Genomic DNA, 65,961 nt, shown 5'->3' with positions numbered 1-65,961 from the left:
TGCCTGGCAGTGGGGTGGAGGGGTGCTAGGGCTGGTAGAGGGGTACTATATCTGCCTGGCAGTGGGGTGGAGGGGTGCTAGGGCTGGTAGAGGGGTACTATATCTGCCTGGCAGTGGGGTGGAGGGGTGCTAGGGCTGGTAGAGGGGTACTATATCTGCCTGGCAGTGGGGTGGAGGGGTGCTAGGGCTGGTAGAGGGGTACTATATCTGCCTGGCAGTGGGGTGGAGGGGTGCTAGGGCTGGTAGAGGGGTACTATATCTGCCTGGCTGTGGGGTGGAGGGGTGCTAGGGCTGGTAGAGGGGTACTATATCTGCCTGGCAGTGGGGTGGAGGGGTGCTAGGGCTGGTAGAGGGGTACTATATCTGCCTGGCAGTGGGGTGGAGGGGTGCTAGGGCTGGTAGAGGGGTGCTATATCTGCCTGGCAGTGGGGTGGAGGGGTGCTAGGGCTGGTAGAGGGGTACTATATCTGCCTGGCAGTGGGGTGGAGGGGTGCTATATCTGCCTGGCATTGGGGTGGAGGGGTGCTAGGGCTGGTAGAGGGGTGCTATATCTGCCTGGCAGTGGGGTGGAGGGGTGCTAGGGCTGGTAGAGGGGTGCTATATCTGCCTGGCAGTGGGGTGGAGGGGTGCTCGGGCTGGTAGAGGGGTACTATATCTGCCTGGCTGTGGGGTGGAGGGGTGCTAAGGCTGGTAGAGGGGTACTATATCTGCCTGGCAGTGGGGTGGAGGGGTGCTAGGGCTGGTAGAGGGGTACTATATCTGCCTGGCAGTGGGGTGGAGGGGTGCTAGGGCTGGTAGAGGGGTACTATATCTGCCTGGCAGTGGGGTGGAGGGGTGCTAGGGCTGGTAGAGGGGTACTATATCTGCCTGGCAGTGGGGTGGAGGGGTGCTAGGGCTGGTAGAGGGGTACTATATCTGCCTGGCAGTGGGGTGGAGGGGTGCTAGGGCTGGTAGAGGGGTACTATATCTGCCTGGCAGTGGGGTGGAGGGGTGCTAGGGCTGGTAGAGGGGTACTATATCTGCCTGGCTGTGGGGTGGAGGGGTGCTAGGGCTGGTAGAGGGGTACTATATCTGCCTGGCAGTGGTGTGGAGGGGTGCTAGGGCTGGTAGAGGGGTACTATATCTGCCTGGCTGTGGGGTGTAGGGGTGCTAGGGCTGGTAGAGGGGTACTATATCTGCCTGGCTGTGGGGTGGAGGGGTGCTAGGGCTGGTAGAGGGGTGCTATATCTGCCTGGCAGTGGGGTGTAGGGGTGCTAGGGCTGGTAGAGGGGTGCTATATCTGCCTGGCAGTGGGGTGGAGGGGTGCTAGGGCTGGTAGAAGGGTACTATATCTGCCTGGCAGTGGGGTGGAGGGGTGCTAGGGCTGGTAGAGGGGTACTATATCTGCCTGGCTGTGGGGTGGAGGGGTGCTAGGGCTGGTAGAGGGGTACTATATCTGCCTGGCAGTGGGGTGGAGGGGTGCTAGGGCTTGTAGAGGGGTGCTATATCTGCCTGGCTGTGGGGTGGAGGGGTGCTAGGGCTGGTAGAGGGGTGCTATATCTGCCTGGCAGTGGGGTGGAGGGGTGCTAGGGCTGGTAGAGGGGTGCTATATCTGCCTGGCTGTGGGGTGGAGGGGTGCTAGGGCTGGTAGAGGGGTGCTATATCTGCCTGGCAGTGGGGTGGAGGGGTGCTAGGGCTGGTAGAGGGGTGCTATATCTGCCTGGCTGTGGGGTGGAGGGGTGCTAGGGCTGGTAGAGGGGTACTATATCTGCCTGGCAGTGGGGTGGAGGGGTGCTAGGGCTGGTAGAGGGGTGCTATATCTGCCTGGCAGTGGGGTGGAGGGGTGCTAGGGCTGGTGCTAGGGCTGGTAGAGGGGTGCTATATCTGCCTGGCAGTGGGGTGTAGGGGTGCTAGGGCTGGTAGACGGGTGCTATATCTGCCTGGCAGTGGGGTGGAGGGGTGCTAGGGCTGGTAGAGGGGTACTATATCTGCCTGGCAGTGGGGTGGAGGGGTGCTAGGGCTGGTAGAGGGGTACTAAACTGCCTGGCAGTGGGGTGGAGGGGTGCTAGGGCTGGTAGAGGGGTACTATATCTGCCTGGCAGTGGGGTGGAGGGGTGCTAGGGCTGGTAGAGGGGTACTATATCTGCCTGGCAGTGGGGTGGAGGGGTGCTAGGGCTGGTAGAGGGGTACTATATCTGCCTGGCAGTGGGGTGGAGGGGTGCTAGGGCTGATAGAGGGGTACTATATCTGCCTGGCAGTGGGGTGGAGGGGTGCTAGGGCTGGTAGAGGGATACTATATCTGCCTGGCAGTGGGGTGGATGGGTGCTAGGGCTGGTAGAGGGGTACTATATCTGCCTGGCAGTGGGGTGGAGGGGTGCTAGGGCTGGTAGAGGGGTACTATATCTGCCTGGCAGTGGGGTGGAGGGGTGCTAGGGCTGGTAGGGGGGTACTATATCTGCCTGGCAGTGGGGTGGAGGGGTGCTAGGGCTGGTAGAGGGGTACTATATCTGCCTGGCAGTGGGGTGGAGGGGTGCTAGGGCTGGTAGAGGGGTACTATATCTGCCTGGCAGTGGGGTGGAGGGGTGCTCTGGCTGGTAGAGGGGTACTATATCTGCCTGGCAGTGGGGTGGAGGGGTGCTAGGGCTGGTAGAGGGGTACTATATCTGCCTGGCAGTGGGGTGGAGGGGTGCTAGGGCTGGTAGAGGGGTACTATATCTGCCTGGCAGTGGGGTGGAGGGGTGCTAGGGCTGGTAGAGGGGTACTATATCTGCCTGGCAGTGGGGTGGAGGGGTGCTAGGGCTGGTAGAGGGGTACTATATCTGCCTGGCTGTGGGGTGGAGGGGTGCTAGGGCTGGTAGAGGGGTACTATATCTGCCTGGCAGTGGGGTGGAGGGGTGCTAGGGCTGGTAGAGGGGTACTATATCTGCCTGGCAGTGGGGTGGAGGGGTGCTAGGGCTGGTAGAGGGGTACTATATCTGCCTGGCAGTGGGGTGGAGGGGTGCTAGGGCTGGTAGAGGGGTGCTATATCTGCCTGGCAGTGGGGTGGAGGGGTGCTAGGGCTGGTAGAGGGGTACTATATCTGCCTGGCAGTGGGGTGGAGGGGTGCTAGGGCTGCTAGAGGGGTACTATATCTGCCTGGCAGTGGGGTGGAGGGGTGCTAGGGCTGGTAGAGGGGTACTATATCTGCCTGGCTGTGGGGTGCTATGGCTGGTAGAGGGGTACTATATCTGCCTGGCAGTGGGGTGGAGGGGTGCTAGGGCTGGTAGAGGGGTACTATATCTGCCTGGCAGTGGGGTGGAGGGGTGCTAGGGCTGGTAGGGGGGTACTATATCTGCCTGGCAGTGGGGTGGAGGGGTGCTAGGGCTGGTAGAGGGGTACTATATCTGCCTGGCAGTGGGGTGGAGGGGTGCTAGGGCTGGTAGAGGGGTACTATATCTGCCTGGCAGTGGGGTGGAGGGGTGCTCGGGCTGGTAGAGGGGTACTATATCTGCCTGGCAGTGGGGTGGAGGGGTGCTAGGGCTGGTAGAGGGGTACTATATCTGCCTGGCAGTGGGGTGGAGGGGTGCTAGGGCTGGTAGAGGGGTACTATATCTGCCTGGCAGTGGGGTGGAGGGGTGCTAGGGCTGGTAGAGGGGTACTATATCTGCCTGGCAGTGGGGTGGAGGGGTGCTAGGGCTGGTAGAGGGGTACTATATCTGCCTGGCTGTGGGGTGGAGGGGTGCTAGGGCTGGTAGAGGGGTACTATATCTGCCTGGCAGTGGGGTGGAGGGGTGCTAGGGCTGGTAGAGGGGTACTATATCTGCCTGGCAGTGGGGTGGAGGGGTGCTAGGGCTGGTAGAGGGGTACTATATCTGCCTGGCTGTGGGGTGTAGGGGTGCTAGGGCTGGTAGAGGGGTACTATATCTGCCTGGCTGTGGGGTGTAGGGGTGCTAGGGCTGGTAGAGGGGTACTATATCTGCCTGGCAGTGGGGTTGAGGGGTGCTAGGGCTGGTAGAGGGGTGCTATATCTGCCTGGCAGTGGGGTGGAGGGGTGCTAGGGCTGGTAGAGGGGTACTATATCTGCCTGGCAGTGGGGTGGAGGGGTGCTAGGGCTGGTAGAGGGGTGCTATATCTGCCTGGCAGTGGGGTGGAGGCGTGCTAGGGCTGGTAGAGGGGTGCTATATCTGCCTGGCAGTGGGGTGGAGGGGTGCTAGGGCTGGTAGAGGGGTACTATATCTGCCTGGCAGTGTGGTGGAGGGGTGCTAGGGCTGGTAGAGGGGTGCTATATCTGCCTGGCAGTGGGGTGGAGGGGTGCTAGGGCTGGTAGAGGGGTACTATATCTGCCTGGCAGTGGGGTGGAGGGGTGCTAGTGCTGGTAGAGGGGTGCTATATCTGCCTGGCAGTGGGGTGGAGGGGTGCTAGGGCTGGTAGAGGGGTACTATATCTGCCTGGCAGTGGGGTGGAGGGGTGCTAGGGCTGGTAGAGGGGTGCTATATCTGCCTGGCAGTGGGGTGGAGGGGTGCTAGGGCTGGTAGAGGGGTACTATATCTGCCTGGCAGTGGGGTGGAGGGGTGCTATATCTGCCTGGCAGTGGGGTGGAGGGGTGCTATGGCTGGTAGAGGGGTACTATATCTGCCTGGCAGTGGGGTGGAGGGGTGCTAGGGCTGGTAGAGGGGTGCTATATCTGCCTGGCAGTGGGGTGGAGGGGTGCTAGGGCTGGTAGAGGGGTACTATATCTGCCTGGCAGTGGGGTGGAGGGGTGCTAGGGCTGGTAGAGGGGTGCTATATCTGCCTGGCAGTGGGGTGGAGGGGTGCTAGGGCTGGTAGAGGGGTACTATATCTGCCTGGCAGTGGGGTGGAGGGGTGCTAGGGCTGGTAGAAGGGTGCTATATCTGCCTGGCAGTGGGGTGGAGGGGTGCTAGGGCTGGTAGAGGGGTACTATATCTGCCTGGCAGGGGTGGTGGAGGGGTGCTAGGGCTGGTAGAGGGGTGCCATATCTGCCTGGCAGTGGGGTGGAGGGGTGTTAGGGCTGGTAGAGGGGTACTATATCTGCCTGGCAGTGGGGTGGAGGGGTGCTAGGGCTGGTAGAGGGGTGCTATATCTGCCTGGCAGTGGGGTGGAGGGGTGCTAGGGCTGGTAGAGGGGTACTATATCTGCCTGGCAGTGGGGTGGAGGGGTGCTAGGGCTGGTAGAGGGGTGCTATATCTGCCTGGCTGTGGGGTGGAGGCGTGCTAGGGCTGGTAGAGGGGTGCTATATCTGCCTGGCAGTGGGGTGGAGGGGTGCTAGGGCTGGTAGAGGGGTACTATATCTGCCTGGCAGTGTGGTGGAGGGGTGCTAGGGCTGGTAGAGGGGTGCTATATCTGCCTGGCAGTGGGGTGGAGGGGTGCTAGGGCTGGTAGAGGGGTACTATATCTGCCTGGCAGTGGGGTGGAGGGGTGCTAGTGCTGGTAGAGGGGTGCTATATCTGCCTGGCAGTGGGGTGGAGGGGTGCTTGGGCTGGTAGAGGGGTACTATATCTGCCTGGCAGTGGGGTGGAGGGGTGCTAGGGCTGGTAGAGGGGTGCTATATCTGCCTGGCAGTGGGGTGGAGGGGTGCTAGGGCTGGTAGAGGGATACTATATCTGCCTGGCAGTGGGGTGGAGGGGTGCTAGGGCTGGTAGAGGGGTGCTATATCTGCCTGGCAGTGGGGTGGAGGGGTGCTAGGGCTGGTAGAGGGGTACTATATCTGCCTGGCAGTGGGGTGGAGGGGTGCTAGGGCTGGTAGAGGGGTGCTATATCTGCCTGGCAGTGGGGTGGAGGGGTGCTAGGGCTGGTAGAGGGATACTATATCTGCCTGGCAGTGGGGTGGAGGGGTGCTAGGGCTGGTAGAGGGGTACTATATCTGCCTGGCAGTGGGGTGGAGGGGTGCTAGGGCTGGTAGAGGGGTGCTATATCTGCCTGGCAGTGGGGTGGAGGGGTGCTAGGGCTGGTAGAGGGGTACTATATCTGCCTGGCAGTGGGGTGGAGGGGTGCTAGGGCTGGTAGAGGGGTGCTATATCTGCCTGGCAGTGGGGTGGAGGGGTGCTAGGGCTGGTAGAGGGGTACTATATCTGCCTGGCAGTGGGGTGGAGGGGTGCTAGGGCTGGTAGAGGGGTGCTATATCTGCCTGGCAGTGGGGTGGAGGGGTGCTAGGGCTGGTAGAGGGGTACTATATCTGCCTGGCTGTGGGGTGTAGGGGTGCTAGGGCTGGTAGAGGGGTACTATATCTGCCTGGCAGTGGGGTGGAGGGGTACTATATCTGCCTGGCTGTGGGGTGGAGCGGTGCTAGGGCTGGTAGAGGGGTACTATATCTGCCTGGCAGTTGGGTGGAGGGGTGCTAGGGCTGGTAGAGGGGTACTATATCTGCCTGGCAGTGGGTTGGAGGGGTGCTAGGGCTGGTAGAGGGGTGCTATATCTGCCTGGCAGTGGTGTGGAGGGGTGCTAGGGCTGGTAGAGGGGTGCTTTATCTGCCTTGCAGTGGGGTGGAGGGGTGCTAGGGCTGGTAGAGGGGTACTATATCTGCCTGGCAGTGGGTTGGAGGGGTGCTAGGGCTGGTAGAGGGGTACTATATCTGCCTGGCTGTGGGGTGTAGGGGTGCTAGGGCTGGTAGAGGGGTACTATATCTGCCTGGCAGTGGGGTGGAGGGGTGCTAGGGCTGGTAGAGGGGTGCTATATCTGCCTGGCTGTGAAGTGGAGGGGTGCTAGGGCTGGTAGAGGGGTGCTATATCTGCCTGGCAGTGGGGTGGAGGGGTGCTAGGGCTGGTAGAGGGGTGCTATATCTGCCTGGCAGTGGGGTGTAGGGGTGCTAGGGCTGGTAGAGGGGTACTATATCTGCCTGGCAGTGGGGTGGAGGGGTGCTAGGGCTGGTAGAGGGGTACTATATCTGCCTGGCAGTGGGGTGGAGGGGTGCTAGGTCTGGTAGAGGGGTACTATATCTGCCTGGCAGTGGGGTGGAGGGGTGCTAGGGCTGGTAGAGGGGTACTATATCTGCCTGGCAGGGGTGGAGGGGTGCTAGGGCTGGTAGAGGGGTACTATATCTGCCTGGCAGTTTGGTGGAGGGGTGCTAGGGCTGGTAGAGGGGTACTATATCTGCCTGGCAGTGGGGTGGAGGGGTGCTAGGGCTGGTAGAGGGGTACTATATCTGCCTGGCTGTGGGGTGTAGGGGTGCTAGGGCTGGTAGAGGGGTACTATATCTGCCTGGCAGTGGGGTGGAGGGGTGCTAGGGCTGGTAGAGGGGTACTATATCTGCCTGGCTGTGGGGTGGAGGGGTGCTATATCTGCCTGGCAGTGGGGTGGAGAGGTGCTAGGGCTGGTAGAGGGGTGCTATATCTGCCTGGCAGTGGGGTGGAGGGGTGCTAGGGCTGGTAGAGGGGTGCTATATCTGCCTGGCAGTGGGGTGGAGGGGTGCTCGGGCTGGTAGAGGGGTACTATATCTGCCTGGCTGTGGGGTGGAGTGGTGCTAGGGCTGGTAGAGGGGTACTATATCTGCCTGGCAGTGGGGTGGAGGGGTGCTAGGGCTGGTAGAGGGGTACTATATCTGCCTGGCAGTGGGGTGGAGGGGTGCTAGGGCTGGTAGAGGGGTACTATATCTGCCTGGCAGTGGGGTGGAGGGGTGCTAGGGCTGGTAGAGGGGTACTATATCTGCCTGGCAGTGGGGTGGAGGGGTGCTAGGGCTGGTAGAGGGGTACTATATCTGCCTGGCAGTGGGGTGGAGGGGTGCTAGGGCTGGTAGAGGGGTGCTATATCTGCCTGGCAGTGGGGTGGAGGGGTGCTAGGGCTGGTAGAGGGGTACTATATCTGCCTGGCAGTGGGGTGGAGGGGTGCTAGGGCTGGTAGAGGGGTGCTATATCTGCCTGGCAGTGGGGTGGAGGGGTGCTAGGGCTGGTAGAGGGGTACTATATCTGCCTGGCAGTGGGGTGGAGGGGTGCTAGGGCTGGTAGAGGGGTGCTATATCTGCCTGGCAGTGGGGTGGAGGGGTGCTAGGGCTGGTAGAGGGGTACTATATCTGCCTGGCTGTGGGGTGTAGGGGTGCTAGGGCTGGTAGAGGGGTACTATATCTGCCTGGCAGTGGGGTGGAGGGGTACTATATCTGCCTGGCTGTGGGGTGGAGCGGTGCTAGGGCTGGTAGAGGGGTACTATATCTGCCTGGCAGTTGGGTGGAGGGGTGCTAGGGCTGGTAGAGGGGTACTATATCTGCCTGGCAGTGGGTTGGAGGGGTGCTAGGGCTGGTAGAGGGGTGCTATATCTGCCTGGCAGTGGTGTGGAGGGGTGCTAGTGCTGGTAGAGGGGTGCTTTATCTGCCTTGCAGTGGGGTGGAGGGGTGCTAGGGCTGGTAGAGGGGTACTATATCTGCCTGGCAGTGGGTTGGAGGGGTGCTAGGGCTGGTAGAGGGGTACTATATCTGCCTGGCTGTGGGGTGTAGGGGTGCTAGGGCTGGTAGAGGGGTACTATATCTGCCTGGCAGTGGGGTGGAGGGGTGCTAGGGCTGGTAGAGGGGTGCTATATCTGCCTGGCTGTGAAGTGGAGGGGTGCTAGGGCTGGTAGAGGGGTGCTATATCTGCCTGGCAGTGGGGTGGAGGGGTGCTAGGGCTGGTAGAGGGGTGCTATATCTGCCTGGCAGTGGGGTGTAGGGGTGCTAGGGCTGGTAGAAGGGTACTATATCTGCCTGGCAGTGGGGTGGAGGGGTGCTAGGGCTGGTAGAGGGGTACTATATCTGCCTGGCAGTGGGGTGGAGGGGTGCTAGGTCTGGTAGAGGGGTACTATATCTGCCTGGCAGTGGGGTGGAGGGGTGCTAGGGCTGGTAGAGGGGTACTATATCTGCCTGGCAGGGGGTGGAGGGGTGCTAGGGCTGGTAGAGGGGTACTATATCTGCCTGGCAGTTTGGTGGAGGGGTGCTAGGGCTGGTAGAGGGGTACTATATCTGCCTGGCAGTGGGGTGGAGGGGTGCTAGGGCTGGTAGAGGGGTACTATATCTGCCTGGCTGTGGGGTGTAGGGGTGCTAGGGCTGGTAGAGGGGTACTATATCTGCCTGGCAGTGGGGTGGAGGGGTGCTAGGGCTGGTAGAGGGGTACTATATCTGCCTGGCTGTGGGGTGGAGGGGTGCTATATCTGCCTGGCAGTGGGGTGGAGAGGTGCTAGGGCTGGTAGAGGGGTGCTATATCTGCCTGGCAGTGGGGTGGAGGGGTGCTAGGGCTGGTAGAGGGGTGCTATATCTGCCTGGCAGTGGGGTGGAGGGGTGCTCGGGCTGGTAGAGGGGTACTATATCTGCCTGGCTGTGGGGTGGAGTGGTGCTAGGGCTGGTAGAGGGGTACTATATCTGCCTGGCAGTGGGGTGGAGGGGTGCTAGGGCTGGTAGAGGGGTACTATATCTGCCTGGCAGTGGGGTGGAGGGGTGCTAGGGCTGGTAGAGGGGTACTATATCTGCCTGGCAGTGGGGTGGAGGGGTGCTAGGGCTGGTAGAGGGGTACTATATCTGCCTGGCAGTGGGGTGGAGGGGTGCTAGGGCTGGTAGAGGGGTACTATATCTGCCTGGCAGTGGGGTGGAGGGGTGCTAGGGCTGGTAGAGGGGTACTATATCTGCCTGGCAGTGGGGTGGAGGGGTGCTAGGGCTGGTAGAGGGGTACTATATCTGCCTGGCAGTGGGGTGGAGGGGTGCTAGGGCTGGTAGAGGGGTACTATATCTGCCTGGCTGTGGGGTGGAGGGGTGCTAGGGCTGGTAGAGGGGTACTATATCTGCCTGGCAGTGGGGTGGAGGGGTGCTAGGGCTGGTAGAGGGGTACTATATCTGCCTGGCTGTGGGGTGTAGGGGTGCTAGGGCTGGTAGAGGGGTACTATATCTGCCTGGCTGTGGGGTGGAGGGGTGCTAGGGCTGGTAGAGGGGTGCTATATCTGCCTGGCAGTGGGGTGGAGGGGTGCTAGGGCTGGTAGAGGGGTGCTATATCTGCCTGGCAGTGGGGTGGAGGGGTGCTAGGGCTGGTAGAAGGGTACTATATCTGCCTGGCAGAGGGGTGCTAGGGCTGGTAGAGGGGTACTATATCTGCCTGGCTGTGGGGTGGAGGGGTGCTAGCGCTGGTAGAGGGGTACTATATCTGCCTGGCAGTGGGGTGGAGGGGTGCTAGGGCTGGTAGAGGGGTGCTATATCTGCCTGGCTGTGGGGTGGAGGGGTGCTAGGGCTGGTAGAGGGGTGCTATATCTGCCTGGCAGTGGGGTGGAGGGGTGCTAGGGCTGGTAGAGGGGTGCTATATCTGCCTGGCTGTGGGGTGGAGGGGTGCTAGGGCTGGTAGAGGGGTGCTATATCTGCCTGGCAGTGGGGTGGAGGGGTGCTAGGGCTGGTAGAGGGGTGCTATATCTGCCTGGCTGTGGGGTGGAGGGGTGCTAGGGCTGGTAGAGGGGGTACTATATCTGCCTGGCAGTGGGGTGGAGGGGTGCTAGGGCTGGTAGAGGGGTGCTATATCTGCCTGGCAGTGGGGTGGAGGGGTGCTAGGGCTGGTAGAGGGGTGCTATATCTGCCTGGCAGTGGGGTGTAGGGGATGCTAAGGGCTGGTAGACGGGTGCTATATCTGCCTGGCAGTGGGGTGGAGGGGTGCTAGGGCTGGTAGAGGGGTACTATATCTGCCTGGCAGTGGGGTGGAGGGGTGCAGGGCTGGTAGAGGGGTACTATATCTGCCTGGCAGTGGGGTGGAGGGGTGCTAGGGCTGGTAGAGGGGTACTATATCTGCCTGGCAGTGGGGTGGAGGGGTGCTAGGGCTGGTAGAGGGGGTACTATATCTGCCTGGCAGTGGGGTGGAGGGGTGCTAGGGCTGGTAGAGGGGTACTATATCTGCCTGGCAGTGGGGTGGAGGGGTGCTAGGGCTGGTAGAGGGGTACTATATCTGCCTGGCAGTGGGGTGGAGGGGTGCTAGGGCTGGTAGAGGGGTACTATATCTGCCTGGCAGTGGGGTGGATGGGTGCTAGGGCTGGTAGAGGGGTACTATATCTGCCTGGCAGTGGGGTGGAGGGGTGCTAGGGCTGGTAGAGGGGTACTATATCTGCCTGGCAGTGGGGTGGAGGGGTGCTAGGGCTGGTAGGGGGGTACTATATCTGCCTGGCAGTGGGGTGGAGGGGTGATAGGGCTGGTAGAGGGGTACTATATCTGCCTGGCAGTGGGGTGGAGGGGTGCTAGGGCTGGTAGAGGGGTACTATATCTGCCTGGCAGTGGGGTGGAGGGGTGCTAGGGCTGGTAGAGGGGTACTATATCTGCCTGGCAGTGGGGTGGAGGGGTGCTAGGGCTGGTAGAGGGGTACTATATCTGCCTGGCAGTGGGGTGGAGGGGTGCTAGGGCTGGTAGAGGGGTACTATATCTGCCTGGCAGTGGGGTGGAGGGGTGCTAGGGCTGGTAGAGGGGTACTATATCTGCCTGGCAGTGGGGTGGAGGGGTGCTAGGGCTGGTAGAGGGGTACTATATCTGCCTGGCTGTGGGGTGGAGGGGTGCTAGGGCTGGTAGAGGGGTACTATATCTGCCTGGCAGTGGGGTGGAGGGGTGCTAGAGCTGGTAGAGGGGTACTATATCTGCCTGGCAGTGGGGTGGAGGGGTGCTAGGGCTGGTAGAGGGGTACTATATCTGCCTGGCAGTGGGGTGGAGGGGTGCTAGGGCTGGTAGAGGGGTGCTATATCTGCCTGGCAGTGGGGTGGAGGGGTGCTAGGGCTGGTAGAGGGGTACTATATCTGCCTGGCAGTGGGGGTGGAGGGGTGCTATATTTGCCTGGCATTGGGGTGGAGGGGTGCTAGGGCTGGTAGAGGGGTGCTATATCTGCCTGGCAGTGGGGTGGAGGGGTGCTAGGGCTGGTAGAGGGGTGCTATATCTGCCTGGCAGTGGGGTGGAGGGGTGCTCGGGCTGGTAGAGGGGTACTATATCTGCCTGGCTGTGGGGTGGAGGGGTGCTAAGGCTGGTAGAGGGGTACTATATCTGCCTGGCAGTGGGGTGGAGGGGTGCTAGGGCTGGTAGAGGGGTACTATATCTGCCTGGCAGTGGGGTGGAGGGGTGCTAGGGCTGGTAGAGGGGTACTATATCTGCCTGGCAGTGGGGTGGAGGGGTGCTAGGGCTGGTAGAGGGGTACTATATCTGCCTGGCAGTGGGGTGGAGGGGTGCTAGGGCTGGTAGAGGGGTACTATATCTGCCTGGCAGTGGGGGTGGAGGGGTGCTAGGGCTGGTAGAGGGGTACTATATCTGCCTGGCAGTGGGGTGGAGGGGTGCTAGGGCTGGTAGAGGGGTACTATATCTGCCTGGCTGTGGGGTGGAGGGGTGCTAGGGCTGGTAGAGGGGTACTATATCTGCCTGGCAGTGGTGTGGAGGGGTGCTAGGGCTGGTAGAGGGGTACTATATCTGCCTGGCTGTGGGGTGTAGGGGTGCTAGGGCTGGTAGAGGGGTACTATATCTGCCTGGCTGTGGGGTGGAGGGGTGCTAGGGCTGGTAGAGGGGTGCTATATCTGCCTGGCAGTGGGGTGGAGGGGTGCTAGGGCTGGTAGAGGGGTGCTATATCTGCCTGGCAGTGGGGTGGAGGGGTGCTAGGGCTGGTAGAAGGGTACTATATCTGCCTGGCAGTGGGGTGGAGGGGTGCTAGGGCTGGTAGAGGGGTACTATATCTGCCTGGCTGTGGGGTGGAGGGGTGCTAGGGCTGGTAGAGGGGTACTATATCTGCCTGGCAGTGGGGTGGAGGGGTGCTAGGGCTTGTAGAGGGGTGCTATATCTGCCTGGCTGTGGGGTGGAGGGGTGCTAGGGCTGGTAGAGGGGTGCTATATCTGCCTGGCAGTGGGGTGGAGGGGTGCTAGGGCTGGTAGAGGGGTGCTATATCTGCCTGGCTGTGGGGTGGAGGGGTGCTAGGGCTGGTAGAGGGGTGCTATATCTGCCTGGCAGTGGGGTGGAGGGGTGCTAGGGCTGGTAGAGGGGTGCTATATCTGCCTGGCTGTGGGGTGGAGGGGTGCTAGGGCTGGTAGAGGGGTACTATATCTGCCTGGCAGTGGGGTGGAGGGGTGCTAGGGCTGGTAGAGGGGTGCTATATCTGCCTGGCAGTGGGGTGGAGGGGTGCTAGGGCTGGTGCTAGGGCTGGTAGAGGGGTACTATATCTGCCTGGCAGTGGGGTGGAGGGGTGCTAGGGCTGGTAGAGGGGTACTATATCTGCCTGGCAGTGGGGTGGAGGGGTGCTAGGGCTGGTAGAGGGGTACTATATCTGCCTGGCAGTGGGGTGGAGGGGTGCTAGGGCTGGTAGAGGGGTACTATATCTGCCTGGCAGTGGGGTGGAGGGGTGCTAGGGCTGGTAGAGGGGTACTATATCTGCCTGGCTGTGGGGTGGAGGGGTGCTAGGGCTGGTAGAGGGGTACTATATCTGCCTGGCAGTGGGGTGGAGGGGTGCTAGGGCTGGTAGAGGGGTACTATATCTGCCTGGCAGTGGGGTGGAGGGGTGCTAGGGCTGGTAGAGGGGTACTATATCTGCCTGGCAGTGGGGTGGAGGGGTGCTAGGGCTGGTAGAGGGGTACTATATCTGCCTGGCAGTGGGGTGGAGGGGTGCTAGGGCTGGTAGAGGGGTACTATATCTGCCTGGCTGTGGGGTGGAGGGGTGCTAGGGCTGGTAGAGGGGTACTATATCTGCCTGGCAGTGGGGTGGAGGGGTGCTAGGGCTGGTAGAGGGGTACTATATCTGCCTGGCAGTGGGGTGGAGGGGTGCTAGGGCTGGTAGAGGGGTACTATATCTGCCTGGCAGTGGGGTGGAGGGGTGCTAGGGCTGGTAGAGGGGTGCTATATCTGCCTGGCAGTGGGGTGGAGGGGTGCTAGGGCTGGTAGAGGGGTACTATATCTGCCTGGCAGTGGGGTGGAGGGGTGCTAGGGCTGGTAGAGGGGTACTATATCTGCCTGGCAGTGGGGTGGAGGGGTGCTAGGGCTGGTAGAGGGGTACTATATCTGCCTGGCAGTGGGGTGGAGGGGTGCTAGGGCTGGTAGAGGGGTACTATATCTGCCTGGCAGTGGGGTGGAGGGGTGCTAGGGCTGCTAGAGGGGTACTATATCTGCCTGGCAGTGGGGTGGAGGGGTGCTAGGGCTGGTAGAGGGGTACTATATCTGCCTGGCTGTGGGGGTGCTATGGCTGGTAGAGGGGTACTATATCTGCCTGGCAGTGGGGTGGAGGGGTGCTAGGGCTGGTAGAGGGGTACTATATCTGCCTGGCAGTGGGGTGGAGGGGTGCTAGGGCTGGTAGAGGGGTGCTATATCTGCCTGGCAGTGGGGTGGAGGGGTGCTAGGGCTGGTAGAGGGGTACTATATCTGCCTGGCAGTGGGGTGGAGGGGTGCTAGGGCTGGTAGAGGGGTACTATATCTGCCTGGCTGTGGGGTGGAGGGGTGCTAGGGCTGGTAGAGGGGTACTATATCTGCCTGGCAGTGGGGTGGAGGGGTGCTAGGGCTTGTAGAGGGGTGCTATATCTGCCTGGCTGTGGGGTGGAGGGGTGCTAGGGCTGGTAGAGGGGTGCTATATCTGCCTGGCAGTGGGGTGGAGGGGTGCTAGGGCTGGTAGAGGGGTGCTATATCTGCCTGGCTGTGGGGTGGAGGGGTGCTAGGGCTGGTAGAGGGGTGCTATATCTGCCTGGCAGTGGGGTGGAGGGGTGCTAGGGCTGGTAGAGGGGTGCTATATCTGCCTGGCTGTGGGGTGGAGGGGTGCTAGGGCTGGTAGAGGGGTACTATATCTGCCTGGCAGTGGGGTGGAGGGGTGCTAGGGCTGGTAGAGGGGTGCTATATCTGCCTGGCAGTGGGGTGGAGGGGTGCTAGGGCTGGTGCTAGGGCTGGTAGAGGGGTGCTATATCTGCCTGGCAGTGGGGTGTAGGGGTGCTAGGGCTGGTAGACGGGGTGCTATATCTGCCTGGCAGTGGGGTGGAGGGGTGCTAGGGCTGGTAGAGGGGTACTATATCTGCCTGGCAGTGGGGTGGAGGGGTGCTAGGGCTGGTAGAGGGGTACTAAACTGCCTGGCAGTGGGGTGGAGGGGTGCTAGGGCTGGTAGAGGGGTACTATATCTGCCTGGCAGTGGGGTGGAGGGGTGCTAGGGCTGGTAGAGGGGTACTATATCTGCCTGGCAGTGGGGTGGAGGGGTGCTAGGGCTGGTAGAGGGGTACTATATCTGCCTGGCAGTGGGGTGGAGGGGTGCTAGGGCTGATAGAGGGGTACTATATCTGCCTGGCAGTGGGGTGGAGGGGTGCTAGGGCTGGTAGAGGGATACTATATCTGCCTGGCAGTGGGGTGGATGGGTGCTAGGGCTGGTAGAGGGGTACTATATCTGCCTGGCAGTGGGGTGGAGGGGTGCTAGGGCTGGTAGAGGGGTACTATATCTGCCTGGCAGTGGGGTGGAGGGGTGCTAGGGCTGGTAGGGGGGTACTATATCTGCCTGGCAGTGGGGTGGAGGGGTGCTAGGGCTGGTAGAGGGGTACTATATCTGCCTGGCAGTGGGGTGGAGGGGTGCTAGGGCTGGTAGAGGGGTACTATATCTGCCTGGCAGTGGGGTGGAGGGGTGCTCGGGCTGGTAGAGGGGTACTATATCTGCCTGGCAGTGGGGTGGAGGGGTGCTAGGGCTGGTAGAGGGGTACTATATCTGCCTGGCAGTGGGGTGGAGGGGTGCTAGGGCTGGTAGAGGGGTACTATATCTGCCTGGCAGTGGGGTGGAGGGGTGCTAGGGCTGGTAGAGGGGTACTATATCTGCCTGGCAGTGGGGTGGAGGGGTGCTAGGGCTGGTAGAGGGGTACTATATCTGCCTGGCAGTGGGGTGGAGGGGTGCTAGGGCTGGTAGAGGGGTACTATATCTGCCTGGCAGTGGGGTGGAGGGTGCTAGGGCTGGTAGAGGGGTACTATATCTGCCTGGCAGTGGGGTGGAGGGTGCTTAGGGCTGGTAGGGGGAGGGGGTGCTATAGGGCTGCTTGCCTGAGGGGTGGAGGGGTGCTAGGGCTGGTAGAGGGGTACTATATCTGCCTGGCAGTGGGGTGGAGGGGTGCTAGGGCTGCTAGAGGGGTACTATATCTGCCTGGCAGTGGGGTGGAGGGGTGCTAGGGCTGGTAGAGGGGTACTATATCTGCCTGGCTGTGGGGTGCTATGGCTAGTAGAGGGGTACTATATCTGCCTGGCAGTGGGGTGGAGGGGTGCTAGGGCTGGTAGAGGGGTACTATATCTGCCTGGCAGTGGGGTGGAGGGGTGCTAGGGCTGGTAGGGGGGTACTATATCTGCCTGGCAGTGGGGTGGAGGGGTGCTAGGGCTGGTAGAGGGGTACTATATCTGCCTGGCAGTGGGGTGGAGGGGTGCTAGGGCTGGTAGAGGGGTACTATATCTGCCTGGCAGTGGGGTGGAGGGGTGCTAGGGCTGGTAGAGGGGTACTATATCTGCCTGGCAGTGGGGTGGAGGGGTGCTAGGGCTGGTAGAGGGGTGCTATATCTGCCTGGCAGTGGGGTGGAGGGGTGCTAGGGCTGGTAGAGGGGTACTATATCTGCCTGGCAGTGGGGTGGAGGGGTGCTAGGGCTGCTAGAGGGGTGCTATATCTGCCTGGCAGTGGGGTGGAGGGGTGCTAGGGCTGGTAGAGGGGTACTATATCTGCCTGGCTGTGGGGTGCTAGGGCTGGTAGGGGGTACTATATCTGCCTGGCAGTGGGGTGGAGGGGTGCTAGGGCTGGTAGAGGGGTACTATATCTGCCTGGCAGTGGGGTGGAGGGGTGCTAGGGCTGGTAGGGGGGTACTATATCTGCCTGGCAGTGGGGTGGAGGGGTGCTAGGGCTGGTAGAGGGGTACTATATCTGCCTGGCAGTGGGGTGGAGGGGTGCTAGGGCTGGTAGAGGGGTACTATATCTGCCTGGCAGTGGGGTGGAGGGGTGCTAGGGCTGGTAGAGGGGTACTATATCTGCCTGGCAGTGGGGTGGAGGGGTGCTCGGGCTGGTAGAGGGGTACTATATCTGCCTGGCAGTGGGGTGGAGGGGTGCTAGGGCTGGTAGAGGGGTACTATATCTGCCTGGCAGTGGGGTGGAGGGGTGCTAGGGCTGGTAGAGGGGTACTATATCTGCCTGGCAGTGGGGTGGAGGGGTGCTAGGGCTGGTAGAGGGGTACTATATCTGCCTGGCAGTGGGGTGGAGGGGTGCTAGGGCTGGTAGAGGGGTACTATATCTGCCTGGCTGTGGGGTGGAGGGGTGCTAGGGCTGGTAGAGGGGTACTATATCTGCCTGGCAGTGGGGTGGAGGGGTGCTAGGGCTGGTAGAGGGGTACTATATCTGCCTGGCAGTGGGGTGGAGGGGTGCTAGGGCTGGTAGAGGGGTACTATATCTGCCTGGCAGTGGGGTGGAGGGGTGCTAGGGCTGGTAGAGGGGTGCTATATCTGCCTGGCAGTGGGGTGGAGGGGTGCTAGGGCTGGTAGAGGGGTACTATATCTGCCTGGCAGTGGGGTGGAGGGGTGCTAGGGCTGCTAGAGGGGTACTATATCTGCCTGGCAGTGGGGTGGAGGGGTGCTAGGGCTGGTAGAGGGGTACTATATCTGCCTGGCTGTGGGGTGCTATGGCTGGTAGAGGGGTACTATATCTGCCTGGCAGTGGGGTGGAGGGGTGCTAGGGCTGGTAGAGGGGTACTATATCTGCCTGGCAGTGGGGTGGAGGGTGCTAGGGCTGGTAGGGGGGTACTATATCTGCCTGGCAGTGGGGTGGAGGGGTGCTAGGGCTGGTAGAGGGGTACTATATCTGCCTGGCAGTGGGGTGGAGGGGTGCTAGGGCTGGTAGAGGGGTACTATATCTGCCTGGCAGTGGGGTGGAGGGGTGCTAGGGCTGGTAGAGGGGTACTATATCTGCCTGGCAGTGGGGTGGAGGGGTGCTAGGGCTGGTAGAGGGGTGCTATATCTGCCTGGCAGTGGGGTGGAGGGGTGCTAGGGCTGGTAGAGGGGTACTATATCTGCCTGGCAGTGGGGTGGAGGGGTGCTAGGGCTGCTAGAGGGGTGCTATATCTGCCTGGCAGTGGGGTGGAGGGGTGCTAGGGCTGGTAGAGGGGTACTATATCTGCCTGGCTGTGGGGTGCTAGGGCTGGTAGGGGGGTACTATATCTGCCTGGCAGTGGGGTGGAGGGGTGCTAGGGCTGGTAGAGGGGTACTATATCTGCCTGGCAGTGGGGTGGAGGGGTGCTAGGGCTGGTAGGGGGGTACTATATCTGCCTGGCAGTGGGGTGGAGGGGTGCTAGGGCTGGTAGAGGGGTACTATATCTGCCTGGCAGTGGGGTGGAGGGGTGCTAGGGCTGGTAGAGGGGTACTATATCTGCCTGGCAGTGGGGTGGAGGGGTGCTAGGGCTGGTAGAGGGGTACTATATCTGCCTGGCAGTGGGGTGGAGGGGTGCTCGGGCTGGTAGAGGGGTACTATATCTGCCTGGCAGTGGGGTGGAGGGGTGCTAGGGCTGGTAGAGGGGTACTATATCTGCCTGGCAGTGGGGTGGAGGGGTGCTAGGGCTGGTAGAGGGGTACTATATCTGCCTGGCAGTGGGGTGGAGGGGTGCTAGGGCTGGTAGAGGGGTACTATATCTGCCTGGCAGTGGGGTGGAGGGGTGCTAGGGCTGGTAGAGGGGTACTATATCTGCCTGGCTGTGGGGTGGAGGGGTGCTAGGGCTGGTAGAGGGGTACTATATCTGCCTGGCAGTGGGGTGGAGGGGTGCTAGGGCTGGTAGAGGGGTACTATATCTGCCTGGCAGTGGGGTGGAGGGGTGCTAGGGCTGGTAGAGGGGTACTATATCTGCCTGGCAGTGGGGTGGAGGGGTGCTAGGGCTGGTAGAGGGGTGCTATATCTGCCTGGCAGTGGGGTGGAGGGGTGCTAGGGCTGGTAGAGGGGTACTATATCTGCCTGGTAGTGGGGTGGAGGGGTGCTAGGGCTGCTAGAGGGGTACTATATCTGCCTGGCAGTGGGGGTGGAGGGTGCTAGGGCTGGTAGAGGGGTACTATATCTGCCTGGCTGTGGGGGGGTGCTATGGCTGGTAGAGGGGTACTATATCTGCCTGGCAGTGGGGTGGAGGGGTGCTAGGGCTGGTAGAGGGGGTACTATATCTGCCTGGCAGTGGGGTGGAGGGGTGCTAGGGCTGGTAGGGGGGTACTATATCTGCCGTGGCAGTGGGGTGGAGGGGTGCTAGGGCTGGTAGAGGGGTACTATATCTGCCTGGCAGTGGGGTGGAGGGGTGCTAGGGCTGGTAGAGGGGTACTATATCTGCCTGGCAGTGGGGTGGAGGGGTGCTAGGGCTGGTAGAGGGGTAGCTATATCTGCCTGGCAGTGGGGTGGAGGGGTGCTAGGGCTGGTAGAGGGGTGCTATATCTGCCTGGCAGTGGGGTGGAGGGGTGCTAGGGCTGGTAGAGGGGTACTATATCTGCCTGGCAGTGGGGTGGAGGGGTGCTAGGGCTGGTAGAGGGGTACTATATCTGCCTGGCAGTGGGGGTGGAGGGGTGCTAGGGCTGGTAGAGGGGTACTATATCTGCCTGGCAGTGGGGTGGAGGGGTGCTAGGGCTGGTAGAGGGGTACTATATCTGCCTGGCAGTGGGGTGGAGGGGTGCTAGGGCTGGTAGAGGGGTACTATATCTGCCTGGCAGTGGGGGTGGAGGGGTGCTAGGGCTGGTAGAGGGGGTACTATATCTGCCTGGCAGTGGGGTGGAGGGGTGCTAGGGCTGGTAGAGGGGTACTATATCTGCCTGGCAGTGGGGTGGAGGGGTGCTAGGGCTGGTAGAGGGGTACTATATCTGCCTGGCAGTGGGGGTGGAGGGGTGCTAGGGGGTAGGGGTCTGGAGGGGGGCTGGTAGAGGGGTACTATATCTGCCTGGCAGTGGGGTGGAGGGGTGCTAGGGCTGGTAGAGGGGTACTATATCTGCCTGGCAGTGGGGTGGAGGGGTGCTAGGGCTGGTAGAGGGGTACTATATCTGCCTGGCAGTGGGGTGGAGGGGTGCTAGGGCTGGTAGAGGGGTACTATATCTGCCTGGCAGTGGGGTGGAGGGGTGCTAGGGCTGGTAGAGGGGTACTATATCTGCCTGGCAGTGGGGTGGAGGGGTGCTAGGGCTTGGTAGAGGGGTGCTATATCTGCCTGGCTGTGGGTGGAGGGGTGCTAGGGCTGGTAGAGGGGTGCTATATCTGCCTGGCAGTGGGGGTGGTGGCTGTGGGGTGCTATGGCTGGTAGAGGGGTACTATATCTGCCTGGCAGTGGGGTGGAGGGGTGCTAGGGCTGGTAGAGGGGTACTATATCTGCCTGGCAGTGGGGTGGAGGGGTGCTAGGGCTGGTAGGGGGGTACTATATCTGCCTGGCAGTGGGGTGGAGGGGTGCTAGGGCTGGTAGAGGGGTACTATATCTGCCTGGCAGTGGGGTGGAGGGGTGCTAGGGCTGGTAGAGGGGTACTATATCTGCCTGGCAGTGGGGTGGAGGGGTGCTAGGGCTGGTAGAGGGGTACTATATCTGCCTGGCAGTGGGGTGGAGGGGTGCTAGGGCTGGTAGAGGGGTGCTATATCTGCCTGGCAGTGGGGTGGAGGGGTGCTAGGGCTGGTAGAGGGGTACTATATCTGCCTGGCAGTGGGGTGGAGGGGTGCTAGGGCTGCTAGAGGGGTGCTATATCTGCCTGGCAGTGGGGTGGAGGGGTGCTAGGGCTGGTAGAGGGGTACTATATCTGCCTGGCTGTGGGGTGCTAGGGCTGGTAGGGGGGTACTATATCTGCCTGGCAGTGGGGTGGAGGGGTGCTAGGGCTGGTAGAGGGGTACTATATCTGCCTGGCAGTGGGGTGGAGGGGTGCTAGGGCTGGTAGGGGGGTACTATATCTGCCTGGCAGTGGGGTGGAGGGGTGCTAGGGCTGGTAGAGGGGTACTATATCTGCCTGGCAGTGGGGTGGAGGGGTGCTAGGGCTGGTAGAGGGGTACTATATCTGCCTGGCAGTGGGGTGGAGGGGTGCTAGGGCTGGTAGAGGGGTACTATATCTGCCTGGCAGTGGGGTGGAGGGGTGCTCGGGCTGGTAGAGGGGTACTATATCTGCCTGGCAGTGGGGTGGAGGGGTGCTAGGGCTGGTAGAGGGGTACTATATCTGCCTGGCAGTGGGGTGGAGGGGTGCTAGGGCTGGTAGAGGGGTACTATATCTGCCTGGCAGTGGGGTGGAGGGGTGCTAGGGCTGGTAGAGGGGTACTATATCTGCCTGGCAGTGGGGTGGAGGGGTGCTAGGGCTGGTAGAGGGGTACTATATCTGCCTGGCTGTGGGGTGGAGGGGTGCTAGGGCTGGTAGAGGGGTACTATATCTGCCTGGCAGTGGGGTGGAGGGGTGCTAGGGCTGGTAGAGGGGTACTATATCTGCCTGGCAGTGGGGTGGAGGGGTGCTAGGGCTGGTAGAGGGGTACTATATCTGCCTGGCAGTGGGGTGGAGGGGTGCTAGGGCTGGTAGAGGGGTGCTATATCTGCCTGGCAGTGGGGTGGAGGGGTGCTAGGGCTGGTAGAGGGGTACTATATCTGCCTGGTAGTGGGGTGGAGGGGTGCTAGGGCTGCTAGAGGGGTACTATATCTGCCTGGCAGTGGGGTGGAGGGGTGCTAGGGCTGGTAGAGGGGTACTATATCTGCCTGGCTGTGGGGTGCTATGGCTGGTAGAGGGGTACTATATCTGCCTGGCAGTGGGGTGGAGGGGTGCTAGGGCTGGTAGAGGGGTACTATATCTGCCTGGCAGTGGGGTGGAGGGGTGCTAGGGCTGGTAGGGGGGTACTATATCTGCGTGGCAGTGGGGTGGAGGGGTGCTAGGGCTGGTAGAGGGGTACTATATCTGCCTGGCAGTGAGGTGGAGGGGTGCTAGGGCTGGTAGAGGGGTACTATATCTGCCTGGCAGTGGGGTGGAGGGGTGCTAGGGCTGGTAGAGGGGTACTATATCTGCCTGGCAGTGGGGTGGAGGGGTGCTAGGGCTGGTAGAGGGGTGCTATATCTGCCTGGCAGTGGGGTGGAGGGGTGCTAGGGCTGGTAGAGGGGTACTATATCTGCCTGGCAGTGGGGTGGAGGGGTGCTAGGGCTGCTAGAGGGGTGCTATATCTGCCTGGCAGTGGGGTGGAGGGGTGCTTGGGCTGGTAGAGGGGTACTATATCTGCCTGGCTGTGGGGTGCTAGGGCTGGTAGGGGGGTACTATATCTGCCTGGCAGTGGGGTGGAGGGGTGCTAGGGCTGGTAGGGGGGTACTATATCTGCCTGGCAGTGGGGTGGAGGGGTGCTAGGGCTGGTAGAGGGGTACTATATCTGCCTGGCAGTGGGGTGGAGGGGTGCTAGGGCTGGTAGAGGGGTACTATATCTGCCTGGCAGTGGGGTGGAGGGGTGCTAGGGCTGGTAGAGGGGTACTATATCTGCCTGGCTGTGGGGTGGAGGGGTGCTAGGGCTGGTAGAGGGGTACTATATCTGCCTGGCAGTGGGGTGGAGGGGTGCTAGGGCTGGTAGAGGGGTACTATATCTGCCTGGCAGTGGGGTGGAGGGGTGCTAGGGCTGGTAGAGGGGTACTATATCTGCCTGGCAGTGGGGTGGAGGGGTGCTAGGGCTGGTAGAGGGGTGCTATATCTGCCTGGCAGTGGGGTGGAGGGGTGCTAGGGCTGGTAGAGGGGTACTATATCTGCCTGGCAGTGGGGTGGAGGGGTGCTAGGGCTGCTAGAGGGGTACTATATCTGCCTGGCAGTGGGGTGGAGGGGTGCTAGGGCTGGTAGAGGGGTACTATATCTGCCTGGCTGTGGGGTGCTATGGCTGGTAGAGGGGTACTATATCTGCCTGGCAGTGGGGTGGAGGGGTGCTAGGGCTGGTAGAGGGGTACTATATCTGCCTGGCAGTGGGGTGGAGGGGTGCTAGGGCTGGTAGGGGGGTACTATATCTGCCTGGCAGTGGGGTGGAGGGGTGCTAGGGCTGGTAGAGGGGTACTATATCTGCCTGGCAGTGGGGTGGAGGGGTGCTAGGGCTGGTAGAGGGGTACTATATCTGCCTGGCAGTGGGGTGGAGGGGTGCTAGGGCTGGTAGAGGGGTACTATATCTGCCTGGCAGTGGGGTGGAGGGGTGCTAGGGCTGGTAGAGGGGTGCTATATCTGCCTGGCAGTGGGGTGGAGGGGTGCTAGGGCTGGTAGAGGGGTACTATATCTGCCTGGCAGTGGGGTGGAGGGGTGCTAGGGCTGCTAGAGGGGTGCTATATCTGCCTGGCAGTGGGGTGGAGGGGTGCTAGGGCTGGTAGAGGGGTACTATATCTGCCTGGCTGTGGGGTGCTAGGGCTGGTAGGGGGGTACTATATCTGCCTGGCAGTGGGGTGGAGGGGTGCTAGGGCTGGTAGAGGGGTACTATATCTGCCTGGCAGTGGGGTGGAGGGGTGCTAGGGCTGGTAGGGGGGTACTATATCTGCCTGGCAGTGGGGTGGAGGGGTGCTAGGGCTGGTAGAGGGGTACTATATCTGCCTGGCAGTGGGGTGGAGGGGTGCTAGGGCTGGTAGGGGGGTACTATATCTGCCTGGCAGTGGGGTGGAGGGGTGCTAGGGCTGGTAGAGGGGTACTATATCTGCCTGGCAGTGGGGTGGAGGGGTGCTAGGGCTGGTAGAGGGGTACTATATCTGCCTGGCAGTGGGGTGGAGGGGTGCTAGGGCTGGTAGAGGGGTACTATATCTGCCTGGCAGTGGGGTGGAGGGGTGCTAGGGCTGGTAGAGGGGTGCTATATCTGCCTGGCAGTGGGGTGGAGGGGTGCTAGGGCTGGTAGAGGGGTACTATATCTGCCTGGCAGTGGGGTGGAGGGGTGCTAGGGCTGCTAGAGGGGTGCTATATCTGCCTGGCAGTGGGGTGGAGGGGTGCTAGGGCTGGTAGAGGGGTACTATATCTGCCTGGCTGTGGGGTGCTAGGGCTGGTAGGGGGGTACTATATCTGCCTGGCAGTGGGGTGGAGGGGTGCTAGGGCTGGTAGAGGGGTACTATATCTGCCTGGCAGTGGGGTGGAGGGGTGCTAGGGCTGGTAGGGGGGTACTATATCTGCCTGGCAGTGGGGTGGAGGGGTGCTAGGGCTGGTAGAGGGGTACTATATCTGCCTGGCAGTGGGGTGGAGGGGTGCTAGGGCTGGTAGAGGGGTACTATATGTGAGGATACCGGGTGTCCTGGGTATCCTGGGGTTCAGGGATCACACAGTGGAGCAGGTTATAATGAAGGAATGATGAACTTTATTCATGGAGACACAGAAATTCAGCAAACAGTAAGCAGGGTTATATCATTACAGTCCACTCAGAGTTCAGCAAAGTCTTTTCCAGCTGCTGTATATCTCTTCCCTACCTGGCCAGCTGTAACAGGGCACACAGAGCTGTTATATATCTTAAGACACTGAGAGGGGACAACACCCCAACCTTCAGAGTCACACTCTACACACACACTATCCCACAATTCCTCTTGCTGCACCACCCTACTTCCCTCTCTCTCCCTCATTGGTGGGCTCAGGTGTCAGTCTTTGCAGAGAGGAAGGAGGAGGGTTTTGTAACAGGAACACACCTTTGCTGTCTGCTGCTGGCAAACTTCCTGTATGAGACATGCAGACTGAGGGCTTCAATTTAAGAACACAGAACTGGGTCATAACTCTTTTCAACATGCAGGCAAGTCCTAGAAGTCCTTTTCCCTTGTCTCCTCACATACCTCCCCCTTCTTAAATCGAGGAGACAGACATGGTCCCAATGTTGGAGTCCTGACTGTCGACTCGGCCCGAGGGTCTGCGAAGCTTGATATTTGTTTACTCACATCTGGATAGCCCATCAGCATTGTGATGTTCTCGTCCCTTTTTGTGAGAAATGGAAAAGTTGAAACTTTGTAACGCCAGACTCCACCTCAACAACCTCCCATTTTCCCCCGAGGTTCTGTTTAGCCAATACAACGGGTTATGGTCAGTGACAACAGTAAATTCTTTCCCATAAAGATATGGTTGTAGCTTCTTTAAGGCCCAGACTATGGCTAGACATTCTTTTTCAATAGTGGCGTAGGCTATCTCTCGGTCAGCTAGTTTACGGGATAGATACACAATTGGATGTTCCCTACCATCTGCTCCCACTTGACTCAACACTGCCCCAAGTCCACACCCTGATGCGTCTGTCTGCACAATAAACTTTCTGTTGTAGTCAGGGGCAGCCAACACTGGGGCTCGAGTCAGCAAGTCTTTTAAGGTGTTGAAAGCTTGCTCACATTCAACAGTCCATTCAATATTCCGAGCATATCTCTTTTTGGTCAAGTCTGTCAGAGCCTTGGCCACGGTGCTGTAATGTGGTATAAATTTCCTGTAATAGCCAGCGACTCCAAGGAACGCCCGCACTTGTTTTTGGTTGACAGGTTGGGGCCAATTGGAAATAGCCTCCACCTTTGCCGGATCAGGTCTGATAGCACCTCCTCCGACCCGATGTCCTAGGTACTGAACCTCAGCCATCCCCATTTGACACTTATCTGGGCGTATGGTGAGTCCAGCCTGTCTAATCCTCTTCAGCACTTCTGTCACCTGAATTAAATGCTCCTCCCAGGTATGGCTGAAGATGGCAATGTCATCTAAGTAGGCTTGGGAAAAGTCTTGACACCCCTCCAAGAGGTCATTAACCATTCGCTGGAATGTGGCAGGGGCGTTCTTCATCCCGAAAGGCATTGTAGTCCACTCAAAGAGTCCTTCCGGTGTGATGAAGGCAGAACGCTCCTGGGCCTCTTTGGTAAGTGGGATTTGCCAGTAGCCTTTGCTCAAATCCAATGTTGAGACAAACTCAGCCCCTCCAATCCGATCCAGTAGCTCATCAACACGGGGCATAGGGTAAGCATCAGTGGTGGTGACTTCGTTCAATTTGCGATAGTCCACACAAAACCGTGTGGTCCCATCTTTCTTGGGAACCAACACAACCCCAGCAGCCCATGGGCTTTTAGATGGCACTATGACCCCCAAAGCTAGCATCTCCTCGATCTCAGCCTTTACCTGCCTCATAACACCTGGAGTCATCCGGTAAGCGACTTGTCGGATGGGCCTAGCACTCCCAGTGTCCACATGGTGGGCGGTCAGATGAGTTCGACCAGGTAGACAAGAAAACTGGGCCTGTTCAGCCTCTAAGATCCTCCACATCTCTTGCTGCTGGGCTGCATTCAACTGTTGTCCCACCTGGACTGATTCCACTCCTTTCTTCTCTTTAGCAGCTCCCAAAAGGTCAAGCAATGGATCAGTTTCTGGTGCCTCCATTGGAGGACAACATACCGCCATTGTTACTACTTGACGATCACGATAGGCCTTAATTCGATTTATATGGAAGGTGCGTAGGTACTTCCCTCCCTTATCCAGGGCAATCACGTAATTGACCGGCCCGGTGCGCCTTACCACGGTATACGGTCCTTCCCACATAGCCTGCAGTTTGTTTCTTCGCACTGGGATAAGCACCATTACTTTTTGCCCTGGATGCAACTCTCGGTCTTGAGCATGGGCGTCATACCATTCCTTTTGTCTCTCTTGTGATTCCCTGAGATGCTCTTGGGTTAACTGTAGCAATCTTCTCATGCGGTTCCGCATATTCTCTACATATTGTAAAATGGGCTGCTGGTGTTCTTGGAAAGTTCCCTCCCAGCTCTCTTTGACCAGGTCTAGAGGCCCCCGCACTTTCCGGCCGTACAAAAGTTCAAATGGGGAATATCCAGTAGACGCCTGTGGGACTTCCCGATAAGCGAAGAGAAGCTGTTGAAGGGCTCTCTCCCAGTCCCTCCCCTCGGACAGCACGTAAGCTTGTAGAAGTCTTTTTAGCGTTCCATTGAAACGTTCACAGAGTCCGTTGGTCTGTGGATGGTAAGAGGTGGTCCGAAGAGGTCGAACCCCCCACTTTTCCCACAGGGTTTGCATTAGTTCACCTTGGAATTGGGGCCCTTGATCTGTGATGACTTCCTGTGGGTATCCAAGCCGACTGAATATGTCTGTTAATGCTTGCGCAACGTGTTCTGTGTCAATAGATGATAGGGCCACAGCCTCAGGATAGCGTGTAGCAAAGTCCACCAGTGTTAGGATGTACTTCTTTCCCGTATGACTGGGAATAGCTAATGGTCCAATTAGGTCTATGGCAACACGGGCAAAGGGCTCCCCTATAATAGGTAATGGGTGCAGAGGAGCTTTTCGCTGGGGCTTCCCGAGCCTTTGGCAGGTATTGCAGGTGTCTCGATACTGCTTAACGTCTCTAGAGATTCGTGGCCAGAAGAAATTCCGCAACAATCGTGCCAGTGTTTTACGGGTGCCAAAATGCCCGGCCGCTGGAATGTCATGAGCAAGGGCTAGTAATTGTGCTCTGTACGGTGTAGGTACCACCAACTGTTTAGTAGGCATTACTGTTTCCTGTCCAGACTGAAGAACGACCACTCGGTACAGCAATTCCTCTTCCCAAACTATCTTGCTCCCATCAGCTGTTTCCAACCCCAGGTCGGCTGTGCTCCTTAATTTACTTAGGGAAGGGTCTGTCCGTTGGGCCTGTCGAAACTCGCTCCGGTCCACCTCCCCCAAGTCTAACTCTGAAGTACTGGACAAGAAACTGGAATCACTCACCATTGTGGTCGGGGTAGGTTGGTTCTGTTCTGAATCTGTCACCTGGGTCACTGCTCTTTGGGTTTGGCTCCGGGTCACCACTTGAACGAAGCGTGTCACCAGTCCCTGTCCCAGATCATTCCCGAGGATGACCTTGGCTGGTAGCCCCTTGAGTACTCCGACCTCCACGATTCCTTGATCAGCTCCCCAGTCGAGATGTATCTTGGCGACGGGGATATCGGTCTGTTGTCCCCCGGCGGTGGCAATTCGTACATACTGTCCAGGAATCACCCGGGAGGTGGGAATCAGGTCTGGATCAATCAATGTGAGTGAGGCCCCAGAATCTCGTAGGCCCTGTACCCGCTGGTCCTCTACCAACACAGGCTGTAAGTGCCCCTGCATATTCTGAGGAGTTGCCTGCTCCTCCCCCAGAACCAGGTCTACAATATACACCCCATCCATCATCTCGGTCGCATCTGAATGGATGACCTCCTCGCAATAATCCTCCATGGGGTAACATACCACAGAGACTGGGGCCGGTCTAGCCCCAGGGAATGGCCCTCGCGTGCGTGGACAGTCCCTCAACAAGTGTCCTGGTTGATTGCAGCGGTAGCACTTCCGAGGTTCTGGGTTAGCCACTTTGAATCTGGGTGGTTGATAAGAAATGTTTTGATAGGGCCTCCTTTACTACTATCATTTATGCGTGGTTCTCTGTCAGGGAGCTTCTCCGCTCGTGGGGTTCTTGTACCACCTGTTGCACTGAAGACTCTCCATTGGGGACGGTTAGCTATATATTCATCAGCCCATTCTGCAGCTTGTTCAGGCGTGCTGGGCTTCCGGTCTGCGACCCACTCCCGTATCTCTGGTGCCATCTTAATCATTAGTTGTTCTGCCACAATTAGGTTGATGATCTGCTCCACGGTAGAGGCCTGTCTACCCTCGAGCCATTTTCCACAAGCTTGCCGTAGCTGACTGGCAAACTCTTGGTAGGAAGCAGTCCCACTTTTGCTCAGTGTCCTGAATTTGAGACGATAAGATTCTGCAGTGATCTGAAACTTAGCCAGCAATGCCTTCTTTATGCAGGTGTAGATTCCACATTCCTGGGAAGTTAGAGCCCTGTAGGCTTCCAAAGCCCTACCGGTGAGACTTGGCCCCAAGTACTTGGGCCATTCAGCTGGCTCTATCCCGTGCACTCCCATGAGATTCTCAAAGATCTGCAGGTGAGTGTCAATGTCAGTTTCATTCTCTCGAAATGTGGGAACATCCTTAAATCCCAAGCGCCGCTTCTCTTGTTCAGCCCCTCTGGGCGACAGCACAGTTCCGCTGCTAGTAGGGATTTGTACCCCTAATATTGCTTGGATCACTCCAGCTCTCTCTTGTGTAGTTGCACTTTCACCTAGCGCCCCCAGCCAGCTCTGTAGTAGGGCGGGAGTAGCGGTGGTTGACTCGGGTAACCGACTGGAAGTGCTTCCACTGCCTGTCGGTCCTTCTTCATCATCACTCAGGTGGTCGGGATCCTCTGGGTGTGCACGATCCCACTCCAACAACCGTAGTACCAGAATCTCCCGGGTGTCAGTCCCATTATAAGCAATTCCCTTCATCCTGCAAAATCCTTGCAGGTGCGGTTTCCGGGCTGTCCGGTAAAACTTCTCCTGCTCTCTCATGACGTTTTCAATTTGGCCGCCGGTTGCAACTGCTGACTGACTCTCCATGCTGATATTCTCTGGTATTAGCGTGGCTTCTACTCACTCCCCTGGAATTACTGCAGGAACTGTGTGACGTCCCACCGCTGCCGCCAAATGTGAGGATACCGGGTGTCCTGGGTATCCTGGGGTTCAGGGATCACACAGTGGAGCAGGTTATAATGAAGGAATGATGAACTTTATTCATGGAGACACAGAAATTCAGCAAACAGTAAGCAGGGTTATATCATTACAGTCCACTCAGAGTTCAGCAAAGTCTTTTCCAGCTGCTGTATATCTCTTCCCTACCTGGCCAGCTGTAACAGGGCACACAGAGCTGCTAAATAGCTTAAGACACTGAGAGGGGACAACACCCCAACCTTCAGAGTCACACTCTACACACACACTATCCCACAATTCCTCTTGCTGCACCACCCTACTTCCCTCTCTCTCCCTCATTGGTGGGCTCAGGTGTCAGTCTTTGCAGAGAGGAAGGAGGAGGGTTTTGTAACAGGAACACACCTTTGCTGTCTGCTGCTGGCAAACTTCCTGTATGAGACTTATGCAGACTGAGGGTTTCAATTTAAGAACACAGAACTGGGTCATAACTCTTTTCAACATGCAGGCAAGTCCTAGAAGTCCTTTTCCCTTGTCTCCTCACAGTGTGTATGATTAGAACGCGGGGGGCTGTCATGCGGTGTGTATATAGAACGCGGGGGGCTGTCACACGGTGTGTATATATAGAACGCGGGGGGCTATCACACGGTGTGTATATATAGAACGCGGGGGGGCTGTCATGCGGTGAGTATATAGAATGCGGGGGGCTGTCACACGGTGTGTATATATAGAACGCGGGGGGGCTGTCATGCGGTGAGTATATAGAATGCGGGGGGGCTGTCATGCGGTGTGTATATATAGAACGCGGGGGGGCTGTCATGCGGTGTGTATATATAGAATGCGGGGGGGCTGTCATGCGGTGTGTATATATAGAACGCGGGGGGGCTGTCACGCGGTGTGTATATATAGAATGCGGGGGGGCTGTCACGCGGTGAGTATATAGAACGTGGGGGGATGTCACATGGTGTGTATATATAGAACGTGGGGGGCTGAAACATGGTGTGTATATATAGAACGTGGGGGGCTGTCACACGGTGTGTATAAAACGCGGGGGGGCTATCACACGGTGTGTATATATAGAATGTGAGGGAGCTTTCAGGCGGTGTATATATAGAATGCAGGGTGCTGTCACGCGGTGTGTAAAGAACGCTGTGTGTATATATAGAACGCGTGGGGGCTGTCACGCCGTGTATATAAATATATATATAGAACACGGGGGGCTGTCGCATATGTTTAGAACGTCGGGCGCTGGCACGCTGCTAGCCTTCCCCACCCGATTACAGCATCTATTCACCTCATTAAGTGCTGGGCACACCCTAAGTGTTACAAATTTCAGGCGTACCCCAAGGAAATGCCCCCTCCCTGGCAGAACATTCCCCCTTTTCTCCTTCACCCACTAGGGGACACTGGAGTCTCAGTACAGTGGGGTATAGATGTGGGATAACCGGGAGATGGCACGTTAATAAATCTGAATAGTAGCTAGCTCATCCCCCTCTATACTCCCCTACAGGTCAGTCTTAATTTTGTGCTAAGGGAGCTGGTCACATACGAAGAGCTCTCTGCTTAAAATCAATGGATCCTCGATCAGCAAGAGGATCAGACAGGCAGCTCACTGCCCCTGGCTGTATGCTTCGTTGGAGCTGCCGGGGAGACCTTACCGCCGCTGCTTGTGGCGTGTACTGGGGTCCTCAGCTACAGAGACCACTGTCTCTTGGGGGTACCCAGATGCGCTGTGTGTGGCGTTTGTTGCGGTCCCCTATTAGCTCAGCCTGCCACCGGGAGCATTTGGCAGCAAGAAGGTTAGTGACTCCTAGCACCTTGTGTAGCAGGGTGGCCAGGAGAAAATGACAGGCGGGCATTAAAAAGCAGCAACTGATACAGCGCTGAAAGGCGCCAGAATGGAGGGGGCGGAGCATAACACAGTTCTGCTGCCTCCCAGCGCTCCCAGAAGGAGGCTGGTGGCCATTTTAGAAGACAGGCTGCTGACAAACGCAGAATAGAGACCTATCTGCCCAGATTGTGACTGCACAGTGGGGTTAGACTTGTGAAGAGCAGGTTAGACTTTACACAGCGATTACAGCACATTATATTGTGTTACACAGCGCTGGTGTCTGCATCAGTGCTGGTTGGGCTGGGATAATAGCATAATCTCCCTCTCTGTCCTTAATCTCTTTCTAAACAATCTCTCTGTGTGTGTGTATCACTACCTTTTCTGTGTGTGTGTGTGTATCACTACCTTTTCTCTGTGTGTGTGTGTGTATGTGTGTGTATCACTACCTTTTCTGTGTGTGTGTGTGTATCACTACCTTTTCTCTGTGTGTGTGTGTGTGTATCACTACCTTTTCTGTATGTGTGTGTATCACTACCTTTTCTGTGTGTGTGTGTGTATGTGTGTGTATCACTACCTTTTCTGTGTGTGTGTGTATGTGTATGTGTGTGTATCACTACCTTTTCTGTGTGTGTATGTGTGTGTATCACTACCTTTTCTGTGTGTGTGTGTGTGTGTGTGTATCACTACCTTTTCTCTGTGTGTGTGTGTGTGTATCACTACCTTTTCTGTGTGTGTGTGTATCACTACCTTTTCTGTGTGTGTGTGTGTATGTGTGTGTATCACTACCTTTTCTGTGTGTGTGTGTGTATGTGTATGTGTGTGTATCACTACCTTTTCTGTGTGTGTGTGTGTATGTGTGTGTATCACTACCTTTTCTCTGTGTGTGTGTGTGTGTGTGTATCACTACCTTTTCTGTGTGTGTGTGTGTATCACTACCTTTTCTCTGTGTGTGTGTGTGTGTGTATCACTACCTTTTCTGTGTGTGTGTATGTATCACTACCTTTTCTCTGTGTGTGTGTGTGTATCACTACCTTTTCTGTGTGTGTGTGTATCACTACCTTTTCTGTGTGTGTTTGTGTGTATCACTACCTTTTCTGTGTGTGTGTTTGTGTGTATCACTACCTTTTCTCTGTGTGTGTGTGTGTGTGTATCACTACCTTTTCTCTGTGTGTGTGTGTGTGTATCACTACCTTTTCTGTGTGTGTGTGTATCACTACCTTTTCTGTGTGTGTTTGTGTGTATCACTACCTTTTCTGTGTGTGTGTTTGTGTGTATCACTACCTTTTCTCTGTGTGTTTGTGTGTATCACTACCTTTTCTCTGTGTGTGTGTGTATCACTACCTTTTCTGTGTGTGTGTGTGTGTATCACTACCTTTTCTCTGTGTGTGTGTGTGTGTATCACTACCTTTTCTGTGTGTGTGTGTGTGTATCACTACCTTTTCTCTGTGTGTATGTATCACTACCTTTTCTGTGTGTGTGTGTGTGTGTATCACTACCTTTTCTCTGTGTGTGTGTGTGTGTATCACTACCTTTTCTGTGTGTGTGTGTGTATCACTACCTTTTCTGTGTGTGTGTATCACTACCTTTTCTGTGTGTGTGTGTGTGTGTGTGTGTGTATCACTACCTTTTCTCTGTGTGTGTGTGTGTATCACTACCTTTTCTCTGTGTGTGTTTGTGTGTATCACTACCTTTTCTCTGTGTGTGTGAACAGTGAATTGGTAACATGACTTCAAAGGGGTCTAAGGCTGCACAAAAAGCTTTCTCCTGCAAGAACATACTTGCCTACCCTCCAGAAAATCGGGTGCCGCTCCCAACCTCCTGGTAAGGAAGGCAATCCTCCCGGCTGCCGCCCACCCCTCCTATCCCCCCGCAATAACCCCTGCAACCCCCGTAGCGGGGGGCGTTGACGCGATTTGCGTAATTTTGCCCCCGCCCCCTGCTTCACAATGCCTATATTATCGGCATTGTGTAGTGGGGGCGGGGCCAACCTGATGCAATCATGTGGCCCCACCCTCGCCACACCCAGAAGTGCATGTCACCCGCCCAGCCACGCCCCCCGTCCTGCCGATCTGGCTGCTCCCTCCCAGAAGGAGCAACCAGAAAGTCGGCAGGTATGTGTAAGAATTGTGCAGAGAAGTTTACACAGGGACTATCATCCAGTTCCCTGTTGTGTGAGAAGTGTGTTTCAGAAACACAGACTGCAGCATCCCCACAACACCCTATTTGGGGTGATCAAATTACATCAGTCATGTCTCAAATGTCTGCAGAGCTGGAAGCAGGGAGAGAGAGGTTGAAAGATCTCAGAGGTCTGCCTTCTCTGAACCAGACTGGGCACGGTCTTTAGCCAGGTCTGTAGAAGGGCTCACAAGGGTTATGTCAGCCCAGGTTCCTCCCGTAGCATCGTCCTCTAGTGTCCCTCCTAGGAAACTAATACCGAATCCCCTTATGTGGGATGATCCATAAGAGGACGACATGCCTGATACAGAGGAAGGGGAGGTACAGGACCCTATAGAGGAACGCGCCAGAGGAAGCAGAGCCTGTGTCTCAGGGGGTAGAGGCGCTGATTGTAGCGATATGCCAGGTGTTACATGTTGAGGACAGGGATCCTGTAGAGGTTAGGCCGTCTATCTTTAATAAGAAACAAAGATTAGCAGCCTCCTTTCCAGCGTCTGAGGAATTTGACGAGATCCTTACCTCAGCGTGTAAACACCCAGATAAAAAGTTTCAGATCTCACGTAAACTTTTATTCTACTATCCCTTTCCAGCAGAGAGCAAGAAATTATGCAAATCACCTCCTTCAGTGGACCCTTCAGTGTCACATCTGTCTAAAAAGACAGTGCTCCCTGTTCCAGGAGCAGTTTCTTTGAAGGAGTCTTCTGACAAAGTTAGAAACTACCTTAAAGTCTATGTACACTGTAGCGGGGCTGTCCCTTCGACCCGCATTAGTCGGCTGTTAGGTCAACAAGGTGGTGGAAGCATGGGCTACGCAGCTTGCTGAGGGCCTTAAGACTGGTGTTTCAGCGGAGGATATGGTTCCTCTAGCGCAGTGATTCCCAACCTTGGTCCTCAAGGCACACTAACAGTCCTGGTTTTAGTGATATCCATGGTTAAGCATGGATAGTTAAGTCAAAATAACTGAGGTACTAATTAAGTCAGCTGTGCTCAAGTATGGTTATCCTTAAAACCTGGACTATTAGTGTGCCTTGAGGACCGTGGTTGGTATTGATTCCTAATAGTCGCTATTTAGCGCTGCAAGTTGCTTAAGAAAGAATTGCTTTCCAGTCCAATCGTGTTGTTCCAAAGCACAAAAAGTTATTTATGTAAACAGGGAAAGACTTAACAATTAGAATAAAAAGCAATGAAAATAGTATGTCTGATACATACGCTTTGTGCTACTGGTCCCAGTATGCAGTATTTCAATCCTCAACCCTGCGGTCACCGTCACCCAAAGAAATTGAGAAATGACTGCATACTGCGCCCAGCTCACAAGCCTATATTCGGTACAGATTACAGATACAACAAAGGCACATAATAGATTCTCATTGGTTCTTGCTTCAGGTCACTCTGGTCATTGGTTAGTTCATATGGTGTCATTAGGGGTATGTCTCAGTTCTCCAACAGCCTCTTTGTGTAGTTTTCCCGCCGAAGAACTAGTTAAACTGGCTACAGACACTTCATACAAGATGGTAACATGCTAACCAATAACTCCCTATAGTTCGTAACTTGCGGACACATAATGCGATCTTCTTGCCGATAGAACCGGGGATCTTCAAATGAACAGGGATTTAATATAATACCAAACATGACATGTCTACTATGTTCTAAACCTTAGATCTTATTTAAGTACATATTACAACACATTTACTTGTTAAAAAGACCTTTAATAACGCTCTTTATTAACTTATTGTAAATAGGAACCATTATATACATATGCGTTTGCATATGTGCGTCTGTACATTGATGTAGGAAATATTTGTATGTATGTGAGGACGCACGTGGGCATCTGTGTACGCATGTGGATACACATGCGAGCGTCTACGTGTAAGCATATAAGTTATGTGTGTGCATTATGTGAATCAGTGTATGTGTGTGGTGGGTTTGCAAAGATATTTGTAGTCTGTCCTCTAGATCCTTGGCTTTGGCTGTCTCAACCCACAGAGCCCTGTGGCTGAGACAATGGCAGGCGGATGCGGAATCTAAGAGAGCCGTGGAAGCGCTTCCATTCACAGGGCAAGCTCTGTTTGGATAAGTGCATATCTCAAGCCACAAGTGGTAAGTCCACTTATCTCCCATCTGCTGCTCCTCCTAGGAAAGCCTTTGTTCTCTCCTGGGGGGACCCCAGGGTGGGAGCTCGCCTTCGCAATTTCAAAGAAGTTTGTATCAAATCTTGCCAGGACGCGTGGGTCCGGGACATCATTATTCAGGGGTTGAAATTGGATTTTCAGATCTATCCTCGTTTTTTCACAACCGGTTTGCTGACATCAGCGGACAAACAGGTTGTAATACAGGAAGCAATAGAAAAGCTACTGTCTTCTCGAGTAATAGTGCATGTCCCTATCCATCAGCAGGGTCAAGGCTTTTATTCCAGCTTGTTTGTAGTTCCCAAGCCAGACGGCTCAGTGAGACCCATTCTGAACTTGAAATATCTCAATCTTTATTTGCAGACCGTCATGTTCAAAATGGAGTCCCTGCAGTCTGCCATTGCAGGGCTCGAGAGGGACGAGTTTCTTGTATCCTTGGACATAAAGGATGCCTATCTCCACATTCCCATTTGGCCTTCTCATCAGGCATTCCTTCGGTTCACAGTGCGGGCCTCTCACTTTCAATTTCAGGTCTTACATTTCGGTCTTTCATCAGCAACAAGACTGTTCACGAAGGTCATGGCAGTAATGATGGTCCTCCTTTGGATTCATGGGGTTACTATCGTCCTGTACTTGGATGAACTGCTTCTCAAGGCTTCGTCGGTCACTCAGTTATTGCTGGACATCTGGGTAACACAGTCTGTTACAACATGGATGGATCCTGAATTACCAAGTCTCGTCTACAGCCTACTGAGTGTCTGCCTTTAATAGGGGTGATTTCAGAAGCAGTGGAGTAGAAGGTATTTATTCTGCAGGAAAAGGTCACCTCCATCCAACACATGGTGCGAATGATACTGCATCATCGCAGGGTGTCAGTACACCTGTGTATTCGCCTTCTGGGGAAGATGGTTGTGACCTTCGAGACATCCAATACGGGAGGTTCCATGCCCATCCATTCCAACTGGACCTCTCTCAGTGGTCAGGGTCCCACCTTTTTCTTCAGTGAGTTCAACCATCACCCAGGACTCGAGCATCTCTCCTTTTGGTGGCTGAATTCCTCTCACCTATTGGCAGGCAAGTGGTTCGCAATGTGGGTGTTATGTTCTGGCTTGTTTGTGGACCCGGGGTGGTAGCAGGATCGATCACAGAAGCGGGTTTGAATATAAAACTAGGGTTTTTAATACGTGCTTGAGTAGACATAAAATATGGCAGTAAATAAAAGTCCAGGTATATATAAACGTGCACTAGAGTTCTGTGGTGGGAGTAATGGGTTAATGTCCAAGTAGAAACAATTAGAACTGTGCAGGTAGTGAGACTGGAATAATCAACCAGGTATGCAGGTAGTGATGCAGGAAATAATAAGCCAGGTATGCAGGTAGTGAACTAAGGCAAATGAGCAGGATGTCAGCAGGCTCAGGCACTCAGGTATGGGCAAGGGTGATGGAGGAAGCGGGGTACTCCAGCGGAAGCTAGGAGCTGACTGGCAGACAGCGAATTACACAGGAACAGGATAAGCACAGAGAACTCCCTCTCAGCTAGGCTGAGATACACGTTACACTGGCAAAGAAGGAAGGCACTGAACCTTCCTAAATACCCCATGCCATGCTGTTACTGGCCGGAGGGAACATGTGACTTGGCCAGATGCATCACATGACCAGAAGGCAAAATGGCCAGCCGCATCACATGACCAGAAGGCAAAATGGCCAGCCCATGCCAAATGGAACGAGAGACACCTCCAGGCCTTACCAGCGCAGAGTGACAACAGGCCCGCACAACAACGCGTGCAACCAAAGCCCCCCGCCAGACACCAGCTCCGCCACCAGACAGCCCGCGCCACAACGACCTCACAGGTAACACCCGCCTAGCGTCATGCTGAAATACTCTGGCCGTTATAGTATCCCCCCCCTTTTGGGGTGGCCTCAGGACACTCACCAGGCTTCTCCGGATGGGCAGAATGAAATCTGATGAGTGTGGGAGCGTGGACATCACGAGCATCGGTCCAGCAACGTTCCTCTGGACCGTAACCTTTCCAGTGTAGCAAATACTGTAGATGACCTCTGCGTAGACGAGAGTCCAAGACCTGGGCGACCTCAAACTCAACTCCTCTCTCCGTCTGGACTCGAGGAGAAGCAGGTAGAGCACTGTGGAGCCTATTCAGAACTAGGGGCTTTAATAAGCATGGAAGGAATTAGGGATTTTTAGGTATTCAGGTAACTGTAGACGATAGGCCACTGGATTAATGACTTCTGTTATGGTGAAGGGACCAATGAAGCGTGGTGCAAATTTAATTGAAGGAACTCTCAGACGAAGATTCCGGGTGGACAACCAGACCTGGCTTCCAACTTGCATGCGTGGAACTATTCTACGCTTCTTATCGGCCTGGGTCTTATAGCAAGAGGATGCCTTCAGCAAATCAGACCGTTCTTGAGTCCAGATGGCAGCAAAATTCCGCACTGTGTCCTCCACGGCCAGGACATCAAAAACAGGCAGGCTTCGGAATTTGGGAACACGAGGATGAAACATTATGTGCAAACTCTGCCCACGGCAGCAAGTCAGCCCAATTGTCCTGGGAAGATGACATAAAAATTCTTAAGAAAGTCTCTAGATCTTGATAAACTCTCTCGGTGGAGCTGTTGCTTTGCGGATGGTAGGCCGTGGAAAAGTTTAACTTCACTTGAAGAACAGAACACAAAGCCCTCCAGAATTTTGCAGTAAACTGCACACCACGGTCAGATACAATTTCAGCAGGAAGGCCATGATGACGAAATATGTGTTGGACGAACTACTGCCAGGTCAGGAGCAGAAGGTAACTTCTTCAAAGGTATATAGTGGACCATCTTAGAGAATCGGTCTATTACAACCCAGATAGTATTGAAGCCTTGAGAGACTGGCAGGTCTGTGACGAAATCCATGGAGAGATGCGTTCATGGATGTGATGGAGTGGGTAGTGGAAGCAATTCCCCAGCTGGAGCTTGTCGTGATGATTTATGCTGGGCACAGGAGGAGCAGGAAGAGATAAAATCCATTATATCTGCCTTCATAGAAGGCCACCAATAGTGTCTTTTCAGGAACTCCAAAGTCTTTCGAGTGCCTGAGTGCCCTGCGAAGTGAGAAGCCGCTTCCTTAATTCCGGGGCCACAAACTATTTTCCTGTAGGAGGCTGAACCTGTAATGTGGCAAAAACTCTTGATTCCAAGACAGGGGTATTGCTTTGATTTTCAGATTGATCATCACAGAGGAGAGATCTCAATAGGGCATCAGCCTTCTGATTAAGTGCTCCAGACCGGAAGGTCAGGGTGAACTGAAACCTGGTAAAGAATATTGCCCAGCGGACTAAACAAGGACTCACACATTGAAGGTTTTTGAGAAATAGATTTCTATGGTCCGTAAATACAGTAAATGGAAACTTAGCACCTTCGCGAGTCAAGGCTGTAATGGGAGCCAGCAATATAGAAAATCCCTTAATGAAGCATCTATAATAATTGGCGAAGCCCAACAATCTCTGGATGGCTTTCAGTGTCTGAGGTCGGGTCCAATCCAGAATTGCTTGTACCTTCTTGGGGTCCATTTCCAAACTGGAGCCAGAAATAACGTAGTCGAGAAAAGGTACACTGGGCACTCCAAAGACACACTTCTCCAGTTTGCAGTAAAGGTGGTTTTCTCTCAAACGGGTCAAAACTTCTTTAACATATTCATGATGTTTAGCTACAGAGGATGAAAAAATCAGTATATCGTCCAGATAGACAACAACTGAAACATATAACAGGTCCCGGAAAATCTCATTAACGAAACTCTGAAAGACAGCAGGGGCATTGCACAATCCAAAAGGGATTACTAAATATTCGAAATGTCCATCTCTGGTATTAAAAGCGGTCTTCCATTCATCGCCAGCTTGAATACGAATGAGATTGTAAGCCCCTCTCAGATCCAGTATAGAAAAAATGACAGAGCCCTTGACTCTATCAAACAACTCAGTAATCAGGGGAAGAGGGTATCGATTCTTTACAGTAATGTCATTAAGGCCTCGATAATCGATACATGGTCTTAAACCACCATCCTTCTTGCTAACGAAGAAAAATTCAGCTCCGGCAAGTGAAGTAGAGGGGCGAATGAACACCTTTGCCATGTTGTCTCAGATGTACTCGGTCATGGCTTGAGTCTCAGGCAAGGACAGCAAATAGGTACGACCACGAGGTGGTATCTTATCAGGTATCAAATCAATTGGAAAGTCCCATTCCCTATGAGGAGGTAAGATATTTGCTTGCTGCTCAGAGAACACGTCGGCGAACATCTGATATTCCTTGGGAATGGCAGAAGAAACTAATGGAACTGTCTTTCCTACAGGTCGAATTTTTGGAAGACAGGATTTCTGACCGTCCATACCCCATGACAGAATCTGCATAGAACTCCAATCTATCCTGGGATTATGTTGACACAACCAGGGTAGACCAAGAACAATTTCTTGAGAGGCCTCTGATATCACCAGGAATTTTAAGGACTCAGAAGAATGAAGTGCCCCAATACGGACCAACACTGGTTGAGTCTCCTTGGTGACTATCCCGTTAGTTAGAGGGCGTCCGTCTATAGAGATCAGAGAGATGGCATGGTTGAGAGACAAACAAGGAATCTGAAATTTATCTATGAAACTAGACGTTATGAAATTTCCGGCTGCTCCCGAGTCAAGTAGAGCAGTAGCAAAGACAGGTTTGGGTTTAAGATCCAAAGCTAGGGTAATCGTGAAATCTTTAATTTTTGGAGGCTCATAACTCCTAACTTGATGTCTCCAGGGTCAGTTAGGATTTGGCATTTCCCGGTTTACGGAGGCAGGAGATCAGCAGGTGACATGACTCTCCGCAGTACAGACGGAGGTTCTTTCGCATTCTTCTCTGACGTTCTTTGGAGAGGTGTGTATGATTCACCTGCATAGGCTCCTCTTCAGTAGGAGAAGGAATGGGACGGGTAGAAATGGAGGGGGCAAATGACCTTTGCCGGTCAGTTCTGTGTTTTTCAGCCTGATGTTCCCTGAAGCATAGGTCAACTTTGATACACAACGAAATCATGTCATTCAGATTAGTAGGAAGCTCTCGAGTGACTAGATCATCCTTTAGTCTTGCTGACAACCCATGCCAGAAGGCTGAGGTGAGGGCTTCCTCATTCCATTTGAGCTCTGATGCTAAAATTTGAAATTGCATGGCATATTGACTGACAGGACGAACCCCTGTTTGATGATGCTGATACAGTACGCCCAGGTTCATCGAAAATCCTCCTGAAGGATGACACAAAGCCTGCGTAATTATCCAGCAGCGGATCTGAGCGCTCCCAGAGTGGGGAAGCCCATTCCAAGGCCTGGCTGGATAACAGAGAGACTATATAAGCCACTTTAGTTCTTGCAGTTAGAAAGTTGTCAGGCTGCAGGGTAAAATGTATGTCACACTGATTTAGGAATCCTCGGCAGAGTTTAGGGTTGCCGTCAAATTTACTTGGTAAAGGAAGATGTAAGCGGGGAGATGATCTGCCTCCTGTATTCCCAGACGCTGATGTGGATGTAGATGCTGGCACTCCAGGGGTAGAAAAGGAAGTTTGCAAACTATCCTATCGCTTAGACATCTCTTGCAGGAATTGAGCCATCTTTTGCTGCATGTTTTCCAGATTTTCTAAATGACCAGAAATGCACCGGAACAAATCCACTCCTGATCCGTGGCCGGCTCCATGAGGCCTGTGCAAACTGTTATGTTCTGGGTTATTTGTGGACCCGGGGTGGTAGGAGGAGTGATCACAGAAGCGGGTTTGAATAAAAAACTAGGATTTTTAATAAGTAGACATAAAATATGACAGTAAATAAAAGTCCAGGAATATATAAATGTGCACTAGCGTTCTGTGGTGGGAGTAATGGGTTAATGTCCAAGTAGAAACAATTAGAACTGTCCAGGTGTGCAGGTAGTGAGACTGGAATAATCAACTAGGTATGCAGGTAGTGATGCAGGAAATAATAAGCCAGGTATGCAGGTAGTGATGCAGGAAATAATAAGCCAGGTATGCAGGTAGTGAACTAAGGCAAATGAGCGGGATGTCAGCAGGCTCAGGTATGGGCAAGGGTGATGGAGGAAGTGGGGTGGTCCAGCAGAAGCTAGGAGCTGACTGGCAGACAGCGAATTACACAGGAACAGGATAAGCACAGAGAACTCCCTCTCAGCTAGGCTGAGATACACGTTGCACTGGCAAAGAAGGAAGGCACTGAACCTTCCTAAATACCCCATGCCGTGCTGTTACTGGCCGGAGGGAACATGTGACTCACCAGGATTGGCCAGCCGCATCACATGACCAGAAGGCAAAATGGCGGCGACCATGCCAAACGGAACGAAGACACCGCCAGGCCTTACCAGCGCAGAGTGACAACAGGCCCGCACAACAACGCGTGCAGCCAAAGCCCCCCGCCAGACACCTGCTCCACCACCAGACAGCCCGCACCACAACGACCTCACAGGTAACACCTGCCTAACGCCATGCTGAAATACCCTGGCTGTGACAGTGGGAATTCATTCTCCTCACCACAGATGCCAGTCTGAGTGGATGGGGGGCAGTGACTTGGGGAAGACACTTTCAGGGCCGCTGGACTCGACTGGAGGAGGTACTGCCCATAAACATTCTGGAGCTAAGGGCCGTATTCTATGCTCTTCAGGTAGCACTTCCTCTGTTGAAGGGCTGTGCCATCATAGTGCTGTCCGACAATGCCACGGCTGTGGTGTACATCAACAGATAAGGCGGCACCAAGAGTCAGTCCGTCATGAGGGAGGTAAGCCGCATTCTTCTCTGGGCAGAGAAATTTGCTGTAGCGATATCAGCAATTTTCATCCCAGGGGTAGAAAATTGGGAGGCCGACTACCTCAATCGACAAGACATTTATCCGGGAGAATGGATGCTCAATCCACAGGTCTTTCAACAGCTGATTCAGTGTTGCGGTCTCCCTCAGGTAGATCTCATGGCATCGAGATTGAACCATCAACTGCCACTTTACTGCTCATGGACAAGAGATCCACAGGCGGTGGCAGTTGATGCTCATTGGCATTTCAGTTTGTTTACCCGTTTCCACCACTCCCACTTCTTCCTCATCTGCTTCAAAGAATCAAACGAGAAAGGGTAAAGGTTCTGTTGGTAGCTCCAGACAGGCATGGTATTCCAACCTACGTCTTCTACTGATAGATGACCTGTGGCTTCTTCCTCTGCAAGAAGATCTACTGCAACAGGATCCGTTTATCTATCAGGACTTAAAGCGGCTTTGTTTGATGGCATGGCTGTTGAAAGGCTATCTTAAGAAAGAAGGGCATCACTTTCATGGTGATTCCAACTATGTTAAGGGCTAGAAAGGAAGTTACTTCAAAGCACTATCATATATGGAAGGCATATGTCACCTGGTGTGAACGTAAGGGTGTGCCACCATCAGATTTCAACTTAGCCAGGCTGCTTCTTTTTCTACAGGCTGGTTTATCAGAAGGTCTTCGTCTGGGATCTTTGAAGCTTCAAATATTGGCTGTCGATTTTCTTTTAGAAGAAACGAGCATTATTGCCGGATGTCCAAACATTTCTACAAGGGGTTGTCGGGTTACAACCTCCATTTGTACCTCCAACGGCCCCATGGGATTTGGATTTGGTCCTCTCTTTTCTAGAGTCTTCCCTATTTGAACTTTTACAGACTGAAATTTAAATTTTTATCATGGAAAGTGGTTCTCCTTTTGGCGCTCGCCTCTACTAGGCATGTGTCAGAGCTAGGGGCGCTTTCTTGTCGTCCGCCTTACCTCATTTTTCATGAGGATAGGGCTGAGCTACTACTCAGTGTCTGCGTTTCACATCAACCAACCAAATGTGGTTCCGGTGTTTAAAGATTCTTCGGATTTGTTGATAGGACTGCATCCCTCCGGAAGTCGGATACGCTGTTTGTTCGATATGATATGGCGCGTCCAGGCTGGCCAGCTTCTAAGGCAACTAGTTCTAGATGGATTTGTTTGACAATCAGACAAGCCTATTTCAATCACAGCTTATTCTACATGCTCGGTGGGTCCTTTGTGGGCGGCTGCCTGCAGTGTTTCCCTGACCCATCTTTGTCGGGCGGCCACTTGGTCAGGCCGGCATACTTTTTCAGTTTTGACAGGTTTGCGGCATCTGCTTCACAGTATGGCCATGCTGTTTTGCAGGGTTCCCAGTGCTCTCCCGCCTGGAATGTGAGCTCTGGGACGTCCCCACTGTACTGAGACTCCAGTGTCCCCTAGTGGATGAAGGAGAAAACAGGATTTTGGTACTTACCGATAAAAATCCCTTTCTCTGATTCCACAGGGGACACTGGACGCCCAGCAGGCGCTGTTCCACCTGCTTTGGTTATTGATCTTCCTGGCTTGGACAGTCGTTTTTCTTCAAGGTCTGCTTGATATGTTGCATATTTGCTTGTTTGTTCATGTATGTTCTAGCTTCTCTTCTCCTCTATTCTATTTTCCAGCTCTTCTCGGGCTCGTTTCTTAAGACTGATCTGTAGGGTGGTATAGAGGGGGAGGAGGTAGCTACTATTCAGATTTATTAAAGTGCCAGCACCCAGTTATCCCACATCTATACCCCACTGCACTGAGACTCCTGTGTCCCCTGGAGAAAGGGATTTATCGGTAAGTACCAAAATCCTGTTTATGGGCATGCATGCCCAAGGCATTCTGCCCTTTTGAAATCAGGGGAGTGTGTGTGTCACGGACAGGCAGAGGGGAATGTGTGTGTGTGTCACTGACAGGCAGAGGGGAGTGTGTGTGTGTCACTGACAGGCAGAGTGGAATGTGTGTGTGTGTGTCACTGACAGGCAGAGGGGAGTGTGTGTGTGTGTGTCACTGACAGGCAGAGGGGAGTGTGTGTGTGTCACTGACAGGCAGAGGGGAGTGTGTGTGTCACTGACAGGCAGAGGGGAGTGTGTGTGTGTGTGTCACTGACAGGCAGAGGGGAGTGTGTGTGTGTCACTGACAGGCAGAGGGGAGTGTGTGTGTCACTGACAGGAAGAGGGGAGTGTGTGTGTCACTGACAGGCAGAGGGGAGTGTGTGTGTCACTGACAGGCATAGGGGAATGTGTGTGTGTGTGTCACTGACAGGCAGAGGGGAGTGTGTGTGTGTCACTGACAGGCAGAGGGGAGTGTGTGTGTCACTGACAGGCAGAGGGGAGTGTGTGTGTCACTGACAGGCATAGGGGAATGTGTGTGTGTGTGTCACTGACAGGCAGAGGGGAGTGTGTGTGTGTCACTGACAGGCAGAGGGGAGTGTGTGTGTCACTGACAGGCAGAGGGGAGTGTGTGTGTCACTGACAAGCAGAGGGGAGTGTGTGTGTGTCACTGACAGGCAGAGGGGAGTGTGTGTGTGTCACTGACAGGCAGAGGGGAGTGTGTGGGTCACTGACAGGCAGAGAGGAGTGTGTGTGTCACTGACAGGCAGAGGGGAATGTGTGTGTCACTGACAGGCAGAGGGGAGTGTGTGTGTGTCACTGACAGGCAGAGGGAAGTGTGTGTCACTGACAGGCAGAGGGGAGTGTGTGTGTCACTAACAGGCAGAGGGGAGTGTGTGTGTCACTGACAGGCAGAGGGAAGTGTGTGTCACTGACAGGCAGAGGGGAGTGTGTGTGTCACTAACAGGCAGAGGGGAGTGTGTGTGTCACTGACAGGCAGAGGGAAGTGTGTGTGGTGGGGTCACTGACATACAGAGGGTAATGTGGGGGGATCGCTGAGAGAGGGGATTATAGAGAGGATTGCTGAGAAGAGAGGGGATTATAGAGGGGATTGCTGAGATGAGAGGGGAATGTGGGGGAGATCGCTGAGAGATGGGAAGGTGGGGGAGATCGCTGAAAGAGAGGGGACTATAGAGGGAATCGCTGAGAAGAGGGGATTATAGAGGGGATCGCTGAGACGAGAGGGGAGTGTGGGGGGGATCGCTGAGAGAGGGGAGAATATGGGGGAGATCGCACAGAGATGGGAAGGTGGGGGGGATCGCTAAGAGAGGGGATCGTTGAGAGAGGGGAATGTGGGGGATCACAAAAAAAGAGGGTAATGTGGGGGGCATCGCTGAGAGAGAGGGGAATGTGGGGGGATCGCTGAGAGAGTGAGGGGAATGTGGGGGGATCACAAAAAAGGAGGGTAATGGCGGGATCACTGAGAGAGAGAGGGGATTATAGAGGGGATCGCTGAGAGAGGGGAATGTGGGGGATCACAAAAAAAGAGGGTATTGTGGGGGGGATCACTGAGAGAGGGGATTATAGAGGGGATCGCTGAGAGGGGAATGGGGAGGATCATTGAAAGAGAGATTGCTATGGTGTGGTGGATCGCTGCAATGTGGTGGGATCACCAAGGGGAATGTGGGGGATCGCTGAGAGAGGATAATTGGGGGATCGCTGAGAGAGGGGATTTCAGAGGGAATCTCAGAGAGGGGAATGTGGGGGATCGCTGAGAGAGGGGAATGTGGGGATTGCTGAGAGGGGAATGTGGTGGGATCGCTGAGAGAGGGGAATGTGTTGGGATCGCTGAGAGAGAGATCGCTATGGTGTGGTGGGATCGCTGAGAGGATAATTGGGGGATCGCTGAGAGAGGGGATTTCAGAGGGAATCTCAGAGAGGGGAATGTGGGGATTGCTGAGAGAGGGGAATGTGGTGGGATCGCTGAGAGAGGGGAATGTGTGGGGATTGCTGAGAGGGGAATGTGGGGGATTGCTGAGAGAGGGGAATGTGGTGGGATCGCTGAGAGGGGAATTTGGGGGATCGCTGAGAGAGGGGAATATGGGAGGATCGCTGAGAGAGAGGGGAATGTGGGGGATCGCTGAAAGAGAGGGGAATATGGGGGGGATAGCTGAGAGAGAGGGGAATATGGGGGGGATAGCTGAGAGGGGAATGTGGGGGATCGCTGAGAGAGAGGGGAATGGGGGGACCACTGAGAGAGTGGTGAATGTGGTGGGATCGCTGAGAGAGAGGGGAATGTGAGATTGCTGAGAGAGGGAATGTGGTGGGATTGCTGAGAGAGAGGGGAATGTTGTGGGATCGCTGAGAGAGAGGGGAATGTAGGGGGATCGCTGAGAGAGAGGGGAATGTGGGGTATCCCTGAGAGAGAGGGGAATGTGGGGGGATCGCTGAGAGAGGGGAATGTGGGGGATCGCTGAAAGAGGGGAATGTGGTGGGATCACTGAGAGAGGGGAATGTGGGGGATCGCTGAAAGAGGGGAATGTGGTGGGATCTCTGAGAGAGGGGAATATGGGGGGGATAGCTGAGAGGGGAATGTGGGGGATCGCTGAGAGAGAGGGGAATGTGGTGGGATCACTGAGAGAGAGGGGAATGTGGGGGGATTGCTGAGAGAGAGGGGAATATGGGGGGGATAGCTGAGAGGGGAATGTGGGGGATCGCTGAGAGAGAGGGGAATGTGGTGAGATCGCTGAGAGAGAGGGGAATGTGGTGGGATCGCTGTGAGAGAGGGGAATGTGGGGGATCGCTGAGAGAGAGGGGAATGTGGGGGATCGCTGAGAGAGAGGGGTATGTGGTGGGATCACAGAGAGAGAGGGGAATGTGGGGGGAGCACCGATGGTCTCTCTGTGCTGGCTGCTTACTGTAGCCAGACAGCGGAGGGTAGGGCTTAGGAGCCGCACACTGGCAGACTGGGGAAGCCGGCTCCCAGTGAAGTGCGGAGCGGCCACACTCATGGGGTCGGGAGTGCTGGCTCCTGATACTACATGCAGAAAGAGAGGGGCAGACGAGGCTGCAGCCGGGACAAGTGTGCCAGACTGCAGGGCTGAGAGCCACACATGAGGGGACTGGGCTAGCCGGTTCCCTGTGCACTGCTAGTTAGGATGGCGCACTGACCGCAGGGGACCGGGAGCATAGCTCCCATTGCCCCAGCACTCCCATGCAGATTGTCTGCCCACTGGGGGCAGGGGACAGTCAGCTCCTGTACCCCCAGCACGGAGAGGGGGACAACAGCTGAGAGCTGCTGGGTGGAAAGTACAGCTGCTGCAGCCACGGCATGGTCCCAGGCTGCAGAGCTAAAAGCCCTATGTCTCAGCATGTAAGGGCTGAGTTAAGTAAAGCCCAGCGCTGGGCACAGTTAAAAGCACACCCCTAGGTACATATTGTTAAATAAAATGTATATTTAAATTGTATATAAATGTATAATTTAAGGAAAAGTGCACTTACCTGTGGTCTGTGGAGGTCCAGGGGGATCTGGAGCTCTCTGTGGGCTGCTGGGTCCCCCAGCCTCTTCTCTAGGGGAATAAAATGTTCTCCTATGCGGCCTCATGCCTGGAAGTGGGATGAGGGGGTGCATAGGGAGCTGGCTAATGCAGCCAGCTAAGAATTTCCAGCAAGCTCCAAATGCTGGGGCCATGAGTCTCTGCCAGGGACCCTGCTTGCCCACCTCTGGAGCTCAGATTCAGGCAGAGGTAGCAAGCTTGGTCCCTTAGCAGATTCCTGGAAGTCCGTTTTCTGAGGGAGATCCTTATCTTCCCAGGCTGTATCCAGACGGAGCTGAGCCCTGGGGGCATTGCCCAGCTCCAAGGTTAAGCTCAGGCACAGGGGAGTCACCACTCCCCCTTGCCATAAGGGACAATGTTAAATGTGCATGAGGCCAGCACATGCACAGGTCATGCACTTAAGGTGATTGGTTGGAAACCACAGGGCGGACTTACCCCCTGTGGAAATGTGTATTAGAATGATATAAAAAGGGGGCCTGAATATGCTGATATTCCCCTTCAATCCGAAGGGAGGGTCTTCTTTAAGACTTTGAGCAATAAAACACTGTTTGCCTTTACTTCAATTGCCTCAATCCTGCGACCAACAGAATTGCGCCAAATGCTACTCCGTTCTCTGGCTGTTCTGGATAAGAGTTCAGCGTCTCCAAGTTCAAGCCCTCTGCCAAGCTACCGTGCAGACTTGGTCCATTGCGAGGGATCAGGAGGAATCAGCCGACACCAATCAGGAGGTGTGGCGGCAGCTAGTCAAATGCATACGCAAGCAGAAGCGGTTCCAGGTGCCGAGGTAGGAGCCTGAGTACCTAATAAGCATTTGTAAATGCTGATGGTAGAGTTTGGTGGTGGCAGCACGGCGCAGTGGGCGGAGTTAGTGACAGGCGGTCAATGATGGTGAGTGGGAGTCCCGAAAGCACTAACCCATGACCAGGGCCAGCCTAGACGAAAGGCATCCGGTCACACCCTAGCCTAAACCTAACCTCCCAGGGGGGTGCCTAACCCTAAGTCCCCCACGTGGCTGTCAGCTCCCGGCTTACCTTCGATCGGTAAGACGGGTGTCTGACTCCCGGTATAGGGAAAATGGCAGGCGTCAGGATTTCGACGCCTGTCATTTAACCCTTGCCGGGATAAGACAGTCAGGATTCTGTCCATCGGCTTCCCCTATTCCCATGCGCTGTGGGTGGATGGCATTTGTGCCCAGTAGGCATATGCACTGGATGTGGGGAAAATCTAACCAGAAGATGGTCCCAGTAGGCACATAAATGGGAGGGGGGGTAGATATGCATGGCACCCTCTCCCCCCTCAAATTACAGTGGGGACTGATCAATCACTTGCAGAGATCAGCCAAATACTGCTCGGAGGGGTGATAAGGTCCCCTCCTTGCAGTTTTGTCCCCAGAGCAGTATGCGCAGCATTCTGGCAGTCACTGCAGGTGGGACAGACAAGTAGGAGGAAATCAGTCTGACACTCAGCACTGTATAGGAACAAGCACCTGTACACCTTGGGACATTGCCTGGATTGAGTACCTTTCAGCTTCTGAATACCGGTAACAGCGATACACTGGATCAATTCATATGCGTTTGGGACTATCAGCTTCAAAGGCCATTGCTAAATACCAGGTAACGCTGGACTACTTTATAAGCCGGTAACACATTTCTAACGCTGGAAAACCAATATTTATTTATTTATTACAAGTTATTTATATAGCACACATATTCTGCAGCACTTTATAGAGAATATTCGGCCACTCACATCAGTCCCTGTCCCAGAGGAGCTTACAATCTATATTCCCTATCACATGTAGGAAACCCACACAATCACAGGGAGAATATACAAACTCCACACAGTTAGGGCCATGGTGGGAATCGAACCCATGACCTCAGTGCTGTGAGGCAGTAATGCTAACCACTACACCATCTGTGCTGCCCTAAATGAACTGGGTCTGGTGACCATCTATTCTGACTGTGCCTGCAGGGGTTTTCTATGAGTAATTATTCATGTATGCATTCCCACTATTGAATGTTTTATGTACCTATTTTCATTATTATCAATTTTCTTATTGTTGACTTGTGCTATTAAATTGTAATTATTCATTATTACAATCAGCGCTGCTTAATTTATATCTGCAATTGGAAGTCTGTTCTGTGCAGAGTGGATTTGCTCCTTAAATACCAGGGGACGCAGTGGAATGGTTGCATGGGATGGACGCAGTGGGATGGTCACATGGGATGGACACAGTGGGATGGTCGCATGGGCTGGACACAGTGGAATGGTCGCATGGGATGGACGCAGTGGGATGGTCCCATGGGATGGACGCAGTGGAATGGTCGCATGGGATGGTCACATGGGATGGACGCAGTGGAATGGTCGCATGGGATGGACGCAGTGGGATGGTCGCATGGGATGGATGCAGTGGGATGGACGCAGTGGGATGGTCACATGGGCTGGACGCAGTGGGATGGTCACATGGGATGGACGCAGTGGAATGGTCACATGGGATGGACACAGTGGGATGGTCGCATGGGATGGTCGCATGGGATGGATGCAGTGGGATGGTCGCATGGGATGGATGCAGTGGGATGGTCGCATGGGATGGTCACAGTGGGATGGTCACATGGGCTGGACGCAGTGGGATGGTCGCATGGGCTGGACACAGTGGGATGGTCACATTGGAAGGATGCGGCCTTGTCAGCTGAAGCACAGCTGCAGTCACAATCCATTTGATGGAGCCAGTTCCGTTGATTCACATTCCAATTCACACTGCTTCCTCATTTTACCAGTTATCCTCTCTCTCTATCACACAGGACACAAAGGAGGATGTGCTTTTAAGCTAAAACAGGAGATGTCATTCACCATTATACAGGAGATTCGTTTAACCTCTACAGCACTTACATTTGTTGGGGTGCGGGGTTTGGGGGTACGCTTGAAGAGTTGGTGAAGAAGTTGATCTGAATTTTCTTGTTCCTATCGGCAGCAGGGAGTAAAGGATTTTCAGCCCACCATTTGGCTGGTACTGACTATAGTAGCAACGGTTCCTTGGGTCTTCAAGCGGGTAAAGAAAGAAAATTGTTATGGTGCCCTTGGTAGCATCATTCTGGTCTTTACCATTGCTAAGGGCCCAGCTTGGAATGTGCCTCAAAGGCTTTAACATCTTGTTTGTTGAAGCAGCGATCCATTTATTGGCAGAGTTTGGCAAAGCATTCCAGGTGCAGTATACTGTATGTACTAGGAGTGCCTGTAGCATATAGTAGTACCAGCGAGATGCTTGCTATGCTAAGCGGTGGTTACACAGTGGAGTATGGGAGTCTTGTGCCGTTACACAGTTTGGAGTATTTGGAGTACGTCCATCCATGCAGGATGCTACAGGACAAAGACATGTGGTGTAACTGCATATGTGCAGTAGCATATGTTGGAGGTCAGACCTCTGGGGAGAGCCACACCGGGTCCTAGTTCCCATCTGCTCTGGGCAAATGACTAGAGGCTGCACAGAGTGCTCCTCTATAACACTTTTCTGCTAGGACAGGCCTGGCCAACCTGTGTTTCTCCATTGTTAGCATTCCCTAATAGCAAAACATAGCAGGGCATGCTGGGACTTGTAGTTTCACAACAGCTGGAAAGCCACAGGTTGGCCAGACCTGAGCTAGGGTTTTTCTGATAGTGTAGTTTAAACCATGCTTAGTGCTCTAAAACCTGTTTCATACAAGATTTACACAGTGTTTAGAAGCTATTATTACTTATTGTGAAAGAGGTTCCCTCCTACTTTCAGATGGAAGGGGATGGAAGGGGATGAAAGGAGATGGAAGGGGTTGGAAGAGGATGGAAGGAGATGAAAGGGGATGGAAGGGGATGGAAGAGAATGGAAGGAGATGGAAGGGGATGGAAGTAGATGGAAGGAAATGTAAGGAGATGGAAGAGGATGGAAGAGAAAAGGAAGAGGATGGAAGGAGATGGAAGGGGATGGAAGAGAATGGAAGGAGATGGAAGGGGATGGAAGAGAATGGAAGGAGATGGGAGGGGATGGAAGAGATGGAAGGAGATGGAAGAGGATTGAAGTAGATGGAAGGAAATGTAAGGAGATGGAAGAGGATGGAAGGAGTTGGAAGGAGATGGAAGGGGATGGAAGAGAAAAGGAAGGAGATGGAAGAGGATGGAAGGAGATGAAAGGGGATGGAAGGAGATGGAAGGAGATGAAAGGGGATGGAAGAGGATGGAAGGGGATGAAAGGGGATGGAAGAGGATGGAAGGGGATGTAAAGCTAAGCTTCACCTCTTATCCCTTTATCTTTCTTTTATAGAAAATGGAAGTGCCTGAAGTGCAGACCACCTTACCAGAACAGATATATCTCCTATAGATCACTGAGATCTGGCTCTGCAGCACCCTCTGTTCCAACTGTTGAATTCCATGGAGTTTACATTTGTTTCCTAGAAGGTTGCTTCACTATCAGTTATGTCTTCAACTGGGAAAGGTTTGGAGTTAGGGGCTCTGGGCCTGATTCAGAGATGCATACAGACCCGATGGTTTGCATACATCTTGGATATTTTGGTGTTTGTGTATGCACAGGTGCAGAATGGATCCTGCGATCTGGCTTGTAGATCTCCCAAACCTCAGCATGATTGACCTGCTTTGTCTTTTGGGGCGTGAAAAGGGGGTGTGCCTTGCCAGCATTCCTGGAAATAGGAGCATGTCACCCCTGTTTTCTGGATGGTGGCAATGGCGATCTGAGAACGCTGCACGGATCTCAGATGGAGCAAGGAGATGTCTATTTCCTACAGACCCCTCCTGCTGCATTAGAGTTGGATGGTGGTGCAGAGCCAGTTCCTTGTGGCTGTACAATACGTCCATCCCTGAATCCGGCTCTGTCTTCTTTCTTTCCTCATTTTCCATTGTGATCGTTCTGTGCTAGAATCAGGCATTTTTCTTTTTCAACAAGTGGTCTCTCTGTTTTAGCTGAATTAGACCTTTAGATGACGTCATTGGACAGGGATATGTCTCTGGGGATAGGTGGCTGTCTTGTAAGGCAGAGGATTTGCAAAATGAATGACCAGAGATGGTGCAGCTTCCATACATTCCATAGGCTGGTGTATTCCTTTGTTGATATACAGGGCTTCCCTTTCCTATACCTGGGACAGCGCATTCCTCCAGATCATTGACATCATAAATCCAGTGCATGTAAGAACAAATAACCATGGGGAAGATGTAAGGAGAGTGACAAATGTGCTATAACAGCGCTATGTGACAAATTGAACCGCGGAATGCAGAGCTGTAACAAGAGCTCTGAGCGCCCTGTGATGTCATGTAGTTAATGCTTTTGTTTGTCCGTGTTTGTGTTTTTTGGTTGTTTTTATAAAAATTTAATGTTTCTTACTTTTAAATGTTCGGATGTTGTGATTTTCCAGGTTAAATTTGCAATTGCTTTCTCCGTTTGTATATTTTGCACTCTTAACTTTGAAATTGCACAGTGCGTGTTTTAACCAATCATATATGTCTTTATTTTTTGGGTCACATGATTAATGCATTGACCAATAGAAATTAATAGTGATAAAACTTAGTATATATTTTAGCCAATCATTTTTCATGTCACCCATGTATATTTCATGTTTACTGTAAAACCTGCCATTGCCATCATGAGAGCCGTGGCCTTTACACGTCAGGAGTTGGGCATTATGGTCTCAATTCTAGACCGCCACCTGACCAACGCAGAGCCCCCCATCTCAAATAGGCTGAAGAAACAGGCCCAATCGGAGGTCCGGGGGGCCCTTCGAGATCTGGGCTATAGGCGCAATATAGCCCAATTAGAGAGGCGCTGGTCGGACCTTCGCCAGCGTTTGCCAGTTCTATTAGGCAATCTGCAGGCGCAAATACGCCGTTGTAAGTATGCGTTTGTTTAAAATCTTTTTTTTTTTAGTTAAAAATCACTTCACATTTTCGATATGTTTTAAAAGATGTTACCAAGCAGTAATGTAAGTTGTCCCTATTGTACAGAATGTACAATAGGGACAACTTACATTGTATAAATACTCAAAATACAGTTACTCAAAATACTAAATAAATTGTATTTTGAGTAACTGACATTTTTAACATTAGACAATAGTCATGTACCTTTTTTATAGATGTTTCTGTATGCTAATTCTGTGGGGGTTTGGCAGAGAGTGCAAACAAAGCAAAGATGATAACCACAATTTTCACTTCTTAGTCCAACAGCGGAGACAGAGAAGGGCCACCAGAAATGGACGCAATGCACAACCCAACCTGCAACCCTACCCCTCACCTTCCCCACCTGCTCAACCCAGCCTTCCCTCCCCACCCCAATACTGCCCCAGTAACCCTCCCTCCCTGCCCCCTCATCCCAACTCACCCCTTCCGAACCAAAATCTGTATCCCAATCTGCACCCATTTTCCCCTCCCACCCTTCCCCCATCTCCAGAGGTTGCTTCCCCGGCAGCCAATCAAGGTAATGTTTTTTTCTGCTTTTTTATTGGTTGCAATGTGACTTAATGGAAATAGGATGTTATGTGTGTTGTTATCCATGGTGTGCTTGTTGAGATTCCCCAGCTTATATTTAGGGTTCGGTGCCATTTTCAAAGTCTGGGTGTGTGAATTTTGGCACCGTACTCATGTCACACAATATATTGTTGGTATGTTTTGAGGCTGTGCCCGTCCATAATTGTCTCCTTTCCGGTTACATCATGTTTCTTTGTTTGTGAAATGCTAACACTGTGCTCCAATGTTTTTTTAGATTTGTGTTATGTGATGTGAATATTTTATTCCCTGCATTTTTTTTTTTTATATTATTTTTACATTGTTAAATTTGCAAATCTATGTTTAATGTAAAGTCCAGAATTGTATACACAGTCGCTCATAATGTCACGTCACTGGTAACACTTTATATTGTGTCCATTTGTAAGCCATAGGTTTTTTGACAATCCACCACCATGCTCATGTTTTCTACAAATTACCTTTTTTGGGGTTAAAAATAGTATTAGCAACTTTACAGTGTACTCTGTAACTGGATGACAAATGCAGTAGTTTTTTAACAAATTAGAAACACACAGAAGTATTATCCCTTTCGCTTTTCACTAAATTTGGAAAATCATTTTTTTTGTTACGCATATCATTGCCTATTTGTGGAATAAAATACATGTTTAAATTACTCCATGCCACAGGACTTGGGGCTCTATTTATCAACATTATTTTTACTAAAATAAAGTGATAGAGGCTGTTTTGTGTTGTCACACCCTTTTCACATTATGTTAGTATCACCTGTAGTTATTACAGGGCAATTATAGTAGAATTCGTAAAATTCTACTCCAACCCCCAGTATCACTTATTTTTAGTAAAGCAGATCCCATTTCCCATAACTGTAATGGGAAATGTGATCTAACCATAGTTACTAAAAAGTTACTAGTTACTAAAAATAAATGTGAAAAAAATACCGGGGAAAGCACTGTGATAATAACACCACCTGGAGGTGGCGTTATCCAGGGTCTCCCCCGGCCCCCTGCCCTGCTCTAACGGGGAGAGCAGAGCCGGGAGTCAGTCCCTGTAATCAGCTGTGTGGTCTAAAGCTGATTACTGTAAAAAAAAAAATTACTTACCTAACTCCAGGGACTGGTGATCGGGCCTCCGGTGATGACTCCCCTCCAGTCAGTTGGTCTCCCACAGTGCACTGCTGCCCGGTCATCAGGTGATCGGGTAGCTGTGGCGAATGGTCAGCACATGCGCGTGCACTTAATCACGGTATTTTTTGCGAAAATACCGTGATAAGGCTCCGAAGGGGATTAGCAGGGACAGAGCTTTATCGCAAGCTCAGTCCCTGCAAGGGATTTGTAGTAAATCCCTGTGATATTGCCTGAATTCGCAATGCGAATTCACTCGGTAATATCACACTACAATCTGCATTACCAATGCAGATTGTAGTAAATAGAGCCCTTGGGGAGGTGATAGTAAACTGAATAACCTTGTTAATGTTGTGTACACTATGGGTTAAATGTACTAAGATGTGAGTTCTATTTAAGAAGTGATGTTGCCCCTAGCAACCAATCCCATTCGACTTATCAATTATCTAACACATTCTAGAAGTTAATATCTGCAATGTGTTTGTTTTCTATGGACATCATCACTTCTTAAAAAACTCCCAGCTGAGGTAATTTCCCCCTAGGTTTTATTTATTATGCCACATAGTTTGGATTCCCCTGTGTAATGTGCCCCTTTAAGAGGTGTTTTTTTTTGGGGGGGGGGGGGTTTAATTTTCTGGGGTATCCAATCTCATTAAAATGTTACATTTTTTAGGGGAATACATCTGTTTGATGGTTTTGGCATTTTCAAGCCATACTACATTCACACAATGTGGTTAAACCCCTGGCCTTCATTTATATTTCTTTTAGTCCTAAAAAAATTTTTTTTTCTTTGGTGTTAAAAGTTTAGGTTACACCATAACATCACTGTGTCCACCCCACTGTTTAGGACATCTAATAATGTTTGTTTTTGAAATATTGGATTCATATTTAAAATGTTGGTTCTAAAAATTACCGTTCTCATCTCTACAGATACCCAGAGCCTCCTTGCCAGCATACGGGAGGAGTTCACTATATCGAGTGGCCACCTTCTCCAAGTCTCTTGTTACTTCCAGTGCATCATTGGGTCCTTGGACCACTTTGGAGTGTAAAAAATTTTGTTCAAAAAAAAAAGTTTTTGTTATTAAAAATGTGCCAATGAACTACCATTGTCCTCTTTTTTAACAATAAGCAAAGGTGTAATTCTGCATTTAAAATGGTTCGTTTACAAAGTTGATGTCCTTCCCATAGTGTTAGCACTGCCAAAATCCGGTACATATGTTTAGTAACCTTGATTTAATGTGTGGCCATTGTTTGTTTTGTGTTTTCTACATTAACACCTAAAAATTTGCATTTAAACAGAAACTCCGGTTTGAAAAATGGTAACGATTAAATGTCAATACAAAGTGGTGCCAACATTCTTTTAGGGATAAAATACATTTTTAAACCAGAAAACACAAGCAAAATGGTCTGTGATGTATTAAAATAATATGTATTTTTTTGTCAAACAACAACAAAACACATATAGAACATTAAAAAGTAAACAATGAGAAGGTAAACTCAAAGTTTGAACCAACAAATTCACAAACTGAGCAAAATGTAAAATCACATGGTGGTCCAATCCAGCAAAAGTGGTGTTGGTTTCCCAAAAACATTACAGGGTATTGCCAATGGGTTCCATTTTTTTTCAGGTATGTAAAGTGTCGTAGGGAGAAGAATGAAAAAGTTAGAAAACATAATTAGTTTCCAAAAATAAAATTTTTTTACAAACAAACAAGCCAAATCAAACAAACAGAAAGGGCAAGTCAAATATACATATAAATTAACTTAAAAAGAAAAAACATACCTAAAAAATCTCGCAACGACATCATCGCATCTGGACCCCCCAGACAGCCTCACACTACCTACCTCATGGGGGCCATCCTCAGGCAAGGCATCCTCTGGCTGCATGGGTACTCAACTCCTTATTGCAATGTTGTGAAATATCCCACACAGGACCACAATCTGAGAAACCATATCCGGCGAGTACATGAGTGCACCACCAGAGTGGTGGAGACATCTGAACCGGCTCTTTAAAAGGCCGATCCAGCGCTCCACCACCTGCCTGGTGGTAAACGTGGCATTAAATTGAGTTTGTGGCCCTGGTGTGGGTGTCAAGTGAGGAGTCAGCAGCCAGGGCATGCAAGGATATGCACTGTCGCCTATTGGAAATGAGATTAAGATTTTTATATCCAAAATAAACATTACACTTTTACACTAGTAACATACTGTAGTTTGACTTACCAAGAAGCCACGCATCACCAGCTTGCAGTCTTGTTAATGTGTGCCAAATCCCTGAATGCTGTATGCATCATGTGAGCAGCCAGCAAACTTCGCATTCAGGGAGAGGATCTGGAGCGAGGCATCAAATAGCACCATCACATTCATTGAATGATAATGTTTACAGTTCCTAAATATGTGCTCATTGTGTGCAGGTGGCTGAAGTGCTATGTGTGTGCCATCCACTACACCTATGACATGTGGAAAACCTGCAATGTCCATAAACTTCTGCTTAACCACAACAAGGGCTTCCGTATTCAAAGGCATACTAATAAATTGTGCTACATGATTAAAAAATGCATGTATCACATGCCTCAGGATCCTGTAGAATGATGGCTGGGAGAGGCCACCCACCACACCCACAGTGGTCTGGAAGGACCCTGAGGCGCAGAAATGTAACACCACCAACAACTGTGTTAGTGGTGGTATTGCTGTAGGAATGTGAATACCTTTCTAGATCATTCTTTATTATTGAAAGAGTGTCTAGGATAATTGTTGGAGAGAGGTGGTAAGTGGTTAACACCACGTCATCAGGCATTCCAAAAAGGGTGACACGTGTTCTAAATATCTTGGACCTTGCACGCCTCCTATGCCTATGCCAAGGAAGGTTCAGGTGTGGCAACATGGCTATGATGAGCTGGCCCACGTTGCTCTGAAATGTTTATTTGTGAAAAATTAGTGGGGCTGATATTGTAACCTTTAAAAAATTAAACAATTACTTAGCTTAGTCATAATGTAGCATATTCTTACAGGGTTTGGCAGTGCCATCTTCTGGAACACCTACATGTGTTGTTTGTGTTAAAAAAAGCATAAAAATAAATTTTTGAAAAATTAGTTTAAATGAAGTAGAAGTAAAACACAACTATATTACTTGTTTTTATGTGAAAGTAAACAGATTTACAAAATTAATAAAAAATGTAGATAATATCACAAAACATAAAAATAAAAGTAAAAAAAATACCTTGGTCCTCAAAAAAGTGTAAGCTAAACTGCGTTTACCAAAGTAAAAGTCTAAAATAAAATGTAAAAATAAAAATACAAAAATGGAAAACATGTCATGCAGGAGTCAGATACACTTACCGGAGTCTGAATCCAATGATGTGTTCTACAATACTCCTCTCCACACCAAACAACCCAAGCAGCAAACCAACAAAATAGCACCAAACGATAACCTGAAAAAAAGAACCACCAACAACGCACAAGTAAGGGACCATTTGGCTTGGCCTTAAATAAAGCCAGAAATTACAGATTGATTAATTAATGCAGTCCAGGTATGCTTTGTGCGTAGGGAAACATGGATGCAAGAGCATCCAATCCATGGATGCACTCGCATGTATAAATAGTGCTCACAAACACACTACTCTTCATGCTTTACCAAACTCATGAAAAATGGCTACCAAGGAGAATTGCTAACCAGAGCACACCACACACAAGTAAGTTTGTTAATCAATGTTCGCAATTGTCACTTTAACAGTTAATAATAAATAAACATGCGTCCTAAAAATTGAATTATAATAACATTTTGTAGGTGCTGTGAATCCAGATAACCCTACAGAGGAGGAGGCTGGGCCAAGCCGTTTAAGGGTGCGGAAGCCGCCATTTTCATGTGCCGAGATGGAGACATTGGTGACAATGACTATGGAAAATCTAGTCCATGCACCTAGAAATATCTGGGCAGGATTTTGGAAGAGATAACCAGGGCTGTCAATGCTTTTGGGACAACAGATAGATCCATTAAAGTGGTCAAAAAAAGGTAAGGATTTTATATTGTGAGTGGTGTGAAGTAAAAAAAACAAAAATGAACCATGGAATAACCATGAGAAATTATCTTTACACATTGTCAGATGGATGGACTTCAAGTATAATTTGAAGAGGAAGTTACGGAGTAGGGTGGACAATCCTGCGGGGACAGGTGGTGGTCCCATCCCTGTTGAGCTCAGCTTGATGCTTTTGGAGGTGTTGGCCGAGGCATGTGTGGCGGAAGAGGAGATAGTCGGCGTGTCCACTATGGACACTGACATGGCTGACTTTAATGCTCCACATGAAGTAAATATTGTATGTCAAAAAAACGTAGAAAGCTAAAACATGTGTGCCTCAAAAAAACCCCCAAAAAACCCCAATCTTTAATGTGTAGTGCGTGCTCCTGAGGTGAGGTCTGGGTCCAGCACAGATGGAGACTCTGCAGGGGAGGATTCAAGTTATCCATCTGGGGATCCTGTGGAGACTACTCCAGGGGCACCATTTGCCCCAGCATTGTCTCTCCTCATCAAGTTGGTCAGCCAAACTCAGGAGAACAGATCTGTTCTCCTGAGGATGGAGACCTCTCTGATGAGGATTGATGGCAGTTTGCTGGGGGGGGCGGAGGCTCTGGAGACCTGTGCTGTGGCCCTGGTACGTTTGGCCAATGGCCAGGAGCAGGCAAACCAACTTGACATGATGGAGCGAGACTCCCTTCCTCCCAGGACCACCACCTCTGGCAGCCCAACAGCCACCCCCCCCAAGTATGGCAAGCCCTATGCCTAGGCCAGAGGCAATTCCATCTACCTCTGGCCAGGCCAGTCAGCGTGTCACATGACAGTCGGCTGTTTGTAACTTACCTCTTCCTCCGAGCCGTCCTAAACAGCGAAAGTAGCCCTGGTTATCTCATCCCTCACCTGTTGATGTCCAGTCCCCATATATTTCTAGTCACCAATGTCTCTATCTCCTTTTTTTTTGTCATTATTGGCAAATGATTTTTTTAATTAAAATTATGCAGGCATACAATTTTTTAAAAATGCATGTGTTGAATGCAGAATAAAAAAAAATGTTTTACATGTGCAAAATATTGTTAATTTTTATAAATTGTAAAGTATACATGGTATCTGAAAACCCTGCTGCGGCCAAAACAATGCTATTTGTTCTTTTAACAAACCTAAAAACCCTAAGGCATACACAATTATTTAAATAACGCTAACGCACCTGAATCATTTACCAGCCAATTAGCAGTGTTAATAGTAACAACTAACGATTATTAGCTGCTTGCATTGTGTGGTTCCAAATAGAAACATCACTCCTAACATCAGTTACATTTGCTTCTCTCGATTGTACTGTGTGGCTTGCGTGAGCTCCTTCCCTACCTTAAGCTGGACGATCATCCTGCTCGTAGAGTGACATTTTACTACTTGCGGCCTTCTAGGTCGGTCGAAGCAGGAAATTTATGTACACCCCTGAAACGCCCTGAAAATGGTGAGGCACGCCTGCGCTTTCAGACCACCACCCCCGTCAACACCCACAAACGGCCTTTCATGTCAATCAACTCTCGGAAGCCACTTCCTGCTCGTAAGCCGTACGATCTACAGCATTTTGGATTGCAAGGTCTCGTACGCACATGCGCACAACTAACCGTGCGCATGCGTGGTTTGGAAACATCGGATGCGTACAACCGAGCGGCCGCTTACGACCAACTCTGAATGAGGTCCATAATCTCTATTATCTGAAAACATCTAACGATTTTGCAGTTGCCATACTATTGTATGGTGACAGAAACTCATTCAGAATATATTTAGAAAGATGAGCGCACTTTCGTGGCTTATTGTTTTTTCACATATCGGTAGGATTACCGGCCAGTCTCTGTGCTGACATGCAGTGGCCTGGAGGTTTCTGTGGGCATCTCAGTCTGTGCACGAGATTTCACGGCATTTGCCAGATTGTGTGCATGCGCAGTGGGACGGGCCAGCAGGTAACACATCAGCACTAGGCTGATGGTGCTTTGCAAATGTGCATGGATCACAATAGGGAGGCGTTTCTTCTTCAGCGTCCATAGGGGATCCACAGGGCAGGGATGTCAGGGGGTGTTGGAGAGATCCGGGCACCAAACTGTTAAAGCTTTAGCTTCCATGATGCCCCGGGCCTCCTCCACATATACGCCGACCACAGCCACAGGCAGACAGTTCTTCATTTTGTGCCGGCAGGATCGGTCGCACCTTTTTTGACAGCGGGACTGCTTCAGCCACCCCAAGCTTTGATTTTATCGCCCTTTGTGCAGTTCTTACCTCCGGCGGTAGAGACCTGCCAGAGGACGCTGTAGTGGGGCGACTGGTTCACCCGCTCCCCAACTAGACCACCGGGGCAGTTAAAAGCTGGCGTCAGGGACCATGTAGAGGCCAGCAGCACCCGGCGGTTGATGCAGCAGCGGGGAGGTAGGCTCTCCCCCGGCAGCCCCTCCCCCAGCCCAGAGTGCGATCCCTCACAAGAGGTTTCCCACCTCTGAGCTGCTCCTCCCCTCACCCTCCTCCCTATATGAGACGCTCAGCAGCCATTAATCAGGGCTTTCTGAAGCTACAGGTCTCAGGAGTTCAGTTAGGGGGATATATTTGTTGAAGCTGGATAATTGGCTGAGACAGGATCTGTTTAAAATTAGATCGGGCGACGCCATCTTGCGAATGGCAATGATACGCCATTTTGCGACTGGCTGCCCAGCGCCATTTTAATGAACCTCGCCATTATAAGTACATACGGTGATGCTATTATTTAGCGTCGTGCGATTCCCACGCAATAGAAAGAAGTTAGAAGTCCTTACCATGTAAATACAGACAGTCACTAAAACATATAAAATGATTAACCCTGCAAAACACATACCATGGTGTACTCCACAAACACGTAGTTGCACAACGCTAACTAACGTGTTTTCCCAATTCTCCAATACTTACACACTGCACACTTACAGAAAAAGTTCCCTAGTATTAAAGTGTAATATTCAAGGTTTATTCAGTAATTATTAATGTTGTGAAATAAAGGTATTATGATCTCTAAGGTTTAGTACATGATAAGCAGACCGTGTTTGGTGTTGTACTGTTCCACTGTGTCTCAACAGATTTCCGGTATCATCGGTGAGGAGATCGCAACATGCGTCTGCAAACTATGGACTATGGAGAGTTAAAACATTATAATGTACTGTGTAATGTAACCAGCTTAGATTTATTATGCAGCGGGAAAAAGGAGACAAAGGGCTGTCGGAGTCTGACTTGTGTCCATTTGAATTGACCTATTAACTATCCTGTAACAAAAGCATCACGACGGAGAACCAGTGGAATCATGCCAATCTGTCCGATTGTATTGCCTGTCCCTGTAAGAGTATATATGTGCGCTCTCTGACCTCAGTCGGGAGTCTTCTTGCTGTGCTGTTGACGGAGGTTTCTATTGCTGATGCTGGTATCTGGGACCGGAGTGCGTGCGTATGTAACAACTGTGCCTTGGGTCTGTATAATTTACTTGCGCTAATTGTATTTAGATCACAACGTGTAACCATCTGTTTTTATATTGAATAATATCTTTTTGTGCTTTGGAACCACACTCAAAGTCTGAAAGCATTTATTTACTGTGCGACTCATTACGCTAAATAGCGACAATATTAGAAGGTATTGGCAGGACATTGTTAGAAGGTATAGGCAGGAATCGATTGTTAGAAGGTATAGACAGGTAGGAATCGATAGTTGGAGGCTCGCAGTGTTTATCACGCTACCGGTCACTAGGTAACACTAGGTAGTGATCTCTCAGCAAAAGGGTGGAGGCGCCTAACAGGAGAACGCATTGTGCCTGCTATCACTTTGTTGCTGAGAGTCCGCTACCTGTTATTGTGGCTTTAGAGCGCTGATTGAGAATCCAGGGACGAGGGAGGAAAAAGTTTGTTTTCCTTCATCAATAGTTTCTTTTTGTGTTCAAAAGGGGAAGTTTCATTATTGTGTATGCGACTAGTCACACAATAGCGTATACGTACTTCCGGTAGTGCTGCCACATGTTTTTGAACAAAACCATCGGGATTGCATTGATATATAGATTTGTTGTAAGCATCTTGACCAGTGTTACCATAGTCTGGGAAAACATGTATTTTTCTGCGCAGGAAAAGGGTGTGTAACAGTGAATATTTGTTGGTAGGGGTAACATGTTCCCTAGTTAAGGGTATCGTAGGACCCTTAAGTGCTAGGCGCCTGGTGTCGGCCTAGTGGCTCGGTAGAAGATACCGCAGTCTATACACATAAGCAGGTGTAGTTGTCTTTGTTGTAGTTTCGGCTCTCAGTGTGATTGCAGCATTCAGTAATCGGTTAGGCTTATTTGAGCATTGTAATTGAATCGCACAGTTGTGGCTAAACTGTGATTGTGAACTGAAGAGAGGGTGGACAAAATCACTGGAAAAAAGGGTAAGTGTTACCTACTAGCAGCTGAAAGGTAGTCAAAAAGGGATCTGTGTGGAAGCAGCTTCTTCCATAGGTGAGTGAAAGCATCTAGACTTTTCTTCCATAGAGTTTGTGGATACGCCCTGTTTCCAAGACGTCCACAGGTAAGTGAAAGTACCTTGAGTGTCTTTCACCGGTTTAAATCTTTATTGAAAAACGTAGGGTCCTCCCAGGATGGGAGCCATGCAAACAGTAGAGATGTTAGATGATGTGCTGCTGTTGGAAGCGGTGCTTGGTTCGGCACAGCATATTATGCATACTAGGTACGGTGCTTATGCAACTAGGTACTGTGATGTATGGTTTAAGATGTCAATGAGGAGTGTTAGGCCTTTCCCCAGATTGGTAGCTTTGATAAGGAGGTATTGGACAATGGGCCTGATTCAGAGCCGGACGCAATTTGCGCTCGCTCGTTCAGAAAAAGGGGCCGGCTATTTAAATTGAGCGCTCGCTCTTTGCAGTCTGTTGACGCCTTTATGTCTGAGCAAGCGAATGAAATATGAGCTCGCTATTTTGTAAAGACACCCCCTGGCCACTCGCATCCTACGTCATCTCCGCTATTTATTAGATTAATCGAGTACATCGAAAGGTGTCTGAACTGCTCGCAGTGCTTGTGGTTGGATTTTCCTACCGCAATCATGCGAACAGTTCAGGCTAAGAAACAACCAAGTGACGTGGTCGATGACGCTGCTTTGTTAATTATGCACACCCTTAAAACGCCCGTTTTGACCGTTTGGCACGCCTGCGTTCGGATCTCCACTCCCCGTTTTCAAGCACCTTCCCCTGTTACCACCCACAAACGCCTCATCCTGTCACTCAAATTAGCAGGCATACGCTATTTTGCGAGCACACAATTTCCGACAGCAATGACTGGTTCGCGCATGCGTATTACAACCCATACGCATGCGCAGTTGTGCGAACATCGCTCGGAGCAAACGAGCGGCCGCTTACAAGCGGCTCTGAATCAGGCCCAATGTCCGATATAGCATCTGAATGGTGCGTTCTTGAGTGAAAAAGGTAAAATATAAATGTTTAAAGTTGTGGTAGCATGAGGGGGATGCGTGGCTTAAAGGTGTGCATGCGACGCAAACCAGCGTCACGAGCACATTACAGGAGAACGCACCCACAGCGCTAAACTGTGGTGCGTGCACACCTCGAAATAGCACACACGTGCAGCAAGGTAGCATTGTGGAAGGTATCGCCAGTGGTTCACGCGCACCACCGCCGCCCTATGCGGATGGGGGTGGAGGTACAGTCAATGTAAAAACTCATAAAAAAGTAACTTGTACCCTCTCTTCAGTAATCATAAGGAAAATGTTTATGATGCGGATGATGAGCCTGTTGTTATGTCTGCCATTTCCCATGCTGTACACATGTTAGATGTTCCCTCTCGACATGCACAAGTGGTGCCGCCATCTTCATCAGTGATAGTACAGGAAGTGTTAACATCCACTACACCCGTAGAGGAAGTTGCTAACCCTGTACGTAGCAGTAAAAGACTAAATCCCCAGCCAGGTAACAAGGTCAAAGGTAGCACTGCGGCCGGTCTGCATCCTATCCGGACAATAACTGTTCTGAATGGGAATGCGGATGCGAACGGTGTAGTGCCCACAAGGGAAGTAGCAATGCATTGTCCTTAGACAAGAGCTGAGCTAAATTCCATAATGAATGATTTCCCTGACCCTAAAAAGGAATTAGCCAAATGCCAAAGATTTTGAAAGAATTTGGGTAGTTCTCACGAGCCAACCAATAAAGTTTGGAGAGTGGTGTTAAGGCCTTGCCTTCCACACAATACCGACGTGACAAAGTTTATCACGGATTGTGTATTGGATGGAGATGTTCCCTTAACAGACGAAATTAACCAAGGTAACATCTCCCGCATTGTAACTCAATTGGGTGTATATTTTCCAGTAGTAGTTAACGGGACCAAAATTTTCACCATCAAACAAAAAGAGAGTGAATCTGCAGAGAATTATTGTAACCGAGCTCTGCAGGCTATCACCCAGTACACTGGGATAGAAGATATTAAAGATAGCACTCATCACAGGGGAATGATCGTCACTGTACTTATGGATGGTCTAAAGGAGAACCTAAAGACCCGAGTTCAGACCTCACAACCTGGCTTTAGAGGAGTCACTGTAGACACACCCATAGAATCCGCTATTGAACACGATAAGAACATCCTTAAAAAGAGAGAGACCCAGAGCGAGAAGCTAATGGCTGTCAGTATT

At 52.5% G+C, this 65,961-nt stretch overlaps 1 long non-coding RNA gene across 1 annotated transcript; it reads left to right on the top strand.

The window, feature by feature from the left end:
- Window positions 1–29,710: 29,710 nt before the first annotated feature.
- On the top strand, window positions 29,711–56,353 carry LOC148430807 (uncharacterized). Its single transcript, XR_015877329.1, has 3 exons — window positions 29,711–29,791; window positions 53,843–54,100; window positions 56,196–56,353. It is a non-coding gene; the product is annotated as an uncharacterized LOC148430807 (long non-coding RNA).
- The last annotated feature ends 9,608 nt before the right edge of the window (window positions 56,354–65,961 follow it).

The sequence above is a fragment of the Taudactylus pleione genome, unplaced genomic scaffold (genome assembly GCF_031769625.1).
Source record: "Taudactylus pleione unplaced genomic scaffold, aTauple2 ptg003152l, whole genome shotgun sequence".
Taxonomy (NCBI): domain Eukaryota; kingdom Metazoa; phylum Chordata; class Amphibia; order Anura; family Myobatrachidae; genus Taudactylus; species Taudactylus pleione.
The sequence above is the reverse complement of the archived record's forward strand: the minus strand, read 5'-3'. Positions and strand labels throughout refer to the sequence as shown.